General features: G+C 36.1%; 1 protein-coding gene and 1 pseudogene across 3 annotated transcripts; both read right to left on the bottom strand.

Annotated features, from left to right (window-relative positions):
* Positions 1–3,982: 3,982 nt before the first annotated feature.
* Positions 3,983–5,454, bottom strand: LOC141496442 (argininosuccinate lyase pseudogene; annotated as a pseudogene).
* Positions 5,455–19,037: 13,583 nt separating this feature from the next.
* On the bottom strand, positions 19,038–68,075 carry SLX4 (SLX4 structure-specific endonuclease subunit). 3 transcript variants are annotated; one of them, XM_074196864.1, is made up of 15 exons: positions 67,995–68,075; positions 63,179–63,960; positions 59,519–59,743; positions 57,965–58,151; positions 57,362–57,577; positions 48,978–49,180; positions 48,554–48,867; positions 46,741–46,987; positions 45,769–45,857; positions 44,515–44,661; positions 35,357–35,526; positions 31,438–33,869; positions 25,746–25,848; positions 24,125–24,589; positions 19,038–22,851 (listed from the first exon to the last, which is right to left on the bottom strand). In XM_074196864.1, exons 2-15 carry the CDS (start codon positions 63,534–63,536, stop codon positions 22,509–22,511), a joined length of 5,499 nt encoding a protein of 1,832 aa, XP_074052965.1. In that variant the 5' UTR covers positions 63,537–63,960; positions 67,995–68,075; the 3' UTR covers positions 19,038–22,508. The 3 variants fall into 3 exon arrangements, with proteins under 3 accessions (XP_074052965.1, XP_074052966.1, XP_074052967.1); XM_074196865.1 differs by lacking the exon at positions 67,995–68,075 and adding an exon at positions 67,655–67,760; XM_074196866.1 differs by having other exon boundaries at positions 19,052–22,851; positions 59,519–59,740.
* Between the last annotated feature and the right edge of the window lie 4,014 nt (positions 68,076–72,089).

The following is a 72,089-nucleotide window of genomic DNA, read 5'->3' as shown; positions in this document are numbered from 1 at the left end:
GGCCTCAGACACCTAATAATTACCTAGCTGTGTGACTTTGGCCAAGTCACTTAGCCCCATTGCCTTGCAAAAACAACACAAAAAACCCAAAATAAAAATACCTGGGAAAGGGGTGGAACCAAGATGGTAGTGTGTAGTCTAGGACCCATCTAAACTTTAACATTTTCTTTCAAAACTTTTTAAAATTATACCTCAAATAAACTTTTGGAGCAGCAGAGTCAACAAAAGGTCGAAGGGAGACATTTTTTCAGCCTAAGAAAACTAAAGAGTTTCACAGGAGAGGGTACAGGCCCAGAGAGTGGCAAGAGTTACCAACAGTGAATTTTTTTCTTTCCTCTCCCCCTTTCCTCCTCCTTTCTCCCTCCCCCCTCCCCGACAGAAGGCATTCCGATATACTCTTTACATTTGCTTCCATGATATTCATAGATCAAAATTGAATGTATTAAGAGAAGAAACAGATACAAAAGGAAGAAAGAAAACATTAGAGATAGCAAAATTACTAATACATATGACAACTTTTAGAAATTGAAGATAATAATCTTTGGGCTTCATTTAAACTCCACAGTTCCTTGTCTGGATACAGATGGTATTCTCTATCACAGGTCCTCTAAAATTGTCCCTGATTATTTCAATGATGTAATGAGCAAGTCCATCAAGGTTTATCAATCACCCCATGTTGTTAAGATGCATAATGTTTTTCTGGTTCTGCTCATCTCACTCTGCATCAATTCATGCAAGTCTTTCCAGGATTTTCTGAAATCCTGTCTCTCGTGATGTCTTATAGAACAATAGTGTTCCATCACATACTTATACCACAATTTGTTCAGCTATTCCCCAATTGGTAGGCATCCCCTCAATTTCCAATTCTTTGCCACTACAAACAGAGCTGCTAAGAATATTCTTCTATATGTGAATTCCCAGGAATATTGTAGCCTAATTTCAGAGCTCCCTGGTCAAGGAGAAAATATTATAATCAGTCAAAGAAACAATTCAAATACCATGAAGCCACAACTAGGACCACAAAAGATTTAGAGGCTTCCATTTAAAAGGAGTAGAGAACTTGCAATATGACATTCTAAAAGGTAAAGAAGCTAAGATTATAACCAAAAATCACCTACCCCAAAAAACTGAGTATCTTTCAGGGAGGAATAATGGATATTCAATGAAATAGAGAACTTCTAAGCATTCCTGATGAAGGGTAGAATTGAAAAGAAAATTTAATGTTCAAACAGAAGACTCAAAAAGAAGCATAGCAAGGTAAACATGAAAGAGTAGTCATTAGGGACTCAACAAAGTTAAACTGCTTACATTCCTAACATGGAATAGGATACATGTAACTCCTGAGAACTTTATCATTATTAGGGCAGTTTGAAGGAGTCTGCATAGACAGAGAATAAGAGTATGAGTTGATTATGTTGGAATGACTTCTAAAAAAAAGGAATATAGTAGTGAGAAAGAGGGATGTACTCAGAGAAGGGAGAAGTAGAATGAGGCAAATCTCACATGAAGAAGGCATGCAAGAAAGAACTTTTAAAAAGAAAGAGAAAATGGAGTGTGAAGCAGGCATTGCTAGAACTTTCAGTAGAATTGAAATTGGTTCAAAGAGGGAAACATGCACATAGATACACACATATGGGTATGGAAATCTATCTTACACAATAGGGAGATAGGAGGGGAAAGAGATAAGAGAAATGGGGGTGGATAATAATAAGACTAGGGAGATTTTAGGTTGGTAACGATAAGAAACAAAGACTTTTGAGGAGGAACAGGACAGATAGAGAAGGATAAACAGAGGAAAATGGGAAGAGAGAGAAATGTACAGCTGGTGATCATAACTATGAATGTGAATGGATGGGCTAATCTATAGAGTAGAAGCAGATAGAATGAATTGGAAACCAGAATTAAAACATATGCAAAAGCAAAATTAGATCTAATTGGAAGAGATAATCAGGAAAACTACATTGTCCACAGATAATGAAGTAATATCAAAAAATTTACAGCATATTTCTCTGATAAAGACCTCAATGTTCAAATATAGAGGGAACTGAGTCAAATTTTAAAAATTAAGAGCCATACCCCAATTAATAAATGCCTAAAAGATATGAACAGGCAGTTTTCAGAAGAGGAAATAAAAGCTATATATAATCATATAAAAAAGGCCCTTAAATCACTATGGATTAGAAAAAGACAAAATAAAACAGTTCTGAGGTACAACCTGTTACTTATTAGAAATGATAATTGCCAGAGGGGTTGAGGGAAAGTAAATGTATTAATGAACAGTTGATACAACCATTCTGAAGAGTAACCTAGATCTATGCTCAAAGGCAGTGATCTGTACCCCAAAGAGATCAAAGGAAAAGGACAAATTAGACAAAAATATTTATAGCAACTTTTTGGGGTGGCAAAGAATTAGAAATTGAGGGGATGCTCATCAATTAGGGATTGGTTTAACAAATTATGTATATGGTTTAACAAATTATGTATATGGTTGTAATGGAGTAATATTGTACAATAAGCAATGAAGAAGAAAGGTAGTTTCCAGGAAAGAAAAACCATGTCAAAACCTATATGAATTGTTGCAAAGTTAAATGGGAAGAACAGGGAGATCATTGTGCACAGTAATAGCAATGTTATAATGATGATCAACTGTGAAAGATTTGGTTACTCTTAACAATGCAGTAATCTGAGAGAATTCCAAAGGGTTTGTGATGAAAAAATGCTATCCATCTTCCACAGAGAAAGAACTAATGAACTGAGTGCAAATTGAAGTATAATTTTAATTTTTGGGGGGGGTTGCAGTAGCTAATGTGGAAATATTATGCATGATTTCACATGTAAATTTATATATTCCCTTCTCAGTAACTGGGGAAGAGGTAGGATAGAGGAAGAGAATATGGAACTCAAAATTTTAGTTTAATTTTTTTTTTTTAGGTTGGAACTCAAAAAAAATTTTTTTAGGTTTTCTTTGCAAGGCAAATGGGGTTAAGCGGCTTGCCCAAGGCCACACAGCTAGGTAATTATTAAGTATGTGAGGCCAGATTTGAACTCAGGTACTCCTGACTCCAGGGCCGGTGCTCTATCCACTGCGCCATCTAGCCGCCCCCCAGAACTCAAAATTTTAAAAGAAAAGAATATTAAAAATAAAAAATTTAAAAGTCTTCTTCCAAAAAAACCCTTGATGTATGATCACCATCAGAAAGAGGGAGGGTTATAAATTACAAAATAGATGATTCATACTACATTAAATTAAAAAGGCTTTGCACAAACAAAATCAATGCAGCTAAGGTTAGAAGGAATGAAAAAAGCTGGGAAACAATTTTCCAACTAGTGTTTCTGATGAAGGACACATTTCTTTTTTGTTGCTGTTGTGTGGGTGAATCCATGGGAGCATCTTTTGTAAGTCAACACACATCCTGGGGGATACAGATAGCTTTGGCTTTCTCTAAGATTGATGGAGGGCCAAGGTTTAGACCTTCTAAAACAACACCAGCACAGTAAATGAAACCAGGGGCAACATGGAGAATCCCAGGGCAGAAAACTTGGAAAAAGAGAAGCAGGCAAAGATCAGTGATGTTTTAATGCTCTTCCCTCTCTTCCCCACTCCATCTCTCTTTTTATTGTCTCCTCCTGGAACAGATCCCTAAACCCCAGTCCCATGGAAAGCTTTAGAATAAGGGGAATACAAGCCCATAGATTCAGAGCTAGAAAGGAGGCCCAATCCTTCCCTCTCATACAGATGTGGAAACTGAGGTCCAGAGAGGTTAAGGCATTTGGTCAAGAAATCCCAGCTCTTTGAGGCATGATTTGAACTTGAGTCTCCTTTGATCCCTGTCCCACAATGTCTTCACTGCATCATGTCTCCTGTCTTCACCAGGTTGATGGCTAAGTCACCACATGAAGATCCAGTCTTCCCACTGAAGATTTTTCCCTTTGGAGTCTTGAGTAGGGGTAGAGGCAGAGTTGAATCGGGGGGGGGGGGTCTCTATTGCAGCAGGGTCTGCGGCAAGTCTCTCAGCCATGCCACGCTGCTTTTGGCTGTCCCACTTAAGGTTTTGTACTGTTCCATATTGTGACATACTTGGCTCTTGGCATTGGAGAACAGAGGGCTAATGGGTCTGCAGCTTCATCAAGGAGAACTGGATGAGGGTCTGCTTCTTGGTCTCAACCATAAGACAATTTTTCCTTATGCCTCAAGGGCCTACCTGAATGGCATCCTCTTCCTGACAAGGTGGTAGGAAAATTCAGTGGCGAGCATGTCTGGACAGAGTGCCTCCTCCATGCACCCCTTGTTGATCTTCATGGTAGAAATGATGCCAGTAGTCACCTGGGACATCAAATCCATGGGGTCAAAAACTTCAAAGACTGCCTCTTTGTCCTCCTGGTCAAACACATGCCCCACCTTGTTCCAGATCAACTCGAGACTGTCTTCATTTTTCTTTTGGGGCATCAGGCTGCTTCACTTGCTGTAGGCATCGGATAGCTCTGTGAAGCTAAATTATTTGATGCCATAGGTGATCAGGTCCTCTGCCATCTTGCTGAGATGCATAATTCCCAGAGAATCCCAGAAAAGGAATTCAGCTACAAAGTCTTTTTCACTGGTGGTGTCCATGCTATTGAAGGTGATAACACTGAAAATCAACTTTTTTTTCAGAGAAGCTCCCTATCTACTCCCAAGGGGTTGCCAGCAATGGGCCCACTCCTCAGAGGCAGCACATTAATCTGTTTTCTCACCTCCAGCAGATGCTCTAGGCCTCAGGACAGGGCAATGGTATGACTTAAGATCCAATGACTCCAGCCAGTGGGCTGAGCCCTCTGTAAAGGGTAGAGCCAGGAAAGAGCAAATCTTTTTCCTCTTTGACTGTTCTACCATGGTCATGAGTGCCCAGAGGTGGAAAGACAGCAATTAGCATGAATTTTGCAACAAGAACCTCAAGTCTGGGCCAGTTAGGTGGCGCAGTGGATAGAGCACTGGCCCTAGAGTCAGGAGAACCTGAGTTCAAATTTAGCCTCAGACACTTAATAATTACCTTGCTCTGTGACCTTGGGCAAATCATTTAACCCCATTGCCTCGCAAAAAAAAAAGTTCGTTACATAAAAAAGAGCCTCAAGTCTGTGACCACCTGGTCCATTCCAGCCATGTCCAGTATGCAGTTTCTCAGTAGTCTCCCCACTGAGTTCCTTCAACTTCCTCTCATTTGTGTGTGGACAGCCTCATCATTGGAGTTTGGGGCCTTTGACTCACTTCTGATTCACCTTGTTGGGGCCTTGGAGGATCCTGTCCAGTTCAGCTTTGATGAGGAGCCTTGCCTTCTCCATTCCTTTGCTGTAGGTCTTGCTGCCCTGGATGTCAGTCTCCCACATTTGCTGGTCATAGGAGAGGAGAGTTGCTTTGAATTTCACCATGATGGAACCCATAAATCGGCTGCCTCATAGCTTCCTATTCTCTGATGCCATTTTGGACAGGTTCTTCTCCGCTTTGCTGATCTCAGACTTTGAATAATCTGATGCAACAGCTCTGCCTCTAAAGGACTTACTTCTAAAATATATAGCAAACTGAGTCAAATTATAAGAATGCAAGTCATTATCCAATTGATAAATGGTCAAAGGATATGAATAGGAAACATTCAGATGAAGAAATTTAAGATCTCTATAATCTTATGAAAAAATGCTCCAAATCTTTGTTCATTAGAGAAATGTAAAATAAAACAATTCTGAGGTATTACCTCACACTTACCAGATTGGCTAAAATGAAAAATGTTCAATATTGGAGGGGATATGGAAAAACTGGGACACTAATGCATTGTTGATGCAGTTGTGAAGAGCAATTGGATCTATGCCCAAAGGGTTATAAAACTGTTCATACACTTTAATATGTATCTCAAAGACATCATAAAAACAGGGGAAAGACCTACATATACAAAAATATTTTAGCAGTTCTTTTTGTAATGGCAAAAATTGGAAACTGAGGGGATGTTCATTAATTGGGAAATGACTGAACAAGTTATATTATATGAATGTGATGGAGTACTATTGTTCTATAAGAAATCATGAGTGGTCAGACTTCAGAAAAGCCCAAAAAGATGTGCATGAACTGAAGAAGAGTGAAGTGAGCAGAAACAGAAGAATATTGTATACACAAATAGTAACATTGTGATAAGGATAAATTATGATAAACACAGGTCCTCTCAATAGCTAAGTGATCAAAGACAACCCTGAAGGACCTGTTATGGAAAATGACATCCAAATCCAGCAAAATTTAAAAAACCCACTATGGAGTCTAAATGCAAAAAAACTATGGAGTCTAAAAGCATACTAATGTTCATTTTTTTAAAAAAAATTATTAAAGATTTTATTTATTTTGAGTTTTACAATTTTTCCCCCAATCTCACTCCCCCCACCCCCAACAGAAGGCAATTTGTCAGTCTTTACATTGTTTCCATGGTATACATTGATCCAAATTGAGTGTGATGAGAGAGAAATCATATCCTTATGGAAGAAACAAAGTAGAAGAGATAGCAGGATCAGACAATAAGATATCAGTTTTTTTCCTAAATTTAAGGTAATAGTCCTTGGTCTTTGTTCAAATTCCACAGTTGTTTCTCTGAATACAGATGACATTCTCTACTGCTGACAGCCTCAAATTGTCCCTGACTGTTGCACTGATGGAATGAGCGAGTCCATCTAGGTTGATTATCGTCCCCATGTTGCTGTTAGGGTATACAGTATTTTTCTGGTTCTGCTCATCTCACTCAGCATCAGTTCATGCAAATCTCCCCAGGCTTCCCTGAATTCCCATCCCTCTTGGTTTCTAATAGAATAATAGTGTTCCATGACATACATATACCACAGTTTGCTAAGCCATTCCCCAAGTGAAGGACATTTACTTGATTTCCAATTCTTTGTCACCACAAACAGGGCTGCTATGAATATTTTTGTACAAGTGATGTTTTTACCCTTTTTCATCATCTCTTCAGAGTATAGAGCTGGTAGTGGTATTGCTGGATCAAAGGGTATGCACATTTTTGCTGCCCTTTGGGCATAGTTCCAAATTGTTCTCCAGAAACGTTGGATGAGTTCACAGCTCCACCAACAATGTAATAGTGTTCCAGATTTCTCACAACCCTTCCAACAATGATCATTATCCTTTCTGGTACTAATGTCATTTTTTTGTTTTTGTTTTTAAATTATTTATTTATTTGTTTGTTTGTTTGTTTGTTTGTTTATTTTTAGGTTTTTGCAAGGCAAATGGGGTTAAGTGGTTTGCCCAAGGCCACACAGCTAGGTAATTATTAAGTGTCTGAGACCAGATTTGAACCCAGGTACTCCTGACTCCAAGGTCGGTGCTTTATCCACTGTACCACCTAGCTGCCCCTAATGTTCATTTTTTAAAAATTTCCTTTTTTTTTCTTCTCATGGTTTTTTCCCCCACTTTATTTCTTTTTAAAAATATTTTATTTGTTTTTCCAACAATATGCAATGGTAGTTTTAGCAAGCTTTTTTGCAAGTTTTACATTTTTCTCCCTTCCCCCTCCCCATGACAGAAAACAATCTGATATAGGCTCTACATTTATAACCGTGCTAAACATAGATCCATAGTAATCATGTTGTGAGAGAAGAATCAGATTCAAATAGAAGAGAAAAAAATGATACTACATAATACAACTTTTAAATGATGAAGATATTAAGCTTTTCTCTTCATTTAAACTCCACAGTTTCATCTCTGGATACAGATGGTATTCTCCATTTGTCTTTGTTGTGCTGCTGAAATGAACATGTCCATTATGGGTGATCATCACCCCATGTTGTTGTTAGGATGTACAATGTTCTTCTGGTTCTGCTCGTTTCACTCAGCATCAATTCATGCAAGTCTTTCCAGACTTTTCTGAAATCCCATCTCTCATGATTTCTTATAGAACAAAAGCGTTCTGTCACATACATATACCACAGTTTGTTCAGCCATTCCTCAATGGATAGGCATCCCCTTAATTTCCAGTTCTTTACCATTAGGAAAAGAGCTGCTATGATTATTTTTGTACATAATTCCACCACAATGCATTAGTGTCCCAGTTTTCCCACATCTCCTTTCCTTTATAGTAATTTTGGCCAATCTGAGAGGTGTGAAGTGGTACCCCCAGAGATGTTTTAGTATGTATTTTTCTCTAATCAGTAATGATTTTGGAGCAATTTTCATATGACTATAGATAGCTTTGATTTCTTCATCTAAGAATTGCCTTTCCATGTCCTTTGATCATTTATCAATTGAGGAATGACTCTTTTTTTTATAAATTTGCTTCATTTCTCTATATATTTTAGAAGTGAGTCCTTTAATATGACCAGAAACAATAATGATTAATGTTGGAGGAGATGCAGGAAATCTGGAACACTAATGCATTGTTGGTAGAGTTGTGAACTGATCTAACCTTTCTGGAGAACAATTTAGAATTATGCCCAAAGGGCAATAAAATGTGCATACCCTTTGATTCATTAATATCACTTACTGAGTCTGTATCCCAAAGAGATCATGAAAAAGGGTAAAAAACCCATATGTACAAAAATAATCATAGCAGCTCTTTTTGTATGGCAAAGAATTGGAAATTGAGGGGATGCCCATCAATTGGGGAATGACTGAACAAATTGTGGTGTATGTATGTGATGGAACACATTTGTATATATAAGAATTTCTATAAGAAATCATGAGGGGTGGGATTTCAGAATAGCCTGGAAAGACTTGCATGAATTGATGCTGAGTGAGATGAAAAGAACCAGAAGAACATTATACACCTTAACAACAACATGGGGTGATGATCAACCATGATGGACTTACTCCTTTCCATCAGTGCAATTATTAGGGACAATTTAAGGAGATCTGTGATGTAGGATAGCATCTGTACCCAGAAAAGGAACTGTGAAATTTAAATGCAGTCCAAAGCTTATTATCTTCAATTTTTAAAAGTTGTCTTATGTAATATGCAATTTTGCTATCTCTAATGTTTTCTTTTTTTCATTTTGGATCTGATTCTTCTCTCACAACAAGTTCAATTTCAATCTATGCTTTTCATGAAAATGTTAAGCCTATACTATATCAGATTGCCTACTGATGGGGGAGGGGGGGAGGGGAGGGAGGGAGAAAAATTGTAAAACTCAAAACTTCACAAAGAAAATGATTGGTAGGGGTGGCGTGGTGCAATGGATAGAGCGCCGGCCCTGGAGTCAGGAGTACCTGAGTTCAAATCTGGCCTCAGACACTTAATAATTAATTACCTAACTGTGTGGCCTTGGGCTAGCCACTTAATCCCATTGCCTTGCAAAAACTAAAAAAAAAATTATTGGTAGAAACTACCACTGTATGTAATTAGAAAACAAATAAAATATTTATATAATAAAAAAATTTAAAAAGAAGTGAGTACTTTGTCAGAAACTCCAGTTGTAAAATTTTTTTCCCCAATTTACTACATTCCTTTTAATCTTGGTTGCAGTGGTTTTGTTTGTGCAAAACCTTTCTAATTTAATGTAATCAAGTTTTCCAGTTTGTTTTTTTTAATGTTTTCTCTCTCTCTCTCTTCTTTAGTCATAAACTGCTCCCCTTTACATAGATAACAGGTCAACTATTCTAAGTTTTTCTAGATGGCTTATAATATTACCTTTCATGTTTAAATCCTACATTCATTTCAACCTTATCTTGATATAGTATATGAGATGTTGGTTTATGTCTAGTTTCTGCCATACCATCTTCCAGTTTTCCAGCAATTCTTATCAAATAGTGAGTTTTTATCGCAGGAGTTAGAATCTTTGCCAGTACTAGACAGCTTTGACAAATGATGTTTTATAATATAACTTTAGATCTGGTTTAGCTAGGCCACTTCCCTTGCAATTTTTTTCATTAATTCTCTTGATATTCTTGACTTTTTGTTCCTCCATATAAATTTAGTTCCTATTTTTTCTAGCTCATTTAAATAATTTTTTGAAAGTTTGATTGTATAGCACTAAATAAACAATTTAATTTATACAGAATAGTCATTTTTATTATATTATTTACCCATGAGCAAATGATCTGATTTTATTTGTGTGAAAAGTGTTTTATAGTTGTTTTCATAAAATTTCTGAGTCTTCCTTGACAAGTAGATTACCAAATATTTTATATTATTTTAAATGGGATTTCACTTTCTCTTTCTATCTCTTGCTGCTGTATCTTGTTAGTAATATATATATATATATATATATATATATATATATAAAACTATATAGTAATATGTAGAATTAAGGATTTATGCAGATTTATTTTATATGCTAAAGTTGCCAATTGTTTCCAGTAGCTTTTTAGATGATTTTTCTAGGCTTCTCTAGGTATATCATCATATCATCTGCAAAGTGTGAGTGCTTTCTTTCTTTATTACCAATTCTGATTTCTTTTTCAATTTCAACTTCAATTCCCTTTTCAATGTCTTTTTCTTCTCTTATTGCTAAAGCTAATTTTTAATATTATTTTGAATAATAGTGGAGACAACAAGCATCCCTGTTTCTTCCTGATCTTATTGGGAATGCTTCTAGCTTATCCCCATTACATATAATGCTTGTTGATGGTCTTAGATAGCTATGTTTATCATTTTGAGGAACATTTCATTTATTCCTATGCTTTCTAATGTCTTTAATAGAATTGGGTGTTGTATTTTTTTTTTAGATTTTTGCAAGGCAAATGGGGTTAAGTGGCTTGCCCAAGGCCACACAGCTAGGTAATTATTAAGTGTCTGAGACCAGATTTGAACCCAGGTACTCCTGACTCCAAGGCTAGTGCTTTATCCACTACGCCACCTAGCTGCCCCTGGGTGTTGTATTTTGTCAAAAGCTTTCTCAACATCTATTTCTGTTAGGTTTGTTATTGATATGATCAATTATTCTTATAGTTTTACCAATATTGAATGAACCCTGCATTCTTTGTATAAATCCTGCTTGATCATAGTGTATTATCCTAGTGATAACTTGATATAATCGCTTTGCTACTATTTTATTTAAAATTTTTGTATCCATATTCATTAGGGAAATTGGCCTACAATTTTCTTTCTCTGTTTTGACTCTTCCAGTTTAGATATTAGTACCATATTGATGCTATAAAAGGAATTTGGCAGACCTCTCTTCCTTGTCTATTTTTTCAAATAGTTAATATAGCATTGGAATCAATTGCTCCTTGAATGCTTAGTAGAATTCACTTGTGAATCCATTTAACTCTGAAGATTTTTCTTAGGGAGTTCATTGATGGCTTGTTCCATTTCTTTTTCTGAGATAAGGTTAGTTAAGTATTTAACTTCCTTTTCTTTTAACTTGGTCAATTTATATTTTTGTAAATAGTCATCCATTTCACTCAGATTATCAATTTTATTGTCATACAGTTGAACAAAATAGTTCTGGATTATTACTTACTTTCCTCCTCATTGGTGATGAATTCATCTTTTTAATTTTTGATATTAGTAATTTTATTTTCTTCTTTTTAATCAAATTAACTAAATATCTATTTTATTGGTTTTATCATAAAACCAACTCTTGGTTTTATTTACTAATTCAATAGTTTTCTTGTTTTCAATTTTGTTAATTTCACCTTTAATTTGCAGAATTTCTAATTTGTTATTTAATTGGGGATTTTTAATTTGTTCTTTCTCTAGCTTTTTAATTGCATGCTCAATTCATTGATCTCTTTCTCTATTTTACTCATTTCATTCAATATTATACCATTTAGAGGTATAATATTTACCCAAATAACTGCTTTCTATCCCATAAGTTTTGGAATGTTGTACATTATTGTCATTGTCTTAGATGAAATTATTAATTCTTTCTATGATTTGTTGTTTGATCCACTCATTCTTTAAAATTAGATTATTTAGTTTCCAATTAGCTTCAGGTCTATCTCTCCATGAACCTTTATTGTACATGATTTTTATTGCATCATGATCTGAAAAGAACACATTCAATATTTCTGCCCTTCTGCATTTGATTATGAGGTTTTTAAATCCTAATACAGGGACAATTTTTGTGTAGGTGCCATGTACTTTTTTTCACTTCAACTGAAGTATAATATATTCTGCTATAGCCTTTTACCTTTACTCTGTGTGTATTTCTCTGCTTCAAATGCATTTCTTGTACACAGCTTATTTTAGGATTCTGTTTTTTAATCTACTCTGATATTCACTTCCATATTATGGGAGAGTTCATTCCATTCACATTTATAATTACTAATTCTTTATTGTCCTCCATGCCATCTCCTATTTATATTTTTCCCTTCTTTCACTTTATCCCTCCTCCCCAGTGTTTTGCTTCTGAGTATCCCCTCCCTCAATGTGTTTCCCTCCCTTTCTATACATCACCTTCCCTCCTTTCTATTAGTCCTCCTTCCCTCCCTCCCCCCTTCCCCTCCGAATACCTTAAAGGTAAGTTAAATTTCTAAATTCAACAGTGTGTATTTTACTCTCTCTCTCTCTCTCTCTCTCTCTCTCTCTCTCTCTCTCTCTCTCTCTCTGTTTTTGCAAGGCAATGGAGTTAAGTGACTTGCCCAAGGTCAAACAGCTAGGTAATTATTAAATGTCTGAGGCTGGATTTGAAATTGGTTCCTCCTAAATATTTTACTCTCTCTTTGAGCCAATCTGATGACAGTAAGTTTCAGGAAGTTCTCACCTCCTCCCTCCTTTCCCTCTATTGCAGTAGGTCCTTTGCACCTATTGTAATGTGCAATCATGTGATGTGATTTTTCCTATTCAACCTCCCCCTTCCTCCCATCTCTTTACAGTCCCCTCTTTCTTTAATGAAATAATTTTTCAATCATTTCATCACTATGAATGTCCATACCTTCAGTATACTCTCTCTAATGGTTACAATTCTCAAGAGTTATGAGAATTTTCTTTCCAGGTGGGAATGTAACCAGTTTAATCTTATTGGATAGCAGTCTTTTTCTTTTCCTCTGTTCACTTTTTCATGTATCTCTTGAGTCTCCATTTTGAAGATTAAATTTTCTGCTCAGTTGCATCAGGAAAATTTGAAAATCACTTATTTCATTAAATGTTTATCTTTTCCTCTGAAAAAGAAGGTTCAGTTTTTCTGGATAGTTGATTCTTAGTTGTAATCAAAGCTCCTTTGCTCTCTAGAATATCATATTCCAGGCTGTTTGATCCTTTAATGTTGATGCAGCTAGGTCCTATGTAAACCTGACTGTGGCTCCTTGGTATTTGGATTGCTTCTTTTGAGTGGCTTACAGGATTTTTGCTTTGAGCTGATCATTCTAGAGTTAACCAACAATTTTCCTTGGTGTTTTATTTTTTTTTTTAGGATGGAATAGATGGACTCTTTCAATGGCCATTTTGCTCTCTGGTTCCTGAACATCAGGGTAGCTCTCTCTAACTATATCTTGAAGAAGAGAGTCCAGGCTCTTTTTTTAAAATCAAGGTTTTTCAAGTAGTCCTATGATAAATTGTCTCTCCTGGCTATTTTCCTAGTCAGTTGTTTTACCAATGAGGTATTTTACTTTTTCTTCTTTTTTCTATTTTTTAAATTTTGTTTAACAGCTTCTATATGTGACATGAAGTCATTAGCTTTCGTTAATTCCAATCTATTATTCAGAGAGGTATTTACTCCATTTAGCTTTTGTATCTTCTTTTCCATTTGGTCAATTCTATTTTTAAAGGAGCTTTCTTTTTTCCATTTGCCCAATTATGTTTTTGAGGGAAAATTTTTCTTTCTGCATTTGTCCAATTGTTTTTTTAAGGAATTTGTTTTCTTTTCTTTTTTTGTTGTAAGATGTTAATTTTCTCTTGTATGATGTTAATTTTCTCTTTCATTTCTTTTCCCAAATTTTCCATATGATTTTTAAACTCCTTTCTGGTCTTTTCTAAAAAGTCTTTCTGGATGGAGACCAATTCATATTCTCCACTGAAGCTTCACATATAGCATCCCTTCTGTCCTCTTTTTCTGAGCTAATAGCCTTATCTCCAAGGTAACATTCAATAGAAACTGCTTTGCACTGGCTTTTTTTGTTTTGATATATTACCTTTCCCTAGGATCTTGTGATGAGAGAAGGGTTGGTTTGCAGACCTTTGGTGCTGAGAACTCTAGAGGCCTTGTTTACAGGAGTTAAGAACTCCAGAGGATTACTCAATGGACCAACCAGTAAGGAATACCAGAAGCAGTCTCTGGAATTTTCTGCATTGGGGGTATCAGCAGCCCACTCCCTCAGCTAGGGCTGGATCTGGGTTGTCCCTCTCCTCAAGATGTTTACTATTTTATACATACAGGACTTTACTTAATTCAGAGATAGATAGAGAGAAAAAATATCTATCAATTGCCAAAATCCCTAGCCCTTACTTCCCAGTCCATAAAAGTTCCAAGAGTATCTTACTAAAGCATTATATTTCCTCACAATGCTATGTTCAAGGAAGGTTCTCCACATGTTTATTGAATTGAATTTGCAGGAGACACCAATCATTGGTGAAGTAGTGCTTAGAGCAATTTATAGTTTTAATTTTTTCCCTTGCCCAAAGGTCCAATAATTATTGGTATATCTAATTAATTTTGGTTACTGAATAAGAATTAGTTTATATGATGTATAAATTCCTTCCTTTTATACATTTTATCTATATCCCTGTTTGCCTCAGGGGTAATGGAGTGAGGTTTTCTATCATGTGGGCCTAAGGACCAAAGCTATAACTAGGAAAAGGGAAGTTTCCCTACCATAGCAACTGTTCTCTTTTCACTCTTATGGTATCAACATTATTTTCCCAGAAAAATGAAATGGTTCTTTGAACAGATATTGCTAAATTCTAGAGCAGTTGCTAAACTGGTAGGTCCTATTGTTCAAGGCACACCTGACCTCTAGTGGCTACCAAGTACTGGATCAAAACACGATTCACCATTATTATGGTGCCTGTTTTCCCACAGTCTTTCCATCACTTACCATTTCTCTTTTTTAGCCACTTTTGCCAATCTGAGAAGCATAAGGTGGAACCTCTGAGCAGTTTTAATTTTGCATTTTTCTAATTATTATTTAGAGCAAATTTTTCATATGGCTATTGATAGGTTGGATTTCTTAATTACTTATTTATATCCTTTGGCTAATGATCTATTGGGAATGAATTTGTTCTTATAAATTTGAATTTGTTCCTTATATACCTTAGAAATGAGACCTTTATCAGAGAAACTTGCTGCAAAGATTTCCCTCCCTCCCCACATTAACTGTGTTTCCTTTCTAATTTTGACTGAATTGATTTTCTTTGTACATTTTCAATTTATGCAATTATAATTTTCCTTACCTACTGTGATCTACTTTAACCCTGATTTGGTCATGAACTGTTCTTCTACTCACAGATTTGAAAAATAATTTTTTTGTTCTTCTAATTTATGACATGGTCTTTTATAACTTTCTATATCTAAGCTGTATGCCTATTTGGAGTTTATCTTGGTATAAGTTTAGAGATTGGTTTAACCTAATTTATTTTTTATTTAATATTTTATTTTTTCTCAATTACATAAAAACAATTTTAACATTTTCTTTCTTCAAATTTTGAGTTCTTCTTTTCCCTTCCTCCCTTTTCTCCCCTCATTGAGAAGGCAAGCAATTTGACATAGGTCATACATGTGTAGTCATGCAAAACACATTTCCCTGTAAGTCAGCTTATGAAAGAAAACAGACATAAAAAACTGTGAAAAATAAAGTAAAAAAAAAAAATCTTTGATCTGCATTCATACCCTACCAGTTCTTCATCTAGAGATGAACAGCATCTTTCAAAAGTCCTATAGATTGTCTTAGATAATTGTATTACTGAGAATAGCTAAGTTATTCAAAGCATATCACCATACAATATTGTTATTATGTACAATGTTTTTGACTCATTTCACTTTGCATCAATTCATGTAAGTCTTTACATGTCTTTCTGAGGATATCCAGTTCATCATTTCTTAAAGCACAATAGTACGTCATCACAATCATATACAACAGCTTGTTCAGCCATTTCCCAATTAATGGACATTCCCTTCAACTTCCAATTCTTTGTCATTACTAAAAGAGCTGGTGTAAATATTTTTTTTACACATAGGTCCTTTTTCTTTTTTTTTCTTAAATCTCTTTGGGATATAAACCTAGTAGTGAGTAGTATTGCTTGGTCAAAGGGCATTATGCAAGGTTTTATAGTCTTTTAGGCATAGTTCCAAATTGTCCTCCAGAATGGTTGAATCAGTATATAATTTCACCATGTATTTATTTTTCCATATTCCCTCCAACATTTGTAATTTTCTGTCTCCTGACAATCTGACAGGTGTAAGGTAGTACTTCAGAGTTGTTTTAATTTGCATTCCTTCCATCAATATTAATTTGGAGTATTTTATATGACTATAGATATCTTTGATTATTTTGTCTGAAAATTGCCTGCCATTTATAAGTTGAGAAATGGCTCTCATATCTATAAATTTTACTGTCATATATATATATATATATATATATATATATATATATATATATATATATATAAGAAATGAAGTCTTTATCAGAGAAACTCACTGTAATTTTTATTTTTTTATTTTTTGCAAGGCAATGGGGTTAAGTGACTTGCCCAAGGTCACACAGCCAGGCAATTAAGTGCCTGAGGCTGGATTTGAACTCAGGTCCTCCTGACTCCAGGGCCGGTGCTCTTGTAATTTTTTCAACAGTAAATATTACAACTTTGTATTTCCCTTTCTCCTATTTTACCCATTTATTCTATTCTCTCTTTTACCCTGTCCATTCCCAAAAGTGTTTTTCTGACTTTTATCTCCCTTAAACTGCCCTCCCTTCTATCAGATCTCCATCACCACCTCTTATTTCCCTTCCCTTTCAACTTTAGATTTCTACACTCAGCTGCGTATGTATATTATTCTCTCTTTGAGAGGATTCTGATGACATTCCCCTTCACTGTAAAATCTCTTTTCAGGCCAATGTCAGATAATTTCATTCTACTTCTCCCTTTCCTCTGAGCATACTTTTTACTCATCCCTTAATTTTTTTAGACAAACATACCATTACATTTAACTTGCACCTCTACTTTCTGTCTATTCTGTCTCCCAACTACCCTAAAATGAGAAAGTTTTTTTTTTGAGCTACAAATATCATTTTTTCATGCAGGAATATAAATAGCTTAACCATATCAAATCTCTTATGATTCCCTTTTCTTTTTACCTCTTTATGCTTCGTTTAATCTTGTATTTGAAAGTCAAATTTTTTTATTCAGTGCTGGTCTTTTCATCAGGAATGCTTGTAAGTCCTCTATTTCATTGAATATTCATTTTTTTACCCTAAAGGATTAATACTCAATTTTCCTGGGTAGCTGATTTTTGCTTGTAATTCTAATTTGCCTTCCGGAATAGCATATTCTAAGCCTCTGATCCTTTAATGTAGAAGCTACTATATCTTGTGTTATCCTGACTGGTTCCATGATATTTGAATTATTTCTTTTTGGATGCTTAACAGAATTTTCTCCTTGATCTGGAAGGTCTGGAATTTGATTATATTATTTCTGGGAGTTTTTATTTTGGGATCTCCCTCAGGAGGTGATCAATTTCTAGAATATCAGATGGTTTTGCCTTGTTAACTTCTTGAAAAATTGATTCTAGGATCTTTTTTGGGTCATGTTTATCCCTCCTGGATCTATTTTCCATGTCCTTTGTTTTTCCAAAGAGATATCTCACATTTTCTTCTATTTCTTTTCATTCTTCTGATTTTGTTTGTTTTCTTGATGTCTCATAGTCTTTTGCTTCCTTTTGCCCAATTCTAACTAGGAATTATTTTCTCCAGTGGGCTGTTATATCTCCTTTTCCATTTGGTCAATTCTATTTTTTAAGAAGTTTTTCTCATCAGTAATTCAAAAAAATTATTTATTGAAGGCAATGGGGTTAAGTGACTTGCCCAAGGTCAGAAAAGTAAGTAATTATTAAATGTCTGAGGTTGGATTTGAACTTAGGTCCCCCAGACCCCAGGGCGGGTGCTCTATCCACTGTGCCATCTAGCTATCCCTTCAGAAAAATTTTGTTTATCTTTTTCCATTTGACCAATTCTGCTTTCTTCTTTTCACTGTATTTTTTTACCTCTTTTTATCATTTGGCCTATTCTGTTTTTGAAGATATAATTTTCTTCAGTATTTTTTGCATCTACTTTACCATGCTATTAACTTTTTTTCATGATTTTCATTTCTCACCAACTTTTCTTCTACTTCTCTTAATTGATTTTTAAAATACTTTTTGAGATCTTCCATGGTCTGAGACCAATTCATATTTTTCTTAGAGGCTTTGGATGCAGGAATTTTGACTTTTGTTTTTTCTTCTGAGTTTTGACTTTTGTTTTTGTCTTCTGAGTGTTTTGATCTTCCATGTCACCAAAGTAACTTTCTATGATCAGAATTTTTTCCGTTCCATGCTCATTTTCCAGTCCACATCTTTTAACTCTATGTTCAAGTGAGCTTCTGCTTCCCAAGTGGAGGGGACACTGTCCCAAGCTTCTTTTCCAAGGTGTTATGACCTAAAAAGAGATGTGTTTACTATTCTCCTGTAGTATGAACTGGTTTGTGAGAGACCACAAGAGCTCTTTTCAACCCTGGAACTGTGACTAGGGTCCCTACTTCACACTTTGCCGTTCTAGTGCTCCTCATACTAGGACTAAGACCCAGGACTGCAATTCAGATTCAGGTATACACTATGCAACAGAATCCTGTTCCTGGTGCCAGTAAAAGGGATCCCTGTAAATCTTCTGATCTGTTGTCTCAACCCCTTACCACCTGTGAGCTGAAGGGTTTGGAAATTGCCACTACTGTCAAAGATCTGGTTGTGCTGAGAACTGCTCTTGGTTTGCTAGGACCTGGGCTGTGCCAAACTGCACTTTTGTCTCACCCTGGTGCAACAGATCTTCCCTGCTAACCTCCTAGGTTGTCCAGGGTTGGAAAACTGTTTTACTGGATCTTTTGTGGATTCTGTCACTCTAAGAATTTATTTATGATTATTATTTAAATGTATTTGGAGGGGTCTGGAGGAGCTCAGGCAAGACTGTCTTTACTCCACCATTCTGGCTCTGTCCAACCTAATTTCTTAATTGAAAATATTTAATTAAAAAAAAACTGAGACCATAAAAATGTCAGTTATTTCACAGTATCCTTCAAAGGCTTATTTCCAGGTAAAAGATCAACTCAGGGTTAGAGTAAGACGCTCAATTTCCCCAATTATAAAGGTTAGCATTCTGAAAGCAACACGTATAGCAAAGTAGAAATTATGCTAGACTTAGAATTAGGAAACCTGAATTCAAATCTCAGTTGATACTGTGTGATCCTAGGCAAATTACGTCTGAGTCTCAGTTTCTTCATCTATAAAATGGGAATACTATACATTCCTTACCTCAAAAGATTGGAGCTTTATAAACCTTAAAATTTCATAGGTGAAACTACCTACCTCACAGTGTTCTCTCAGGATCAAATAAGAATGTATGTGAAGTACTTTGGAAATTTTAAAGTGCTATACAAATTTATTATTCTTCAGTCCAAAACCCCTTTCTCTTTTTCAAATTTATCCGTTTTTAGAATTTTAAAGTTATTAAAGACTTAAATGAACTTAAAATGAACTGAAATCTGTTTCTCTAAAACTGCCTATTTATAGATATACTTAGCTTTGCAAAGTACAATCTCTCAGCATAATCCAGTTCTCTTATACCTTTCCTTAGCCTGTACTACTCTGATAATCTTATTCAATCTGAAAGAGACTGAAACCCTGAGAAATCTTTGAACAAAACTTTTTTTTTTTTTGGTTTCTGCAAGGCTATGGGGTTAAGTGATTTGCCCACAGTCACACAGTTAAGTATTAAGTGCCCGAGGCAGAATTTGAACTCAGATCTTCCTGAATCCTGGGCCGATGAAAACATATCTTTAAAAAAAAAACCATGCCATTTTCAAAAAATCTTTTGAGATATAGGAAAGTGCCATACCAGGGGTGGGACTTGAATCCAAGTCTTCCTGGACTTGAGGACTCTCTCTCCTTTACTACCTCTGACATCTGCTGGTTGTGTGACCCTAGTCAAGTCACTTAACTTTTCAACATTCTGTAATATTCGAAGATAAAGAAATTTCAACCTCCACCAGTAGCATCCTCATTGAATTCCCTATAGAAGTCCAGTCACTGTCATGTAATGTATTAATTCTGTGTTACAGTTCATTCTGAAGTATTTACACCATTGTGAAAGGGAAAGGGAAGGGAAAATGTTTCTTCTGAATAAAAGAATAAGCACTTGTTTAATTATGATGCTCAACTGTATAGTCTCTAGAACCTAGAAGAAAGGAATGGTAGTTTCAGGCATACTTGGACTTCTGTTTATCTCCAACAGATACTTTACTTGAATCCATGAAGAATCTTTTATCATTTCCCTAGTGAGAAGGCACAGGAATGTGGTAAAACAGTGAATCTGGAGTTAGTTAAACGAAGTTTGAGTCCTGGTTCCAACATTTACTATCCTGGTAAGTCACTTAACTCTTAAAAGTCCCAACTTCCTCCTTCACATAAAAAAGCAGAAAGGAAAGTCACAGAACAGCCTTATATATAAAAGGCAGAAAAGCCATAAATTTGTGAGAAATTCAACATCCAAACAATTTTTATAAAAGCATTTTTAATTGCATATCACATACAATTCAAATCGTGCTATTTACAAAACAGACAAAAACATTAATACTGATCACAGGCACCAAATCTTTCCTTCTTTTCCAATCTACTTTACTACATTTTTGCCCCCACTGTTCCATAGTTCATTAAAAAAAAAAAAACCCTAACATTTGGTCTCTTATAGGGGTTCAACTCCATGGAGTCATCAATGGCCAGCTGTTCAGCACAGCTAGTTTGCCATTAACGTGGAGTCTTCACTTGATCAACTATGTGATTTGGGGAAAGGTGGTACAAGGAGGCATCCCAAATCAGTTCCAGTAATAGCTGCCAAGGAAACAGGATACCACCCCTAAAAATGTGGATGAGCCATGATCCACAATGGAAGAAGAAGGAAGAAAGAACTCTTTAAAACATGAGCAAAGAAGCAATTCCAAGAATGAACTTCAAGAATGGAAAGAATAAGGAAGTGGGGACAAACAGTTGCTGAAACACAAGAAGAAAAGGATAATTTTCTTCATCTTGATAAGGGACAACTCGAGTTGAATGCAAATAATTATATTTGGATTGAACTGAAGTCTTACATAGGAAGGGACAATGCCTGGAACTGGAATACAAATGTTGACTTTGCTGATTAAAGTCCTAAACCTGTACTTTTGGCCATTCCATTCCTAAATGCAGAAAATGCCCAAAAGCTGGAGGTAAAATTTGAATGTAGGAATGAGATAGAAGATTAAGAAGAGAGAAGACTAGGTCAAAACAGTAGTGCTAATGACAAATTACTGTAAAATGAGCAGAGTTTTCAGTAAAAGGGGCCAGCAAAGAACCTAACAGGTAAAATTTGGAAGTAAAAAAAGAATAAAACCCAAAAGAAGCAATAAGTCATTCTGGATCTTGCACTGGCTCTTAATTTTTCCTTTTATTTTCTTTATCTTTCTTTCCTCTTTTTTTAAAAGTGAGACACAATGTAAATAATTGAATTTCAACATTCAGACTGTTTTTCTAAGTTTTTGCGATTTTAAAGACATCTTCAGTAAATCTATTTTTCCAGTCATAAAATTGTAGTGTACAAACTTTCTTTTCTATAATGTAAATACTCATAGTCTATCCAAAACAGTGAAGAAAAAAATGGAGACCTCTAGGGACAAGGCAAACCACAAAAAGGTAGGTCAAGAAAGACTAACATCTAAAAATGCCCTTTCTTTAAAAAAGAAAGAGTAAGAAGAGAAGGTTCTAAGTACTAGATTAGAGGAAGAGTCTGTTTGGGAGGAAGGCTTCAACACATGGGTTCCTCATGACCAAGGATATCAGTATCCCTTTGTGCATGTAAAGTAACAGGGGAGATGTAGCATTCAGAGATCAAGGCTGTATTCTACAGGAAAGAGGAATGTGCCAGGCCCCTCATTTCTCAAACACACTATGAGATGGAAGAAAATGTGACTACCTCTGACTTGTTCCATTGCTGCTTGCAACTCACTGGAAATGATAAAAGGCTCTTCTTGGATTCAAATAAAGCATTTGTTAGAGATAAACAGAAGTCCAAGTTTGCCATACTTCCTTTTTTGCCCTGTGGTAAAATGTTGAAAGTAACTTTCTGGTCTGCACTTTTAGGTAAATCTTCAAGTGAGCTGAAAATTCAGGTCAGATAGTTTGTCATTCTTCTAGAGAAATTTCACACTAACAAAACAATCTTGAGTCACCACAATCTAGAAATACAATGGGATGTCTGGTTTTTCCTGTTGCTTGTCTGTGGGCAGATAATCCCAGGCAGAGGAGAAACATCCCAAGCAAACTCTGATAAGAGATTCAGAGTTTAAAGAGTACAAGAGTTCCAGGCTGGTGATGAGCAAATACAGAAGAGAAAGGGGTGGTCCCTATCAATAGCGTTTCCCCCTTTTTCTGCCACCTGGCTGCAGTTTCTTCTTTAACTTTTCCTTTCTGGCTCCAGCTGTGGTAAAAGTGATGCAGTGAGCATCCAGAAAATCTAACAGTTTCCCCATAGCAAACTTAATGCCATTCTGCTTCAGCTCTGCCTGCAAGTCAGCAAGCTCAAAGGGCTGGTAAAGGAGAATCTTCTGGTAAAGGGCTGGATGGGATCGGATATAGTGCCTTGCAGCTTCCTCTTTGTCGGCATCCTGGGCAGCAGCTTGGGAAGCACTGATCTCCTCCTCTTCTTCCTTGTCAGATTCAAAGACTGTTTCAAACTCACTGGCAATGGAACTGAAAAGAAAGAAAAGACAAGTCTAGATAAAGAGTTCTCCCCTTCCACCTACCAGAGACAATAAGAGTTAGCCAATGGTCCAGAACCTCAGGGCAGACAAAACCCAGGGAGCAGTCCTCACTAGTGGTTGATATGTCAACATCTCCACTTAATTCATCTGAGGCAATCTAAAATGCTTTTTAAACTACCACTTTTCCATAACGCAAAGTAGCATGGAATGAACACAGGCCAAGAGATCTAGATTCAAATTCCACCTTGCCATTCACTGTCAAATGACTATGAGCAAGTCATTTGACCTGTAGGTGTCAGCTTCCTCATCTATCAAATAGGGGAGCTGGACTGGAGGACCGCTAAAATCAACTGAGTTCACAATTCACTTGCTTCTTCTAGGTTTCCCATGTCATCTTTGAGCCTTATATGTGGGTTTCATATTAATTTACAAAATCTTGATTGGGGGGGCGGCTAGGTGGCGTAGTGGATAAAGCACCGGCCCTGGAGTCAGGAGTACCTGGGTTCAAATCTGGTCTCAAGACACTTAATAATTACCTAGCTGTGTGGCCTTGGGCAAGCCACTTAATCACGCTTGCCTTGAAAAAAAAAATCTTGATTAGGGTCATTTCCAAAGGAAGTCACAAAAGACTGAAGACCAATGATGTTACTTGACAGGGGCAGACACTAGTGGGCATCATCACAATCTGGGAGGCCTTTAGTATTCTAACAATTAAATCAACGGATTCACAGAAGATAAGCTGGGTTGGTTTAAGAAAGAAAAATGAAAGACATTTGCAGGTAGCTTTGTCAATACATAAGGGGAGTGGTTCTTAATGAAGAAGTCCTGAAGTTCCCCAAGATATTTTCAGGGAGTTTGTGAGGTCAAAACTACTTTCATAAAAATAATAAAGTGTTTTAATTTCTAATACAATATTTATTGAAATGACCCATATATACAGAAAAAAAAATGACCCATATACACAAAGGTTTTTTATGCAGTCCTCAATAATTTTTGAGAGTGCAAAGGGGTCCTGTGACCAAAAAGTTTGAGAAATGCTGCACAAGGACGTGGTATTCCTGGCTCTAAAATTCTGCTTTTGTGTGAACTGTGTTACCAACTACTCAGAATCTCCTCAGGTTTCAAGCACTTTCAAACTTATAATGTATGTCAGGGAATTTGAGTTTATCAGATAAAAAACTATATTTAGTCATTTCTATTCCTGGGCTGTTCAGTTCATTGCAATAAGGACCCCACTACTAAAGCAGTTTTTCATCCATTACCTTTGTGAACCAAAAGAGTTTTCACTTTCATCTGTAGAAGAAGCAATGGACTGCTGAGACACTGAGAACTGATTCTCACTGGCAGGGACTGAGTCTATGTTTTCAGGTGGTGGTTGTGTTAAAGTTAGGAAGTTTTTATGTGGCTGCTTCCTTCTGCCTTGGGTTTTTGTGAGATTCTTTAGCCTTTGGTGGCTGGTTAAGTTCTCTGAAACTTCTGACTGGTCACCCTCCACACTGGACACAGCACAACTGGAGGAAGCTGGATGGAACTTGGTCACTGCTCCTGAAGTCTTGACTTGAGCAGTTGTCTGCATCAAGCAGCTAGGGTCTGCTGTCATTCCAGGGGATGTCTGAAAAGCCTGGATTTCATCCTCAGAGTCAGATGGCAGGATCTGGTGGGTGTACTGGAAAATCTCCTTCAGCTTCAGTACCATCTGGCGCTTGGGGAGAGGACGAACTCCAAATCTAAATTGGGAAATAGGTGATTTTTTAGTCCTTGAGCAGATTGCTTATCTGTACTTTACTCTGTTTTGCTTACTTGTCAGCAAACAAGACACAATTATTAGTAAACGTTAATGGTTGTTGGCAAACGCCAACATCCTTGTGTTCTATGACTGTCAGAAGTTAGTGTCTAGCTAATTACATTCTGTAAAATCCTCACATTGCAATAAACAGTAAATCATGTCTCTTGAGGAAGGATCTGATTTCTGGAAACATCAAAAATACATAAAGTCTGATGAATAAGGCTGGGGGGAATTAGGCTAAGAAAAAAAGCCTAGTGTTAGAAATGGACATGACCATTGAGTAGTAAGATTGAGTTTCAAGGGTTCCAAATCTCAAAGAGGACTTCCAATAATGTTTGGAGAAGCAGAGGCACTATTGAACTAAATGTGTGGTGCACCAAAATGACCACTTTGAAAGGGAACAATTCTTATTTGGAAATATACACAAAAGATCTTTTCAGTTACTAAGTATGACTCTGAAAGGTCAATTCACCAAAATTCTTTTATTTTAAGAGTCTATAAACTTAGATTCAGCTAAAAATTTTTATTGTGAAAATATTAGCCAAAAGAAAGCTTGCTAAAAGAGTATGTAAGTCACTCATACATATGACACAGCAGTACATTATCTTTTACTTTGAGGCAATAACTACAATAAATTAAGGAATTTTAAATGAAAATAAATAAATCATTAAAACTGATAAATTATAAAAAATGTTTCTAAGAATGAGTAGTCACTTTGATGTGATATATCTGCTATGTGAAAATGAAGGCATGATATAAGGATGGAAAGGCTCTTCCACAGACTTGAAATTCTCCATGCTCTGAAGGTTCTTTCTTACACTCACAAAAGTGGACTAATCCTTCTGACTTTTCAAGGAACTGCATACAAAAATCTGTGATAAGTCTGTGGGGTCACCCTAGTATTAAAGAAACCAGGAATTCATCTTGGGGATAGTACAAGAGACTTCAAATCTTCAACAGAACTTCTTAAGAGGCAGAAGTCTCAATCTATCCACAAAGAAGATTTTTCTAAAACTAGAAGAAATATGTACTTTTTGAATTCAAGGTTTCTTGCTAAACTCAAATCATGTGCAAACATGTGAAATGGAAAAGCCAACCTATTCAATTCTTTCTTTAGTTCTGGTGTTTCCATGATAGAATAACTTGGCATTGGAGTTATAGGAACTTTGGGGGGCCTTTTAGTCTTCTGATCAGCAGCTTCTGTGGGAGAATAAAATAAATACAAATATTAATAAAGTGGTTGGGAAAAGAGGTACTTGATATGATGGCATTACCTGACATCTTTTAATTTCATTGACATGAGTTTCTAAATTCTATTTCCTTAGCTTTTTTAGACTAAAGTCAATGGAAGCATCATTTTACTATATTAAAGTATTAATTTCCAACCTCTTTGGAGCTGTGACAGCATATTAATGTTTGATTCCATTCCACCACTACTCTCCCTTCTAAAAGTTATTATAAGATATACTCTATGTTCATCATGTGCATATAAAATTGACTTGGTACATTGATAACACTTTTCTTAAAATCACTGATAAATGTTAGAATCTCTTAAAATCAAGGACTTAAAAACAAGACTTATTGCATTAAGGAGAATACAGAATTAGGAAGAACTTTCAAGAGAGATCATGATTTACTACAATCATGCCCCAACCATATCTGGAGTGGCAAGTCCTTTGGAACTTCCACTCCAGTGTGAAGAACATTGCATTTGATCAGATGACCTAAGCTCTAAAAACATGGCTCTGCTACCCATTAATTGGGTGACTGGAACCCTTAATATCTCTGTGTCTTAGTTTTCTCATTTGTAAAATTAGGGGCTTAGACTAGATGACCTCTAAGGTCCTTTCCAGTTCTAAATCCTACATGTATTTACTCAGCATAAAGAAAACTATATATCTAATACTGTAAATGATATAACTGAAATCTTTCTCTCATGAATGACCTAATCAACAAACCCAATGGTCTTTACTCAGTTCTCATTCAAGTTCCTCAAAGGTAAAAACAGCTTCATTTTTCTCTGCAGCCCCAGGACTTATCATAGATGCTGGTATATAATAAGAGTTTAACAAATACTTGGTAGACTGCTTGATTGTCCTCTCTCTAGAATGTGACATTATCAGTAACATGGTGGAGTAGTGAGTGTTGAGCTTGGAGTCAGGAGACCTAGGATCCTATTCCAGTTCCAATATTTGCTACTTTACTGCCCATGGGCAAGTCACTTAACTTCTCTGAACCTTAGTTTATCTTAAAATGAGGATAATGACACTGGCAATATCACTTAATTGTTGTTAATGATATCATGTAAACTTCATATGCTACATATTATGACATTATTACTGAAAACATTTTCTTCTTTGGTTTCCATAGGGTCCTCACTCTCAATCTCTCTCTCTCTCTCTCTCCCCGCCCCCACTTCTTTTCTCTCTTTCTACCTCCCTCTTTGGCTGACTCCTTTTCTTCCTACCCACCAAATATAAACGTTCCACAAAGTTCCAGCTTCATTTCTCTCTATATTTTCTTCATCATTTCACACTGAAAACTTCAACTAGTCCATTTTGGAGATGGTAATCAAAACTATATTTCTCTAATATGAATATGAGAATAAAATCCTTTCACCTATAGAGAAGTAGTAAAAGGATAAAAGTAAACAATTCTGAAAAGAAATGCAAAATATTAACAACTATATGAATGTTCCAGATAATTAAAAGAAAATGTAAATCAAATAATTCTGAAATTTGAACTTACCCCCCAGCAAAATTGCAAAGATGACAAAAAATGGGACTAATTATTGTTAGAGAAGTTGTGGGGAAACAGGCATATCAAAGCATTACTGGCAGAGTGAGAAATGGTACAACCATTGTGGAGAACAATTAGGAATTATAGAAATAAAGTTGCTAAAATATCTGTAGCTTTTATCCAGAAATTATACTGCTAGTTATAGATTCAAATGTCATTAACAAAAAAAAAGGACTTACACACACCAAAATATTTATTACACTTCATGTAGTACCAAAGACTAGAAACTAAATAAATGTTCAACTGAGAAATGTCTAAACAAATTGTTGTGCACTAATGCAATGGAATATAACTATCTTTAAGAAATGAATATGATGAATATAGAAGCTTGGAAAGACTCAAGTGACTTAAAAAGTGAAGTTAACTGAGCCAGAAAAGCAATATACATAAATACAATAATGTAAATGAAAATAACATCCACCACAAGCAATCCAAATTATATGCTTCAAAATGAAAAAAGAACAAGTTTGATTCCAAAGAACAGATGTGAGAAGACATCTCTCTGGAGAGAATAGGGACCATGGTTATAGAACTTTACATAGTATATCAAATTTGTTGATTAAAACTGAATTTTTCCTCTTCTCTCATTTGGATGGCTTTCTGTGAGGGAGGGGGGAGGAAGCTAGATGATGTAAAAAATAAAAAAATGGTAATAATAATTTGGTTTTTTTGGTTTTGTAAGGCAATGGGATTGAGTAACGTCCTCAAGGTCACATGGCTAGGTAATTATTAAGTGTCTGAGGCCACATTTGAACTCAGGTCCTCTTGACTAGGGCCAGTGCTCTAATCATTGTGCCACCTAGCTGGCCCAATAATCTGTTTTTTAAAAAATCCCTTTATTTCTACTTTCAACTTCTTTCCTGATATCTATTTCCAAATTTCCATATTCTTCTAACTCTAGTCTCTTGATCATTCCCTATTTTCTCATGCCATTATCTCTGGTCCAAATTTATCTCATCCTATTTATGTTTTGTCCCAGTGAAGCAATCATTTTAACAAAGCTTAGTCCTCCAACCTTGAAGCTTCAGTCCTGACAGATCACCTACCACTAATCTCCTCAGCTCCTACTTTTGAGACACTAAACAATGCTGAAAGAAGTAAAACTCCCAAGCTAATTTGGGACACTATAAACATGTACTGTCCAGCAGCTAGGTGGCACAGTGGTTACAGCACTGGCCCTGGAGTCAGGAGTACCTGAGTTCAAATCGGGCCTCAGACACTTAATATTACCTAGCTGTGCGGCCTTGAGCAAGCCTCTTAACCTCATTTGCCTTGCAAGAAAAAAAAAACATGTACTGTCCAAATCCAGCTAATAGTACTCCTCTAACGGATTTGATAGACTTCCTCTCCCAATTTTTCAGTGGTCATTTCAAACTTCCTCAACTAATACCCTTTAACTCTACTCTGCTCAGGAGATGGCTTTGCCTTCTATTTTTATCGACACAGTCAAACAGCATTTTGGAGGTTATAAAACTCTTTCCCCATAGCTATTCTTTGAGGTAGAAAGTGTAATCATTATTTCCATTTTGCCGATATGCAAATAAAGGCTCAAGGGTCATATGGTAACTTGCTCATGTCAATAAAAAAGAGAACCAATGACCCTCCTACCTCCAAGTCCCACATGCCTTTAATACATCATACTGCCTCTCTTGTTAATCTCTATGGTTGTGTTTTCAATCTCATCTCTTCATGTTTTCTGTGCTTCTCAGGATATAGGATAAAACTAAAACTCCTTAATACAATATTCAAAGTCTCCAAATTACCTTTCCTACTTTATTTTGTCCTATTCCTTTCTTTATGTACATGATATTCCAGGACTAAAAGTTGATCTCTGATCTCATCCTATCCTTTCCCATAACCATATATTTGTCAGAATATTAATAAATTTCTCCCACATCTGTGTCCATTGAAATCCTTCTATGCCCTCATTACTTTGTTCCACAAAGCTTCCTCTGAGGCCCCAGCTGAAGGAAATCCCAAAACTTCTCAGAATCCCAAACTTCTCAGTAATCTAGATTACTCCTTTGCACTTAATACACTTCAAGAAGTAGAATGAAGTAGTGGAACAAGCAATTTGGTTCATATTCCAATGGTAACACTCCCATTGTTATCATTTCTTTGAGTTTTAGCTCCCTCAACAGTAAGAGGAGTCTGGATTAACACTTTACTAATGAAATCAAAATATAAAAGGAAAATAAAGCTAAGTGGGAGGAAGGCTTAAGGGTCTTCTTTGCATATCTAAATGAAGGTGCTTTAGTTGGTTTTATTACCAAAGGTAAAAAGGAATATTACTTCATGCAATGCTTTGCTGTCTCATATTATATTATTCATACAACAAACAATAGCAAAAAGAGCACTGGAAAAGGACTATAGCTTATGAGAAGTGGGCTGATTATATTACTACTCAGTGAGCATAAGGGAGGAGAGTAAAAATTATGGTAGAAAACTCACTAGGTGTCAGAAGCAAGATAGGTTGAAAGCTTACAAACCATAACAGTCTCCTGCCTGGAAAGGAGCATAGAACAGTGGAAAGACCACAGACTCTGGGATTTGAGGGCTTACCTTCTACAAGAAGCCTTTCCTAAACCCTCTTAATTCCAGTGCTTTCCTTCTTTTAATTATTTCCTATTTATTTTATATAAATATCGCTTTGTATATATTTCTTTGTATGCCATCTCCATTAGGCTGTGAATTCACTGATGGCAGGGACTATCTTTGGTCCCTTTTTATATCCTAGCACAATGGATACACAGTTCATGGCACACAGTAGATATTTACTTTAGTGATTATTGACTAAGCTGATCTCTGAGATTCCTTCAAGCTCTGCAGCGATGATCATTTAATCACAGAATCATATTTGTTTGGGTTTTTATTTCCTATTACATTACAAAGACCTGGGGCAGCTAGGTGGCACAGTGGATAGAACACAGGACCTGGAGTCAGGAGGACCTAAGTTTAAATCCGGCCTCAGACATTTAATAATTACCTAGCTGTGTGACCTTAGGCAAGTCACTTAACCCCAATGGTTTACAAAAACCAAAAGAAAAAAACAAAAAAAGTCTTTAAAAAAAATATTAGTTTCTTGAGAGCAAAGTTTGTGTTTTCATTTATATCCTAGTGTCTAACATAAGACTTTGCACACAGGAGGTAGGCTCTTATTACTCTTTACTGCATTGAATGGATGTCTAAATCAGCATCATCTCTCCCCGGACTCCCATACTTAAAAGTACTTAATACTAGACTTTCTCAAATAGAACTTTCTATTCTTGTGTATCAGGGAAGTTTCACCCATTGTTCATTAATGACAATTACCTAGGCTTGGAATCTTGACTTATCTTTCTTTCTCCACTCTCATTTATCTCACATCCACTTACTAAGTCCAATCAATTCTACTTTTGCAACATCTTAGATCCAATTCCTGTTTTCCTACTGATAGCAGCCCAACTTGGACTACTGCAAAAAAACATTCCTTATCAGTCTTTTATTTTCTTCTACGAATTCATTTTCTACAGGGTGACAGGTTAACTTTCCTACAAGGCAGCTCTGATAATGTCACTTCTCTGCTTAAACTCTGACTTCTTACTGACTTTTGAATAAAGTCCAAACTCCTTATCAGGACAGCAATTATACTGTATTTCCTAACAATCCCTCCATTGCTTCTATCATTCCTTTATTCACTTAGAATTGTTTTTGTCCATTTTCCACTGGGAAATTAGGTTTCATCTAATTTTATGGTTTGTATAATGCTACATGGAGTCAAATAGGGATTAAAAATGCATGTTAACTATCTATTTACTCAAATGAAATCAATGAAAGCAAAAGGGCTACAATGTAGGAGATATATAGTGACAACTCTTATCTTATCCTAACTCTTTTGGAGACTGCTGTGAGGTCCAAAGATCAGCTTAAAGGCAAGTGAGTTCTAAAGCATTATTGGGACTCAATATTCATTTTGGTAAATTATAAAAATAATTCTCAAAAATTACTTACTTGGAGTAGTTACTACTAATTCTTGAGTTGCTTCTTGATTTGACAGTCTTTTAGCCAAAGGAAGAATTTCTGTGGACTTTTGTTCTCCATCCCAATCATCCCACAGGGCTGAATTCAAATAGCTTAGATTACTGTTTCCAGGTGAGCCTGTACATAAGGATCTCTTTTCATTACAGTGTAAAGATCTTCTTTTGTCGATAGGACTTCCACAAACAGAAGTGTTACCCATTCTACTCAGGGTTCCAGGGGAATTTCTCTCCCTGCTAGTCAGAGTTTCACATACTTTATTGGTAGGACTACTAGTACTTAGGTGGCCAGTCCTTTCTAAGTTCAAATGATCAATTGGAATTGGTGAGAGAGGCTCAATATTCCAGTAGTCATCATCAACTGGAATTGGAGGGTCACTGTTTAGCAGTAAGCTACTACTTAGAGGACAGGAATCAAGATCTTGCTCTTCCTCACTATCCACAACTTCTACCACTTCATTACACACATTTTGGATCAGCACAGGTTTGTCATCGACAGAAGAAAGTCTTGAGTGGGATGATGGGCTTTCCAGAGATTGTTTAATTAAGTCACCTTGCTCAGGTGAAAGCTGCCTTGGGACTACTGTAGAAAGGTTCTCATTAACCTTTGAATATTGAATGGCAGGGCTTCTGTAAGTATATATTTCACTGACTGAGGTTTCTGAGAGTGATTTGGTTTCTGAAGTAATGGGTACCAGATGAGATGATGTCTGGGGCACATTTATAGAAACTTTGTTTGTTATTTCATTAGTATCTTTGTCTTCTATTATTATTTTAGTCTTGCCCTGTAAAACTTTATCCTGTAAACTGGAAACACATGGCCTAGAGATGATGCTTGTGAAACGCATTTGAGATGAGCAGCTATGGCTTTTGTTAGTAAGAGGAGTGGCTGGAACCAGCCATGAAGTATCTGTGCTATCACTTTCCTCTTTGCTGCTGTCATGTTTGGAGATCAGTCTTAAATCCAGTCCATCATTCAAACAGCTACTCCCCTTGTTATGTGACTGCAATTCAGTCAGAACATCTCTATCCCTATCTCTATGTACTCCAATCTCTGTGGCATCTGGACTTTGAGAATACCTTTGGTCACCATCAACATCAATAATTAGAAGAGGTTTGGATGCTTTGGGACTATTCTTCACTTCCTTGTCTTTACTAACAAAGGTTCTGGTTGTTTTTCTTTCTCCACAGGGACTCTCAGAAAATGATTTCATTTTGGTCTGTTCTAGCTCCATTTCTTCATCTGAATCTAATAGAAGGATAACATCATCATCTTTGTTCACTTGCGATGGAGAAGTCTGAGATCTGATATTTGACTGAAACAGGCTTTGGCAAGATTTTGGCTTGGTTAGATCAATGGATGGAGGCTTAACTGAAGAAATCAGGACTGCTCTATTTTTAAAACTTGAAATATCACACTCACTGCTGTCTTTGCAGACTGGGTCTTCATACAAAGTGTGGATATCATTGTTTTCCTTTTGCTTTTCTGTTAAAATTGGAGGGGAGACTATCTTGGAAAATTTTCTTTTTAGTTGAGGAGATAATGGGGATGAATCATGTCTACACTGAGGAAAGATTTGTGAATTGGAAGAACTTTGACAGTGGTTGTGTAATGGAGGGAAGTCTGGCTGCAGTGGAGGTGCCTGGCAAAGAATGGGTGAACAAGGAACTTCTTTCTCTGGGAAAGTCCCTTTTTGTTTGTTTGGATTGCAGTTTATTCCTTGAGTCATTGAAAAAAATCGATCATAGCTCTTATCAAGATCAAAATCATGCAGTGAGTCTAGAGATGTCAATTTTTTTCTTGGATCATCTCCTTTGTCTTCTACCAAAAGATTAGAAGTACTACAGTGAGTACCAGTTTTAGCTGGCTTTGGTGAACAACTTTTTTCAGAACACTCTATACCACCCTCATCATCTGGAATCTTTTCCTGGCATGGCACAGGAGTGAAATGCTTAAAATTTAAATTGCTGTTCACACCTGATTCTTGACCTTTCACTTGCTCAGAAGAGTCTATTTTATAAGTATTGTCCATCTGGTTTTTCAATTTGACATTTGCTGGTAGACCTTCAAATGCTGGAATTTCCTCCCCTAGCTGGCCAGCTACTGAATCATCCTTTGTCTGACATTTTCCTTGGAGCATCTTTCGCTGAGTAGCAGCAAACTCATAAATTTCTTCCATTTCCTCTTCATTTACTTTCTCTCTATCATCTTCCTGGTCTTCTAGCTTAAGTAAAAGCTCTGATTCCTTATCTTCATCTACCCACATTGACCTCAATAGTTCTTGGAAATTTTCTGCTCTACTTTCACAATCCTCCTCTTCTTTACCCACCAAAAACATATCATCTTCCGAATTAATGGCCTCTAGGCCACTTTCACATAGATTAACAAGTTCTTTCACTCCAAACCTGCAGAAATGAAATGAAAAGCGTCAATCTTCCTTCTGGAGAAGCCATGTTTCTCTCACTCAAGGAATGAGTTCAGAGCTAGAACAGGAATTCACGTATAAGGAAAAAGGAAGGTTGAGGAGGGAATAATCAGGCAATTATCAAAATAGCATATTTTCATCCTTTCCTCCATCCTTCTATAACAAAGACAATCTTCCCCAAGTACAATCTTACTGAATTTTGCCTGGTCATTGGGAGGTTCTAATAAGAGGCTTGTAACCAGTTGCACAAAGTGTTTCAAGGTTATGTAGTTTAAATAATACAGATTAATACTTAAAATAAAGCATTCAAAACTTTGAGGGCTCAACTACCCCTAGACTTCTCAAAAAGATACCCTTTATAAGGTGAATGTAATATAGACCATAATCTATATTTTACACTGAACAGGAAGCTGAAAGTTACATGGACCTCTCAGATACCTTTGGCAGCCTTAAATTTCAGCCTGAGAATTACAAGAGAATATGTTACTATGAATAATTAATAGATTCTACCTAAGGTATTTGATTCCTGCCAAGGCATCTTTGGTGATAAACTTCTGGTTAATAATGATAACTGAAATTAATAGGGAGAAGGGAAAAGATAAGGGAGGGGGAAAAAAAGAAGGAATGAAAGAATGGAATAAACATTTATACAGTGTCTATGCTAAGCACTCTTTATAAATACTATATTAACTGAGGGGAACAACCAAGTGGGGTAGGAAATAGAGCAATAGACTTGGAGTCAGGAAGACCTGAGTTCAAATCCATCCTCAGACATTTATTAGCTATGTGACCCTAGGCAAATCATTTAACCCAGTTGGCCTCATTTTTCTCATCTCTAAAATGAGCTAGAGAAGGAAATATCAAACTACTCAAGTATCTTTGTCAAGAAAACCCCAAAAAGGAGTCAAAAAAAAAATCAGACATACTGAAATCACTGAAGAACAACAAATATAATTTGATCCTGACAACAATCCAACAAGGTAGTTACTATTTTCGCATTTTACAGCTGAGACTGAAGCAAACAGAGGTTAAGTGACTTGCCAAAGTTCACATAGCTAGTAAGTATCTTTGATTACATCTGAACTCAAGTCTTCCTGATTCCATGCTCAACCCTTCATCTACTAAGTTACCTGGTTGTTTCAGGAGTCCTAACAGAATACTGAAAAGTCTGAAAAAGCACACTTTCTGACATGTATTCTCTCAAAAATGCAGGCAGATAGGCTTTCTGGATATTATCCCCATTTACAGATGAGTAAACTGAGTAACTTGCCAATAGTTACCTAACTCCAAAGTGGCAGAGTCAGGATTTAAACCTTCCTATCTCCTACCTCAAAATCCAGTGTTCTTTCCACAATACCACACTGACTCTCTAAGATATGACTGCATTTAATATGCATGATAAAACCGGAAACACTTTGGAAATTTAATATTAATTATTGTGAAGTCAGCAAACAGCAGCATAGCAACCTGATGGCCAGTGACTGCAAGTCCATGAGCAGATGGGAAGGAATGTTAGTTTCAGCTGTGTACAGATACTGTAGAAACATGTGAGCTGTCTCAGCGCTCACATCATTCAAAAGGACTCTTCGAGTTCTCAAATCCCCATCTTCTACTACAAAGAAACCTTCATTATGTACCTGAGAAGGAAAGAAAACAAATTTTTAAAAGTTTCTTATCAATAAAGATCTAAGAGACAGACTGAACATTGGCTGCATGGCTACTAGAACTTGTCTTATAAATTATTCAAAGTCCTAAGGAAAGCAAGAGATGGATATGTTATTTTGCCAGTCAAATCTCTAGGATAGTAAGGTCTTAGCCTAGTCTTATTTTCTTTTTTCTTTTGCTAAACAAACAATATTTCTATGCATTCAACTCATGAAGAACTCTGCAATTTTCTGTGAAGAGGGATAAGTCAGTTCCTAGGATTTTGCTACACCTGAGATGAGGTTCAGTTCAATGTCAGAAGAGCAGAAGAGCAGAATTTCCACTCAAGTTCTTCAGTAACTCAATCTGTTTTTCTCCTCACAAATACAAAAAAAAAAAACTTAAAGCCAAAAATATATTATGGAAAAAGAAATAATTCTGGGGAAAAATAAACTGATAAATCTAAGATCCCTGAGTCCTAATTTAATGACTTCCCTTGCCCACCTATCAAACTTTTCCTCTTTGTTCCATTCTTTTCCACTGAAGAATAGACATTACAATACTTCAGGGGGGGAAAAAAGGTGTAGAAGGACACTGAGAGTGATACTTAATAGATAAAGAAAGCAAAAAATACTAGTGAATTATTTAAAAAACATGCAGAAGAAAGCAAAAGGAAGTTCAGAAGAAGACAAAGGAAACCAGGATACTGGAACTAATACATAAAATCTGAAATATTAGTAACCCCTCCCCACCCCCACCCCCCAAATAACCGAGTTATACATAGTGGAGATTCAGTTTCACATGTAGTACTTTTTTTTCATTTTTTTAAAAAATGCTTGTTATAGTAGTTTTCAAAAGAAAAATCAAAACTATCAATAGTCATATTAAAAATGTGCTAAATAAATAACTCTTAGAGAAATGCAAAATAAAACAACTCTGAGGTACCTCCCTCCTCACACCTATCAGATTGGCTAACATGACAGAAAAATAAAATGATAAATTCATTTTAGTTATGAGGCAGTCCAAACATTTGGTAGAATAATTTGAAACCTTGCCCAAAGGACTATATACTGAACAAACCCTTTAACCCAATAATACCATCCTAGGTTTGTATCTCAAAGAAATCGAAGACAAAGAGGAAAGACATATAGATTAGATAGGTAGGTAGATAGATAGATAGACAGATAGATAGACAGATATTTATAGCAGCCCTTTTTGTGGTAGAAAATAATTGGAAATTGAGGGAATGTACATCAATTGTGGAATAATTGAACAGGTTGGGGTATAGAAAACTCATGTGCTATATGATGAGTGGGAGGTTTTCAGAAAACCTGGGTAAGACTTAGTTATATGAATTGATGTAAAATGAAGTGAGCAGAACCAATTAACCACAATATTTCAATGATAATCAGCTGTGAAATGATAGTTACTCTGAACAAGGCAATGATAAAGGACTCATGATGAAAACATCTATCCATCTCCAAAGAGAACTGATGAACTTTGAATGTAGATTGATGCATACTTTTTTCACCTATTTTACTTTTCTTGCTTTTTTCCTGCAACATGACTAATGTGGAAACATATTTTGTATGACTTCACATGTATAAAGGATATCATATTGCTTGTCTTCTCAATAGGAAAGAAAGCGGCTATAGAGAATTGGGAATTCAAAAATTTTTTAAATGTTAAAATAAAATATAATTTAAAAAAATAGATCATTTTGGCAGCTGAATATATAATGTTTGTAAATCATTATTTGCATATTGTCTCCCTTACTAAATTATGAGCTCCTTAAAAAAATGCTTGTTGCTTCTTGACTTTGTATAAGGAAATGTTCTTGGGTAAAAAACTTTTATAAGTATTTCCTTAAAAATTTTAATATTTTATTCATCTGTACCTCCCTCTACCCCCTACTGAGATGGGGGGAATGGAATTAAAAATATATCAACATGTATAAAAAAATTCCATATTGTCCAGATCACATAATGTAGTTCTCTTATTGAATTTTTTAATCAATCACCTGTCTAGCAGATGAGTGACCTTCTTTACTTTGAACTTGTGGCTTATAATTTCCATCAGAGTTCTAATGTATTTCTAAGTTATTTTTCTCCATAAAGTCATTATCATTGTATAATTTGTTCTAGTACAGCTTAATTCTCTATGAATTCATAAAAGTTTTCTAAATTTCCTCTGGAATTGTCCATTTTACCATTTCTTATGGCACAATATTTCATCACATTATACACTGAAGTTTGTTTTATCATTCCCAAATAGGACTTAACCCTAAGTTCCAACTTTTGGCTACAACAAAAAAAGAACTGCTATAAATAATTTTGCATGAAATATTATTTTCAGTTCTAAATTCCCTCCCTCTATCCCCAGGCCCTGAATAGGCAAGAAAAATTAAATAAATCCTTTCCCTATTTCTTTAGAGATATAAGCCTAATGGCAGTATAACTGGGTTAAAAGAGTAGACAAAGTTTCATTACTTTTTTGGCATAGTTCCAAACTGCTTTCCAGAATAGTTGGCCAGATTCAGAGATCTACCAAAATCACACTAGTGTATCTGTTTTCCCATAATCTCAGCAACCTTTAAGTTTTCATTTTTTTGGTCATCTTTGCCATTTTGATGGTCATGAGACAGATCTTGAAAACTGCTTTAATTTTAATTTCTCTAATTACTAATGATTTTGAGCATTAATTTTTTTAGGTTTTTGCAAGGCAAGTAGGGTTAAGTGGCTTGCCCAAGGCCACACAGCTAGGTAATTATTAAGTGTCTGAGACCGGATTTGAACTCAGGTACTCCTGACTCCAGGGCCGGTGCTCTATCCACTGAGCCACCTAGCCGCCCCAGAGCATATTTTTCATATGGGTGCTGCTAACTTGGATTTCTTTCTTTGAAAATACCCTTGGGGGCGGCTAGGTGGTGTAGTGGATAAAGCACTGGCCCTGGAGTCAGGAGTACTGGGTTCAAATCCGGTCTCAGACACTTAATAATTACCTAGTTGTGTGGCCTTGGGCAAGCCACTTAACCCCTTTGTCTTACAAAAACTAAAACAAAACAACACCCTGCTTATAACCCTTTACCCTTTGGAAGATGGTTCTAAGACATAAATTTGAATCAGTTCCTTATGACCTTAATGAGTGAAACTTGCTGTAAAGATTTTTTTCCCCCTTAATTACCTTTTTCTTTCTAATTTTAACTACATTAAACTGCAAAAACCTTTAAATTTTATATAATCAAAATCGTTGATTTTATCTTGTGAGATTCAAGTGATTAGACATGAACTCTTCCCCTTTGCAAAAATCCAAAAGGAAAATTCTTGCTTACTCTTCTAATTTCTGTGTAACATTTTTATATTTAATTTAACTTGTGATTATTTTAGTATATGGTGTGATATTGAGCTAAACCTAATTTCTCCACTGTTCTTAGCAATTTTTAATCAAATAAAGAGTCTTTTCCCTTAAGTCTCCATGTTTATCAAACAGTGGTTTACTGTGCTTATTTGCTCAGCATGCTGATTACCTAACTTGTTGATTGACTTCTCTTTTTATAAAACAAGTACCAAATACTTTTAATGATTGTCACTACAGATAGATATACCGTTAGACTTCCCTTCCTTCTTAATTTTTATTATTTGTGAAATTCTTGATCTTTATTCCTCTATATGAATTTCACTATTATTTTTTCCTAGCTCTATAAAATATTTCTTTGGATGATTGGCATAACCCTGAATAAGTAAAATTAGCACTATCATTTTTATTCTCTTTGCTTGATCATCCCCATGAACATGTTAAGATTTCTCCAATTATTTAGGGCTATATTTCTACAGGTATTTCATAATTGGAACCATATAGTTCCTAGATGAATCTTGGAAGATTCATCTTTTTTTCTGTAGTTACTTCTCTTCTTGCTAGGTTTTGTTGGTAACAGAATTGTTGATCATTTATGAAGATCTTGTATCCTGCAATTTTGCTAGTTATTGTTTCAATTTTTTTAGATGATTCCCTAGGGCTCTCTATTATAACTTAGAAAAGAAATAGTTTTGTTTCTTCTTTGTACAAGCTAATTCCTTAAATTTCTATTTCCCATCTTATTGCTATAGCTAGCATTTCTAGCACTATTGTTAAGCAGTGATAATCAATTTTTAAAAAAATTTTTTTAGGTTTTTGCAAGGCAATGGGGTTAAGTGGCTTGTCCAAGGCCACACAGCTAGTTAATTATTAAGTGTCTGAGGCTGGATTTGAGCTCAGGTATTCCTGACTCCAAGGCCAGTACTCTATTCACTACGCCACCTAGCCAACCTTCAAATGATAATCAGTTTTACCTCTGATTTTGTTTTTTCCCCACAACATATGTTTGCACTTAGACTTGAATATTATTTTCTATAATTAAATAAAAGTCTAATTGTATGATTTATAGTTTTTACTAGAATTCAGTATTTTATCAAAGTCTTTAGCATACACCATCATTTTTACATATACATATACGATTTAACATAATTTAAACTAACAAAGTTTTTTATACCTATAGTCTCCCCTGTATTGAACCAATCTTGAAACCCAAATTGATCATAGTGTACATTCTTTCTAATATATTGTTGAAAACTTATTTTCTAATATTTTAATCAAAATTTTTGCATCAATTTTTGCTATTTAGATCAACATTTTTGAGTGTTCATTATTTAATTTCATTTTCTGATCCTGGATTATTTATACTATCTATTTCTTTTGTTAATGTTATTATTTTATGTTTTTGTTAAGTATCTATTTCTTCTAAATCATCAATTTTGTTTGCATATAACTAGGCAAAATTGTTTTTAATGATTTCCTTTATTTCCTTTTTCATTTCTGATATAATCAATATCATTTTCCTATTTTAAAAAGTCAGATGTGATATTTTATTCCTACCCACCCCCTCTAAAATATCAGCTCCTATTTTTATCAATTCAATGCTTTTTATTAATCTTTTATTTTCAGATTTTTTTAGAGAACTGATTTCTTCAAGTTTTTTAAAACTGTATTTCTAGTTCATCAAATTGCTTCCTCCCTTTTGTTGATGAAAATGTTTAGAAATCAATTTCTTCTCTGAACATTAGCCACATCCCATAAGTTTTGATATGCCTCATTATTGTCATTTGATTTGATTAAATTTTTTACCTTTTTTCTATAATGTGTTCTCTGACTCATCAATTCTTTGTTATTTAATCTCCAGTTACTTTTGAATTATTTGTGAAGGATACTTTATTGAATATAATTTTTATTACAATGTGATAATAAATGATGTGATAAGTATTTCTTTTATTCTAAATTTTTGGTGAGGTCTTTATACTCCAATACATGATTAATTTTTTTAAGGTTTTTTGCAAGGCAAATGGGGTTAAGTGGCTTGCCCAAGGCCACACAGCTAGGTAATTATTGTCTAGGGCCCGATTTGAACTCAGGTACTCCTGACTCCTGGGCTGGTGCTCTATCCATTGTGCCACCTAGCCACCCCTACATGGTTCATTTTTAAATAAGTCCTGTATAACTAAGAGGTTTATAAATTCTATCCCTACTTACCAATCACCATAGTTATCATTTCTAATTTTTCTAAAGTCCTATTCAGGACTTAATTATTCAGATACTTAATTATCTAGGTATTAAAGGGATGGTGAATTAAATTCTCCACTATTAACTTCACTACATTTCTTCTTCTAATTCACTTTCCCTTTTAGATGTTATGCTATTAATTGTATATATAATTGATATTATCTCTGATTCCTTTTAGCATAATTACATTACTAATCTTTTTTTATTTTTCTATATTTAGTTTCATCTGAAATCATGTTTGCCAGCTCTTTTAGTTCAACTGAGGCATTGTAAATTTTATTCCAACTCATTATAATTCTATGTGAAATTTTGTTTCAAAAGCATACTTCTTGCAAAAAATATATTGTATTTTGTTTTCTAAAACATTCTACTATCCTCTTCCATTTTATGGATAAGGATCCCTAAATATCTCATTCACATTCCTGGGGTTAATTGTATATTACCTTATTCTATTCTCTTGAATTCTTGCTTCTATTTGCTCCTACCTCCCACTTTAAAAATAAAGTGGTAGGGGCAGCTAAGTGGTGTAGTGGATAAAGCACCAGCCCTAGAGTCAGGAGTACCTGTGTTCAAATTTGGCCTCAGACACTTAATAATTACCTGTGTGGCCTTGGGCAAGCCACTTAACCCTATTTGCCTTGCAAAAACCTAAAAAATAAAAAAAATAAAGTGGTAAAGGATTATCTCTCTTCACATTGCTCCTTCCAACCTACAAGTTTGTTTTGTTCATAACTATTCCCTTTCCTATTCTTCCCTCCCTCTTAGACCATTTTGTCCATCTCTTATCCCTTATCCCCTACTATTTTTCCTTTCTAGTTTCATGTTTTTACCAAAATATGAGTTTGTATACGTAATAATATTTAATCTTGTTTTATCAGATTCAACTGAAAGTGAGGTTCATGGTTATTTGTCCTCTATCCTTTCCTTCATAGCAATATACTCTTTATTTTATAAACCTCTATTAAGCAATAGTGATTTCACTTCCTTCCTTCCTTCTTTTTCCCCTAGGATAATCCCTTTCCCCTTTCATTTTTGTGTTTTTCTGAGACCATTAAAACAAAAGAAAATGACTCAGAGACCCTCTTGTCATTTTTAATTTTCTAAATGATACTTAAAAATAATAGGGTTTTGAGAAGACATTTGTTTCTTAATCCTCTATTAAAATGTAAAAAATTCATTCCTATGTAGTCCCTTTTAATCAAACAGATATGTATAACATTCTGTTTCTCTTGGTACCTGTGTTTCCATTTCAAAAATGTCTGTTCAGTTCTGGCCTTTTTCATAAGGAATGCTTAGAAGTTCTCTGTTCCATTAAAGATCAATTTTCTTCCTGTATGATTATACTTAGTTATCTTGGACAAGTTGTCCTTGTTTGTAAGCCTTTATCTCTTACCTTCTGAAATATCCTATTACATATTCTCCCCTCTCTTTAAGCTGGCACCAGGTAGGTCTTATATGGTGCCTGTTATGTCTTCTTGGTACATGAATTTGTTCTTTTTGATTGATTGAAGTATTTCTTCTTTGACCTGAAAGCTCTGTATTTTGGCTAAAATATTTCTGGGAGTTTTCCTTGTGGAATTCCTTCTCAGAGGTAAACAATGCATTCCTGCTATTTTCACCTTGTTCTGAGAGTTCTGAGCAGTTTTCATAAATAATTTCTTGAAATATAGTATCTAGACTTTACTATAGGAATTTTTTTCAGACAATCTGATGATTCTTAGATTATCTCTCTTTGACCCATTTTTCAGGTCAGTCGTTTTTTTTAAAGATATCAATTCTTACATTTTCTTATTTTTCCCTCAATCTTTTGACTTTGTTTCAATATTTCCTGTTGCTCTATTGAGTTGATGTGCTAGGTATTGCCCATCCTAATTTTATGAGTATTCAGTTCTTGAATGAGATGTTCCACCATCTGCTCTAAGGTTCCTTGCTATTCTAGATAAAAATTATCTACCTAGATTTATGGGATTTTTTTCAGGATTTACCCCCCTGAATGAATGTCTGTCTGTCTCTCTCTCTCTCTCTCTTTTTTCTTTTTCTAAGGCAATGGGCTTAAGTGACTTGCCCAAGGTCACATAGCTATGTAATTAAGTGCCTGAGGCTGGATTTGAATTCAAGTCCTCCTGACTACAGGGCCAATGCTCTATCCACTGCGTCACTTAGCTGCCCCTTGAATTTCTCTTAAACCATGGTATTTCCTTTTTTATTAGCATTTTTCTTGGTTTGCTCAACTCATCTGTCTTAGTCTAGGTGAGACACTTGCACTCATGTCAATCTCCTCAACTGAATGATGTGGGCAGAGGTTTTCTGATTCTGAATATGGAAGTCTAGACTAGGTCCATCCTTCAAGGGATCCTGGGCTTGCTCCAGTGCTCATTTCTGCCTGGGAGGTATCTCTCTAGCCTCCAGGACTCCACCCCCACCCCTACCTGCCTTTAGACTCTATTTATATTTTCCTCCCTCGGGGACTATTTCTTTATATTCAGGTGCTACTCTGGCTGGATACTATCTGGGGCCATTCTCCCAAAGTTAGGTCATCAGTGCCACAATAGACCCTACCTAGGACTGCCTAGGGTCTACTCTCTGCTATAGACTTCGTGAATAATTCAGGTTGAACCACAGAGTCTCCTGGAGTTCCACTTTCCAAGAGGTTTGCACCTGTTTATCCCAGAGTCTCCACAGAATTCCAGGAATCTCCCTGTAGATTCCTAGGCAAGATGTTAATTCTAAAGGTGATCCTTCCTATTTCTTTAATATTTAACGTGATGCATTTCTTTTTTGTTTTGGGGGGGGTTCTTTTTGGTTTTTAGGTTTTTGCAAGGCAATGGGGTTAAGTGGCTTGCTTAAGGCCACACAGCTAGGTAATTATTAAGTGTCTGGGGCCGGATTTGAACTCAGCTACTCCTGACTCCAGTGCCGGTGCTCTATCCACTACGTCACATAGCCGCCCCCTGTGATGCATTTCTAATTCTGAAAGGGGGTTTGCAGAGGATCTGAGCCTTATGTGTACTAGCAAGTCTCCGTATTTCCACAATGCTCATTCTTATTTGTTGATATTAATCAATCAATTAATTAATTCATAATTAAAAAGGCAAATAATTTAAAAGGTTAGGACAAAATGGAAAACAATCAAATAAAGAGAAAAATACTAAGGCTTTGTAAGGGAGATAAGTTAAGGATAGTGTGATAGGAAAGGGAGAAAAGGTTAAGGGGAAAAAGAAAAAAGAGCAAAAAATGAAGATAGAAAAAAAGGAGGGAGAAAAATAGTCAAGACAGAGAAGAAAAGGAATAGAAAGAAGCAAAAAAAGAAAAAAGATGATGAGTAAGAATATGCAAAGAAAAGAAAGTAGTTACATTTTTAAAAGTCTTTAATATCTAATCATACTTACAATCTGAATGAGACGTGGGCATCGTGCATAAAGAACAAACATGTGAGCATACAGAACATCTCCAGAGTCTGTCTGAAACTGCACATCACTCAGGTGGGGGTTGTTGACCATTGCACCAAAATCAGCAGTCAGCAAACCAAGTGACAGCTGAGAAAATGAAGGGATCGAAAACACGAATTTTGAACCATAATTCACTTCTCTAACAAAACTGTTGGTATATTCACTACAACAAAATAGCAGGATGATATATCCCTTATGGCAAATGGAAGCTTCAAATCAATTGAATCTGTGTTGTCAGGATAAACACTGCAGAGGTTAGATATGCTGGCTATTTCAGTTAAGGAAAATTGCAAGGTGTTCACAGATGAACTGGTAGCCCTGCTGACCAAAATGGAAAGAAAATGTACAGCAACCCTTCCTTGACTTTTTAAGCCAGTGTCATGAAGTCATTTCCACAAAAATTCACAGTACAGATGCTTCATGAAGAAGTAGATTATGAGAATTAGTAGCAAACATAATTACACAAGTACAAATAGTTTTAGTCATACTTTGGGTGGCAAGACAAAAACAATTTTTGTTGGCCTTGTGCTTGGGGCAAAAGCTATCATAGTTACAGCTGTAGCGGAAGAGAAGTGAGCAGGGGTTCTTAATCTGGAGACTGAACTTTTTTAAAGAAACTTTTTTGATAATTGCATTTCTATATTATTTAGTTCCTTTTTTAAAATCTTATATTTCTATTTTAAGTAGTTAAAAATATTATTCTGAGATGGCATCCAGGATACAAAACCAGTTAAGCAGCATCAAGACAACAGATGCAAATCAACTTAGCAAGCTCGTTTTCCCATGAATATGAAGCAACTACAGCATACAGTAACTGAGATAAACCAAGGAAAATGTTAAGTCTATAAATCTAACACTCATACATTGTATTAATAAAACAATTTTAAGATTTGAAAAGTATTTGACAAATTCTCTCATTTAAGATCCTTACAGGGGGTGCTATTATTACATAAGGAAGAACTGAGGTTGAGAGAGATTCAGTGACTTTTACCCAGGGTCACACAGGTGTAATAAGCATCCAAAACTCCTACCAAAAAGGAGGTATATGTAACAGATTTACAGTTTCATATACAATCCTCTGTTTTTGGTATTTGTTATAAAAATGAAAGTGTTCACCTTTGATGATTTTCTAGTTTATAATTTTACAAATTAAAAGTAAAAAGAATTATAACACTTTGAAAAATTAAGCCTTACTGCAGAATTGCTGTTTCTCTGGTGTATCTTCTCTTTGGGTGATAAGACAAATCCAGTCAATGGAAGATCACAGGATTCTAGAACTTTCCCTTATGGAAATACAGATGAAAAGAAAAATCACATTCCAAGCAAGAAAAATAGCAAAATCAAATACTAGGACACACAGAAACTCTCATAGGTTGAAATCAGGCTGGGAAAGCTATGGATGTTTGCAATGATCAGACTGCTTATTCACTTGTGATTTTTAAAAAAATCACAATAATAAAAAAATTATGTTATCTGGGATGGCTTTCTGGGAAAGGGATAGAAAGGATAGATGGGGGGAAATTTAGGTGACACAAAAATAGAAATATCAATAAAAATTTATTTTAAAAAGTTGCTTTATATACAATGTCATTTGATCAGTATAACCACTTTATGAAGTTGCTAGTGCACATGACTTCCCCCATTTTACTGAAGGGAAACTAAAGCTCTGGGAAGCTACTTGACTTTGTCTAGATCAGAGGTTAGCAAATAGTACAGCTGAGATTTGATTCTAAGACCAGTGCTCTTTTCACTATACCATATCTCATGGATGAAATTTCCTTACCACACAAAAAATTAACAGCTCACAAAACCATTTTTGCCACTCTGCCTTACCAACAAATAGGTACCCTTTAAGAAAAATAAATAAGACCATTTCAAACTATTACTTGCCCTTGGAAAAATGTTTGTTCTGTTTTGTTTTCCAGGGTGAAAGATATAAACAAAGCGACAAGTGTTCATTTCATATTTAACAGTGTGGCTAAAATGCAAGCAACTACAGAGACCAAATGGCTCTCATATGCAAGTATAATAAACCTGAAAGTTCAAAGGAGTTAAGAATACTGTAAATCATGAAATAATCACCAGGGCAACTAACATAGCCAAAATCAAATGAATAGCACATCTCTGGAAGGTTATGGAAAACTGAATTAACCACAAGTGTCTTACCTGATAGACTTTTGGAATGAATTTCAGCACTGTTGTTCCATTGGGTAAGAGTTAGTCCTTCTCCTGCCAGATCCATAAGGACCTGAAGAGTCTGCTGGTCTTTTTGACTACAGGAAAGTGACTGCCTCCTGGAATTAAGCTCTTCTGGAGTTTTAAAGCCTTCAGAAGTGGGATCACTGAAGGCAGGCAGTTCTTGCACATCTGGTTTAGATTGGCTAAATGCCATTAATGGTCCCTTTTCTGAATTCTAAAAAAGCCAAAACCCAATCCAATTACATTATTATATCCATTGATGTTGGATGAGCAGCTATCTGATATGTGGTACAAAAGGTACATCCAATAAGTATTATCCCTATTCTACAGAGGAGGAAACTGACTTGCAGGGAGGTAACTTATAAAAGGGAGACCCCCGAAGCTATTAAGTGTTGGAGATTCTCCACTGTTATTATGCTTTTCCTTCTAATACTAAGAATCTAAACAATAGCTTGCATTTCTATAGAGCTTGAAGATTTACCAAATGCTTTATTCACAACAACACTGTGAGCTTTCTGATACAAGTGTTCTTATTTTATAGATGAGCAAACTGAGGCTCAAGAGAAGTTATGACTCTCCACAACTGCACAACAAGTGACTGAAGCCAAGTCTAAGACCTTCAGATCTTTTCACTATGCTACAATTCCTTTAAGATAATAGGTGAGAGGGGCGGCTAGGTGGCACAGTGGATAGAGCACCAGCCCGGGAGTCAGGAGTACCTGAGTTCAAATCTGGCCTCAAACACTTAATAATTACCTAGCTGTGTGGCCTTGGGCAAGCCACTTAACCCCATTGCCTTGCAAAAAACAAAAAAACAAAAAACCCTAAACAAAAAGATAATAGGTGAGAAAAAAGCTGACTTCCTCATGATCTCTTATGCTTTAATCTATATATTTTACTTTTCCTTTTTTTAGTTTCTTACCTTTTCTTTCTGTGATTAGATTTTAATCACAAGGTTTTTTATTCTTAGTACAATAGGGACCTAGAGCTAAGTGAGCGACAACACTGATATGTACTAATGCTCTTAGCTAGGGACAAAGTTCCCAAACAAATTTAACTGACCACTGGGTCATAGGCTTGGAGGAATGGAAGAGGCTTAAGGGAACTCCTGTCCATATTTCTAATTCTATGAAGGGCTATCCCTATTTCTCTATTTAATTCTCACACTAGTACCCAAGAAAAGTTTCTGAAAGGAAGATGCAGTTAAATGAAAATCAAAGGCATGCCTACTTGGAAGAGATCAAAATTAAAGAAGAAGGGAGATGAAATCTCACATCTTCCTTTCTTTGTGAACTACAAACTACATCTACTATAGCTTGTTCTGTCATTTCAAAATAAGGTCTTTAACAATTGACTCACTTTAGAACCCTATTATAATGTTACCCAATTGATTATTTGTGAAATGAACTCAATGGTCATCAACATTTGAGTAAATTCTTGTGCCTCAGTGGTATTAACTCTCAAATGTCAGTGTGTTTATCATGCTATTTATAATTTTGCTCCTATGGAAATCTATGTGGCTGTTTCATGATAACATATAGCAATTAATATTAAGCCAATGTATCTGTTTGTTAATCAGAGTTACAGATATAGTTATAGGTACTTACCCTATAAAATAAGCACTTTATATATAGAAATGATTCCTAAAATAATAAATGCTTTACTCCAACTTTCACAGTCTAAGGCAGAGCTAGGGGATGTGTCCTAATTCCAAGTAGAAATCTATATCCATTAGTTTTACCCCAACATCTCCAGAAGGTGTGGTCATGGGAAAGCTCACCTTTGTAGGTGTCCAGGGTAAAATAGGAGGGTCTAATCCTTTAGCATAAAAAGACTCCAGAGGCCAAGTTCCTGTCAAAGAGCTTCCCTTCCACAAAATGCCTTGCCGTTCTTCAGGCTGTAGTAAACACCAATGTGCCTTGCCCATTTCTTCTTTCAAAATTTTGCTCAGTGGAAGTGGTGGAGTGCTGGATAACTCTAATTCTTCTGTGAGTAAAATGGCAATTCGATCCTGTATCTGTTGAAGGTAAGTCTCTGAATCTTGAACTAACAATTGAGGTGGGGGAACAAGTTTCCTCTTACGACTTTTCTTCTCTAAAGATAATATAAAACAATTTAGATTAATAATGAAATGAATTCACTGACACTGAAAGCTGTACTGAATGAATGAAATGAAAAAAAGACCTAGGATATCTCAGGAGTACCTGCTCCTGGCTTTATGCTGTTTGGAAACACATTTCCAAGATTATCATTTGTCACAGTCTTAGACTGCTCCATCAGAGAATGAGACATTGCCATTGCAACAAGGAAGTCCTCTGACATGGTCTCTTTCTTGGATATCTTTTGCTTTTTCTGTGGTTTCTTTTCATTGGCTGAATTTCTCCTCTTTGATTCACCAGCTGGTTTGCTGAAAACAAAGAGCCATAAAAGAAGAGATAATAAGGGTTAGAGAGGTGAACTATTTTATAATATAGTACCATTCAATCCAGATTTTAGAAGACATCAAGGCCTATTCTTATTGGGAAAAGTCAAAAGTCAGAATAGAAACAAAATAATTCAACTCTTTAAACATTTGAAACATGTTTTTGTTATGCTATTAACCTTTTTTAATTCTGCCACTTTGCCCAAGATTCTAAAAATCTCAATTAAAAAAAAAGATGCTACTTAACACAGAAAAAACATTTTATGGTCATATGGAATATTCTCTATTTAGGGTTACTGGTCTCAGTCCAAGCTTTCTGTTTTTAATTTTTTTTTTCCAAACAAAAATCTATTTTCCCTTTCCCTTCCCTTTCCTACCATAAACTTGGGAGGGGGAGGGAAGGGAGAAAAACAAAAACAAACCTTCCAACAAATATATTTAATCAAACAAAACAAATTTCTGCCCTAGTGAAGTCCAAAAAATATTTTATTCTGTACAATGATTCTATTACTTTATCACCAGACTTCTGGAATAGTGGTTAGTCGCTGCATAGATTAGAGTTAAGTCTTTCAAAGTTGTTGATACTGTACAAATTATTTATTTGGTTTTGCTCACTTCACTGTGTATTAGTTTATGCAAGTATTTCCAGGTTTCTTTGAAATCATCCCTTTCATCTTTTTTTTAAATAACATGATGGTACTTCATTATATTCCAATACTACAGTTTGTTTTGCCACTTCCTAATTGATGGGTATCCCTTGGTTTCTAGATTTCTGCCACCACAGAGAGAGGTGTTATTAATAATTTTATATATTAAGGATCCTTTTCCTCTTTAATCAAAGACAAACCAATGATCAAATGGATATAAAATACAGTTTGGTAGCTTTGGGGGTAGAGTTCCAAATTGTATTCCAGCCAGCTGGACTAGTTCACAGCTCCACCAGTAGTTAGCTAATTAATTATTAATTAGTGGAACATTTTCTCATAGTCTTTCAACATTTATTATTTTCCTTCTTGGCCAACTTTGTCAATCTGATACATATGAGATGAAATTTCAAGGTTACTTTAAATGTGTATTTCTCTAATTATTAGTGATTTAGAGCATTTTTTCCCCATACAGCTACTGATAGCTTGAATTTTTTTTAAACTACTTGTTCATATTCTTTTTTGGGGAGGGGGGTGTTTTGTTTTTTTAGGTTTTTTGCTAGGCAATGGGGCTAAGTGGCTTGCCCAAGGACACACAGCTAGGTAATTATTAAGTGTCTGAGTCCGGATTTGAACCCAGGTACTCCTGACTCCAGGGCCGGTGCTTTATCCACTGTGCCACCTAGCCGCCCCTACTTGTTCATATTCTTTAATCATTTGTCAATGGGAAAATATTAGTCTAGCTTTTCAGTAAATACCTTTATGAATGATTTATGGTAATTCTGCTCAGATAAGATATGAAAATATTCTATAATTCAGTTTAGAATTAAAGATATACATAACAGCCCAATCTGTGCTTTCCCTATACCCAACCAATCATTTTCTACAGAAAAGTCTGATGCTTCTTTGGAGAATTCACTTCATGGACAAGTAAAGATTCTTTTCTTTATGCAGATGTATACCTTCTACCTGCCCAGTCCCTAGGAAAATTACTTCAAGTAATTGAATTATAAATTCCCTGCCAAAAATTCTAAATTCTTCACCAAACCAAATAATAATCAAGAAATAAAATGTGATTCTTTTATCCCAGAACTACACAAAAAATCGGTCTGAGCCTTCCCTTCCTAGCAAATCAAGCACCAAATCAACTAAACAGGTAAAGCTTGTATGGCTCTATGTCCAGAGGCAACAAGAGCAGAAAGCTCCTAAGTAAGTAACAGATCTAAAACTGTCAAAAAAAAAAAAAAAGTCCTAGAGTAGAGAATATGTCCATCTCACCAGGAGAAGCCCAGACCCAGGGGCTCAAAGGATCCTAACAAATGTCCTGAAATGCCAGAAAAGGCAATAAAAATTTCCAAAGATTCAGGAAGACTTAATCCAGGGAGGTGCAGGTAGGCACAGGAACACAGGGGACAAAGGGAAAGACTAAGCAAGGACCACCAGCTCTCCTAGGAGTATAGCAGAGAGTGAATTCTGGACCTGGCACAAAGATACAATTTGGAAACTAAAGCTACAGTGTTAATTAAAAAAAAAACAACTAGGGGGCGGCTAGGTGGCCCAGTAGATAAAGCACCGGCCCTGGAGTCAGGAGTACCTGGGTTCAAATCCGGTCTCAGACACTTAATAATTACCTAGCCGTGTGGCCTTGGGCAAGCCACTTAACCCCATTTGCCTTGCAAAAAAAAAAACCCCCAAAACTAAACAGTATTAAAAATTATTGTGGGAGGCAGCTAGGTGGTGCAATCGATAGAGCAGCTCTGAAGTCAGAAGGACCTGAGCTCAAATCCAGCCTCAGATACTTAATACTTCCTTAACTGTGTGACCTTGGGCAAGTCACTTAACCCCATTACCTTGCAAAAACAAAACAAAAAAAAATTGTGGATATAAATCCAAAACTACAAGTGCAGATGCAAAAGAAAAAAAATGAATGTCCCAAGAACTACTTGAAGACCCAGAAAAAATGAAGCAAGAGATTAAAAAATGAAATAAAAGTTTTTGGAAGAAAGAATTAAAAGGAAAATAGGTAGCTAAAGAGAGAAAGTGGCACTTCTTCAAGAAAAGGACTTCCTAAAATACAGCAGAGCTCAAATAGAAAACATTTATACCATCATAAGAAAGAAATGTTGGAACAAAATTAAAAGATTAGAAAAAATAGAAAATGTAAGATATCTGCTATCAAAAACAAATGCATTAGAAAAAAAAAAGTAAAGCAGAGAATTTAGAAATCATAAGACTTCTTGAAAACCATTATTTAAAAAAAAAGGATAGAAAGCACAAATCAAAACTGCCTACTCTATTAGAACCAGAGGTTAAAGTGAAGAAAGAATTTACAAATTATTTCCTGAAAGTGTCATCAAAAGGAAAAGTTCCAAGTCTATGATAGTCAAAACTCTACACAAAACTCCCACAAAAAAAAAAATTTAGAGTTTCACTCAAAAAGTTCAAGTACCAAGGACCAAATTGGGATTACACGTAATCTGGAGGTTTCTAAGAACCAGAGGAGATCTTGAAATATATTAATCCCAAAAGACAAAAGATACGGCTTTACAATCAAAATTAATTTACCATGCAGAATCAAGTATAATCTTGAAAGGGAGGGGGGAGGAATGGATCTCTAATGAAACAGATGACTGTTAAGCATTTTCAGATGAAAAGAACAAAAAATAAATGGGAACTTTGAATTACAAACACAAAACTCCAGAGAAACTAAGAAAGGTAAATTAATTAAGCAATTGGATGGACGTATATGACAATGTAATATTATCATTCTAATATGGGGATAAGACACAAACATCTCTTCAGACTTTAATATCTTCAAAGGGCATGCAGAAAGCTAAAAAAATGTGAAGTAGTTTCAAAAGTGTTTGAAGGGGGGAAGGGAGGGTAAAGAAGGAATACAGTAGTGCAGAAAAAAGGAGCAAGGCAGTAGAATTTTCTATTTCTCATAATTGTGATGTGAGATAAGAATTTACAAACTTGGAGGAAGGGGTGGAGGAGAAGGCATGAGGCTTATTCTTATCTGACTAAAACAGAAAATGGAGAAGTGATAACCACAAGGTGCAAAGACATACTTTTTTTTCCATTTCTTTCTCTTTGCAAGAAGAGAAGGTTTCAATAGTGATGTCTACAAAAAAGGGTAATGAAACATTTTTTAAAATGTAGTTTGTGATGCTGAATGAGATGAGCAGAACCAGAAAAACATTGAACACCCTAACAGCAACATGGGGGCGATGATCAACCTTGATGGACTCACTCATTCCATTACATCAACAATCAGGAACAATTTGGGGCTCTCTGCAATGGAGAATACCATCTGTATCCAGAGAAAAAACTGTGGAGTTTGAACAAAGACCAAGGACTATTACCTTTAATTTAGGGGGGGGGGGGGGGGGACTGACATCTTATTGTCTGATCTTGCTATCTCTTATACTTTGTTTCTTCCTTAAGGATATGATTTCTCTTGCATCACATTCAATTGAGATCAGTGTATACCATGGAAACAATGTAAAGATGGCAAATTGACTTCTGTGGGGGGTGGGGGAAGGGAAGTAAGATTAAGGGGAAAATTGTAAAACTCAAAATAAATAAAATCTTAAAAAAATTAAATTAAAATGTACAGTTCGGGAGGAAGCATAGATAACTACGGCAGATTCAAAAGTAACAAATAGAATTATATACTTTTTTTTAAAGCAAGTGATATGAAATGGAAATTCATAGCCAAAAAGAGAATTCTCTTTATGTATTGAGATATCTACATAGAAATCCTCTTCTTTGGTTTTTAAGTTCAAAATAAAATATAAAATTTTAAAAAGTAAACTTAAATAATAGGATTTAAAGTTTCCAAGTTAATATTCCCTACACCTAAATTTAGCAACATTCCCAATTGACACACTTACATCACTGTATTGACTTGGCAATCAGCTTTTCTTTGATAAATTTGAGCTGAAGGAGCAAACCAATGAAAATTTCTCACTGAACAGGTTATAATTGGTATGTGAGACTAGGAGTAGGCTAGGGGCAGAAGAAAATAAAGCAGTAACACTTAAAATTTACCTTTGGGGGGTGTCAAAGTAATACCACTTTCACTCTGTTGATTTAGTCATTAGAAATTCTGTATTGGCTGATATGAATATTTTTGAACTCCTTTGGATGGGGTGGGTGAAAGGTTCTCTTGGTCTTTGCCTCTGGAATATTGGATGTTTTTCAAAATCCCCTGAAAGATCCTGGGGAAGTTCTGTTTACTCTAAATTCAGTGAAAACCTTCTAAACCAATCAGAAACTTCCAAGGTTACCTGGAACCTCCCTACCTGCTTTGGGGTTCTTTATTTTGTTCTCTCCAAACTTAGCCTGTTAGGATATGTGGAAGGAAGTAAATAGGATGAGAAACTATAACTTTTATGCAAAATGACATCAGATCTATAGCTATAGAATTCTCCCTTCAAAGTATAGCTGCAGGGTGACTAGGTCGCCCAGTGTAGGGGCGGCTAGGTGGCCCAGTATATAAAGCACTGGCCCTGGAGTCAAGAGTACCTGGGTTCAAATCCAGTCTCAGACACTTAATAATTACCTAGCTGTGTGGCCTTGGGCAAGCCACTTAAGCCCATTTCCCTTGCAAAAAAAACCCCTAAAATAAACAAACAAACAAACAAACAAAGTATAGCTGCAAGCTAGATGACAGAAGATAAGGTGTTAGGTCAAACATCAGTCCTTAAACTTCTGAGTTTAAATCAGACCTCAGACACTTACTGGCTTTGTGACCCTAAGCATGTCACTTAACCCTATTTGTCTCAGTTACTCATCTATAAAAGGAGCTGGAGAAGAAATGGCAAATCACTCTAGAGTTTTTGCCAAAAAACTCCAAAAGAGATCACAAAGAATCAGAAATGACTAAATAGCTGAATAAGAACAACAAATAGTTAACTGTACCCTTACTGAATATACAACAAAAGAAAGGTTCAATATTCCTTCAAGGACATCAAAATTATTGTTTTTAATGATAACAGAGCATTTAACATACACCACACACACACAGACACACACACACACACACACACACACACACACACACATTTTTGCGTTTTTTTCTTCTTTCATTTAAAAAAAGGACATTTTTTTCTATGTGAGACTGTTTAGATATATTCCTACTAGACAAAGAGATGGCTTAGATTAAGCCTCAAAATGACTATTTAATCCTGTTTCTTTCATTAATCTCTGTTGATGCTGGCAGGAGCTAGATAGACATCATTGTGATCAATGTTACTATGCGTGTTGATTTTTAAAAAAGTTAACTGCCTTTGATCCCTCAACCCTACAACCAATTTCTCCCTGATTTTTGCTTAAGCAAATAAAACTCTCAGATAAAAGCAAAAACAAGCCAGAAAACTTAAGGCATGTTAGGGACTGAACTGGGTACAATGAGGAGAAAAGCTTAACCATTCTCAAGTTTGAGTGGCACCCCACTCCAGGAAAACAGAACTTATTTTCCTAACTGTAACTAAATTGCATTATTCTAGCATTAAAGCATTTAATTCATGCAAATATCTTTATAAAGGGTTCCAAAATTCTATTTAAAACTTGAGAGCTATTGACACGTTTCGTTGCTCTGCAATTTTGGCAATTTGCCTAGTATTAATAGATATGATTTAGACATAAAAAACAACACTATAAGCAAATTAGAAGATCAAGGACTAGTTTACCTGTCAGATCTAAGGAAAGGGGAGCAGTTTATGACCAAGGAAGAGATGGAGAACATCACCAAAAACAAGCTAGATTTCAATTACATTAAATTAAAAGGCTTTTGCACAGATAAAACCACTGTAACCAAGATCAAAAGAAATGTAGTAAATTGGGAAACAATCTTTACAACTAATGATTCTGACAAAGGACTCATTTCTAAAATATACAGAGAACTGTGTCATATTTAAAAAAAAGCCACCCCCCAATTGACAAATGGTCAAAGGATATGCAAAGGCAATTTACAGATGAGATCAAAGCAATCCATAGCCATATGAAAAACTGCTCCAAATTATTAATTATTAGAGAAATGCAAATTAAAGCTTCTCTGAGGTACCACCTCACACCTCTCAGACTGGCCAATATGACCAGAAAGGATAATGATCATTGTTGGAAGGGTTGTGGGAAATCTGGGACACTATTACACTGTTGGTGAAGCTGTGAACTCATTCAACCTTCTGGAGAGAAATTTGGAACCATGCCCAAAAGGCAACAAAAATCAGCATACCCCTTTGATCCAGCAATACCACTACTGGGTCTATACCCTGAAAAGATGATGAAAAAGGGTAAAAACATCACTTGTACAAAAATATTCATAGCAGCCCTGTTTGTGGTGGCAAAGAATTGGAAATCAAGTAAACGTCCTTCAATTGGGGAATGGCTTAGCAAACTGTGGTATATGTATGTGTATCACGGAACACTATTTTTCTATTAGAAACCGGGAGGGACGGGATTTCAGGGAAGCCTAGAGAGATTTGCATGAACTGATGCTGAGATGAGCAGAACAAAAAAAACACTGTAAATCCTAACAGCAACATGGGAGTGATGTTCAACCTTGATGGACTTGCTCGTTCCATCAGTGCAACAAGAAGGGACAATTTTGGGCTGTCTGCAATGGAGAATATCATCTATGTCCAGATAAAGAGCTGTGGAGTTTGAACAAAGTTCAAGCACTATTCCCTTTAATTTGGAAAAAAAAAATACAGATATCTTATTGTCTGATCTTGTTATCTCATATACTTTTTTTGTTTCTTCCTTAAGGATATGATTTCTCTCTCAACACACTCAATTTAGATCAATGTACAACATGGAAACAAAGTAAAGACTGACAGACTGCTTGCCGTGGGGGGTGGGGGAAGGGAAGTAAGATTGGGGAAAAATTGGAAAACTCAAATAAAATCTTTTTTCTTTTTTTTGGTTTTTGCAAGGCAATGGGGTTAAGTGGCTTGCCCAAGGCCACACAGCTAGGTCACTATTAAGTGTCTGAGGCCGGATTTGAACTCAGGTACTCCTGACTCCAAGGCAAGTGCTCTATCCACTGTGCTACCTAGCCGCCCCCAAATAAAATCTTTGAAAAAAAAAGATATGAAAGATGAACTATTTCTGTTGAAGGAAAACTTTATAGTTTCAAAAGATTAAACTGCATAGCCACATGAATTATTTGTTAGAGGAAAAAACCATATGGTTAGAGAGATTATATACCTTATAGAAGGGCTATCACTATTCCAGATAAACAACTATTCTAATTTCAAGGTCCTCAAGAGGAAGAAAGTTTATGATATTCCATTTGCTTATTATTAACATGACTTACTCCCTCCTCAAACCATTTGCTCTTCTGTAGGAATTATGTGTCAACTTAATATCTTAATCAAGGTGAGTGACCCTGGAGATGCTTGACTGGTTTCTCAAAGAATGTTAAGTCTATAAAATAATAAAACAAGTCACACTTCCAGTTTTAACAAAACAAAGGACAACATTATTGAACCTCTTCACTATTCCTCTGACTCACCTTGATGCTGATGGGAAGCACTCATTGGGCTGAAATGTCTGTAGCCTGACAGCCTGGACCAGTTGCTGGGGAGAAACTTCCATCTTGATCGCACACTGTTTCAAATGACTATTTCTGCTCTTTGAAGTAGTGAATGGCTTGCCACAAATTGGACATTCTGGGATCTTAGGTGCAATAGAGGCAGTTTCGAGTGACCTCTCTGACTCATCTAAGCATCTACAGAAGAAAACCCAAAAAATAAAATTCCTCTATAACATGGTACATTATGAAAGAGATTTAGATATGCTGTGGGTCAATTGGTCATGAAAACATTTCACAACAAAGAGCAGATAAACTATGTGCCCAGTTATAAAGAATCTTGGTAAAAGAATTGGGCAATCTCTTAGACTAAGAAGCCCAGACGAAGTACATGAAGAGAAGGTTGGGAGAAGGAAAGAAAAGATTCAGTCAATGATATTTCCATTAAGAAGTATCCTTTTCAGCAACAAAATATAATTAGTATTACTATTATAGCTTCTAAGATTAACATCATGACATACAACAGTGATGCAGTTATTAAACTAGATGATAAACTCGAGATGAAACAATGTAAGCTGGTCTAACCTGTTAACATGTTGTTCCCTTCGAGTAGCATTCATGGCTGAGAGATCCTTCTGACAAATCTGACAGAAAAATAAACCCTCCTGCTCCAGGCTCTCTGAATTCTGGGGGGTCTCCTTACCAAATTCCTGCTGCAAGGCCAAGGCCAGAGCTGCATCACTCTCTATCACCGAAAACCCTGGCATGTTTCCTGGGGGGGAGGGGGGAATAAATGTTCTTAAAAGGAAAATTTATCTCTCAAAATTTACATTATAAAATCATGGCATAAAGGGCAGCTAGGTGGCACAGTGAATAGAACATCAGTCCTGGAGTCAGGAGGACCTGAGTTCCAATAAGACCTCAGACACTTAATAATTGCCTAGCTGTGTCACCTTAAGCAAGTCATTTAACCCCATTGCCTCACAAAAATAAATAAATAATCAGATCAAATCAAATCATAGTATAATAAAAGCAGGAGGAACCTTAGAAATAATTTAATATAACCCTTTCATTTTACAGTTTTAAAAAAAAAAGATTTTCTTGGTTGGCCAGGACACACAGACCCCAATCAATTGAATGAAGAATATTAGAATCCAACATTACTTCACTGACTGTATTTGTTATGAGTTAGAAAACATATTCTACAAAACAATAAATAGCTTAATCTTGGTCCCAAACAAAAGAGGAGGAAACACACCTCCCTCCTCTAAGTAAAGAAGTATGATATTAAATATGTAAAAATGAGGGATACACTGACAAAAATTATTGTGATTTATTAAGGGGTAGCGGTATGTGTGCAAGATAAAGATAGATAATTTAAAAAAATTAAAGAGAAAAACGGTAAATGACTCCCTCTCACTTTAAGTGTTGTCAAATGACAGGCCAGTGAGTACTACTAATGGAAAAGACTCTATATACACTGAATCGAATGACTAGGAAGCTTAGCCATTGAATACTAAGGTTCCAATTTTCTAAGGCCTGCCAAGGATTAATAAGGGCAAAACACAAGAATGCTAAGTCTAAAACACTTGTCTTTTATTGTCCCTATTCTGACTTAAAGGTAATTCTTCAGATACCATATATTTACTGGGTTCCTGATTTAATAGTAGGAGGTAACTTTTTCCCCAAATCCACAGTCTTTCCTTGAATCTCAACCTCTAATATTCAGAAATCAATCACAAAGGGCAGAACTTTGAATACACCTGGCCCAATGCTGAATTCCTTTCCTATTTAAAAGATAAAATATAATTGATGCCTAAAGGCCAAGAATATCATCTGCATGATGTTCTGATGTCTATCAATGGATGAAATAGTTCTAGTCTTGAGCTGACTCTCAAATAAATAGACAAATAAATCAATTCCTATAGAAAAAAGTTAATGCTGACTATTGGTCCAATACTGGATAATTATACCATGCCTTTTCCCTATGTATTCTCTTAACAGAGAGGTGGATTCACATTGTTTAGGATGTAAAGAGGAATGAAGACCATTTCAAAGAATCTGAGACAGGATACTAGGAATTCTACCTTCTATTCCCTAGTTGTATTCCCTCTTGACTCTGTTCAGAAGATCCCTTACCATTATTCAGTGTATCCTCCTCCTGACTGGATTTTGGAACATTTTCTTTAAGTATAGTCTCCACTGAACAACCTTCAGGGACATGTTTCAACTTTTCTGGATCTGTTCTCTTGAATTGCTGCATTTTTTGCAATACCAGCTCTGCTGCTCGGGGTTTGGAGACACTTGGTAACAGAGCAGTCAAACAGGATGATGCTGTCTGAGAAGAGTCATCTGGAATACCTACTAACACGGAAAAAATATCTAAAACTATTCATCTTATGCAGAGTAATACAATCTTGTTCTAAAATATAAGGTAAAGCAGCTTATTTTACATATGGCCTTTATTAACAGATCCTCTGATTCTTAAATCTGAATAGTAATTTTTAATGACAAAAGATATAGAGCATTCTACACAGAGATAGTATTGATGATACTATGTTAAGCCTTTGTATCTCTAAAGTTCCTATTCTCTACAGCAAAATATTTCATTATCAAAGTTTCATGACATCAGTATACAAAAAAAGCAACATTGGTAAAAAAAAAAAAAAGACTTACCCAAAACAATTAAGGTGAGAAAGTCTTTATTCCTTGTATCCTATTCTAAGAACTCTATAACTCTAAATTTCATCATTAAGTATGTACACACGCCTGAGTTCCAAAGACATCATGGTAAGGGAAAAACAATTACAGAATGTGAAGATAAATGAGAGTCAAGATTAAGAAGAACAAAAATATTTAAGAATTTCCAAAGAATATGTTCCCCCTCCCCAACATTTAATTTACAGGGTAGAAACACTCCTTCTAGTCTAAGTAAGTCAACAGTCATATTTATATTATTTTAGAATAAATTAAAGATATATGCAAAAGAATAGCCTATCTTCATGACCACATAACTTCTATGAAAATATGGTATTTTTGAATGTAATATAATTATAGTGACAAAAAGTCTAGAATGAGAAGTCTCAAAATTAAATTTATATGAAGCAGCATTATTATATAACTAGCAAAAGAAGTAATAATATACTCCAATATAAGAAAACAAGAGTTTTATAAGTTTTTCTCACACCTATCAGATTGGCTAATATGAAAGAAAAGGAAGATGAAAAATGTTGAAGGGGATGTGGGAAAACTGGGACACTAATACACTATACAATGTGGTATTGTGAACTGATCCAGTCATTTTGGAGAGTAATTTAGAATTATGCTCAAAGGGCAATAAAACTGTGCACATGATCTGAACCAGCAATACCACCAACTAGGTCTATTCCCCAAAATACAAAAGGAAAGGAAAAAGAACCATATGTAAAAAAAATATTTATGGCAACTCTTTTTGTAGTGGCAAAGAATTGGAAATTGAGGGTATGTCCATCAATTTGGGAATGGCTAAACAAATTATGGTATATGACTGTGATGGGTTATAAAAAAATAATAAGCAATTAATGAAAAAATGTAAAAGAAGGAGATTTAGCAGATCTTAAACTATACTATATGAAAGTAATTATCAACTGGCTAAAAAATAAAAAAGTAAATAAGTAGAACAGACTGGATATATAATATACAGTAGCAAATGGATATAGTCATTTTGTGTTTGACAAATGTAAAGATTTAAGCTTTTAGGGTAAGAATTTGTTATTTGATAAAAATTGTTGGGAAAGTTGGAAAAAAGTTCAGCAGAAATTGAAAATAAGCCAATAGTTTTACACCATTTACCAAAATAAAGTCAGAATGGATATATAACCTAGATGAAGATAGATTTATCTTAAGAAAATTAGAAGAACATGGAACATATTACTTATCACACTTATGGAAAGAATAATTTTTGAATAGAAGAGAGAAAGAGAGCATTGTGAGATATAAAATGAAAAATTTCAATTACATTAAACTGAAAAGGTTTGTACAAATAAAACCAACAGAAAGAAAACAGAAAATTGGGAGAAAATTTTTATAGACAGTTTTTCAGATAAAAGTCTCATTTTTCCATTATACGAAGAACTTCATCAAATTTATAACAACATGCCTCATTCCCTAATTGATAAATGGTCAAAGTATATAAATAGGCATTTTGTCAATGACAAAATCAAAATTATATATATATTCATATGAAAAAATGCTCTACTTTATTATTAATTAGAGAAATGCAAATGAAAACTTTGAGATACCAAATTAATACCTGCCAGATTAACTAAAACGATAAAAGGAGAAAGCAGCAAAGATTGGAGAAAATATAGAAAAATTGGGACACTAATTTACTGTTGGTAGAACTGTGAACTGATTAGAATCATTTTGAATTATACCCAAAGAGATATAAAAGTTTATATATATATATATATATATGTATATATTCTTTGACCCAGCAATATCACATTAGGTCTATTTCTCAAGGTGATCAAGAAAAAAGGAAAATAAATTAAATGTTCTAAATTATCTATCTCTTGATGGTGTCAAAGAATTAGAAATTGGGGGGATGCCCATAAACTGGGGAATGGCTAAACAAGTTGAATTCTATGAGTGTAATGAAATACTTCTGTACTATAAGAAATGATGAGCTGGTTGATTTTAGAAAAAACATGAAAAGGCTTACATGAAATAATGAAGAATGAAATAAGTCAAAACAATATTGTGTACAGTAACAAATATTATTTTAAGAACAATTTTGACTAAATTATTTTTAGTATTATAAATACATGAATCAAATACAAAAGATAAAAGATGCTATTCACATGATAAATAGAAGTAAGTACAGTATGATTTTACACACACATATGCATTTACATACACACACATTTGTATTTAATAGTAGCAATCTCTAGGGCAGGGTGGGAAGGAAGGGAAAAAGAAAAAATAAGTATAAAATAAAGAACAAAAATTAGAAGGAAGAACAGAAAAGCAGGATGGCTATTGTATTATTACCTAGTTTTTTAAAAAAATGAACAGATGATAGATAGGTAGAAACTACTATTGTATATAACTGGAAGACAAATAAAATATATAATAAAAAAGTAAATAGTAAATGCAAATTCTTGGTCTTATACTGAATTCTCTTTTTATTTTGCACTGTGTACATGAAAATGTTCTTTTATTTTTGACTTTTTGTATTTAAGTTCAAAATAAATAAAAAAAATTTAATTTAAAAAAAAAGAAATTATGAGCAGGATACTTTCAGAAAAACCTGGACAGACTTACATGAACTGATGCAAAGTGAAGTGAATAGAATCAAAAAAACATTGTACACAGTAACAGCAATATTGTACATTGATCAACTGTGACTGATTTAGTTATTCTTAACAATACAAAGATCCAAGATAATACTGAAGGAATTATGATGAAAAATTCTATCCACCTCCAGAGGAAGAACTGATGAAGTCTGAATGCTAATTGAAGCATATTATTTTTTACTGTATTTTTGTCCCCCAGGGGATTTGGGGGGGGCGTCTGTTTTCTTTATAACATAGCATACATAACATAACAATACAACAAAACATACATTTTTCAAGACTGCAGTATATAATCTATATAAAATTGCCAGCCTTCTCAATGAGGAGGAGAGGAAGGAAAGAGAGAATATGGAACTCAAAATTTAAAAAAGAAAGCAAGTCAAATGTTAAGAATTGTTCTTATATGTAACTGGAAAAAATAAAATATTAAAATCAAAGAAAACAAGAGTTTTAATTTGATTACCTGTCCAGTTTTTTGGATGATTTGGTGGTGGCACAGGCTCTTTTTGAGTGGCCGTAAGCGTATCTTCCTCCCTTTTTGAAGTGGAAGCCACTCCACTTTCAAGGGAAGTGACTTCACATTTTCCTTTTTTCTGTGGTACTGGACCTCTCTTGCCCCACTCTGTTTTCTTTTCTGTGGAATCATGGCTAACCTTAGCCTTAGAAGGAGGTTTGGTCCTTTTCAATTTGCTTTTTGTTTGACTGCTTCTAGTCTCCTTCTGAGTCTTTGTTTCTCCTAGGCCTTCTTTGGCCCCTTTCTTCCTCACCCTTCGCAGAAGTTTGGAGCATAGTTCATTAAAATCATCATCTGACTCATCCATCAACTAGTTTTTTTTTAACACATTTAGATTGCTATCCCAAAGGAGAATCAGTATATACATGCATGGATGAGAATATAAGCTAAATTCTGAGTAAAAATCTATTTAAATCCAAGACTTATCTTTGTTTTTGTGCCTCTGTTTCTCCTACCAGAACACTGTCACAGTACATTTATCTATGTTTTAACAAAAGCAAAATATATTTCTCTGCCCTCCATAGTTTAAAACATTTTTCTTCAACTTGGGCATTATGTTAAACACAATCTTTTAGGTATTGCTCTGTCAAAATTCACATCTGGAAGAATTTCCTGTTTTCCAATATGAACTTCTAAAGCAGAGTATGATCTACTTGGGACTCAGTTGATGATCTAAGATCTCTATGGCAGTGCAATAAGCTTGGTTAATTGTGGAGAGCCTACTTCAGCATCTGTAGGAAACAAAAATATTGAAGTGAAATTAAGTTTTATCACCCTATTTCTTTTCTTTCAAACAAGGACTGATACTTAAGGGAGAAGTAATCTTCATAAAAGCAATATTCCTTTCAAAACCCTTAAGTATTGGGGCAGTTAGGTGGCACAGTGGATAGAGCACCAGCCCTGGAGTCAGGAGTACCTGAGTTCAAATCTGACCTCAGACACTTAATAATTACCTAGCTGTGTGGCCTTGGACAAGCCACTTAACCCCATTGCCTTGAAAAAAACACACAAGTATTGCCAAGGAAATGTTACAATTAGCCACAACAAAAATATTATAACTGTAAAACAGGCTGGTAAAAACTTGGTTTGGAACAATTAAGACCTACATATAAAATACCGTAGAAAGACAGAGAAGATATCTTTCACAACAATGTTCAAGGGAAGAGTTCTTAACCAAATAAGGGACATAGAGGATCACAACAGAAAAAAATAATTGAAAACCATTTTGTGCAAACAAAATCAATGAAGTTAAATATGGAAGGGAAACAAAAGTAGGAAAATACTTACTGGTAAAGATCTAACATGCAATACACGAGGAAACAAATATGAGTATAACACGAACAAGATCCATTCCTGACAAATAGTCAAAGGATATGAACAGGCATTTGTCAAAAGAAGAAAGGCAAATTATCAACAACCACATGAAAAAAGTGCTACACATCATTAATTATTAGAAAAATGCAGATTAAAACAACTCAAAATTCCACCTAAAACTCATCAGATCGGCAAAGATAAAAAAATGGAAAATGTTGGGGAGAATGTAAGAGGAAAAGGCACATTTGTGTGCTCTTAGTGGAGTTGTGAACTGTCAGGTCATTATGGAAAGCAATTTGAAAATATATATCTAAAGTCATTAAACTGATCTCCTTGTCCAAAAGGTAAAAAACTGACCAAATTTAAAAATTTTTAAAAACCTCAAAGGAAAACTGGGATATTTTTATTTTTATCTTTGTATCTCCAGCAACCAAAACAGTGTATATAGATATAGCTATAGATATAAAGTTCTTAATGTGTATTGAATTTAATTGACTGAATCAAATTAACAAGTTTCTTCCGCATCAGTATTGGCATACAGCAAAAGTCAGTTCAAAAACATCGATAATGTAAGTACTAACTTAAAAAGCACAGCAACTATTTCTTAAATGACAATCCATTGTCCTTTTCTCAATGCTCATTCTTCTTGACTTTTCTGCTGCCTTTGATAAAGTTGATCACCCTCTCCTCCTTAATATTCACTTGTCTCTATAAGTTTTCAGGACACTATTCTCTTGGTTCTCCTTCTACCAAACAATCAAAACATTCCTTTTCAGTCTTTTTTGCTGGATCCTCAAGAGATTATGCCTGTTAACCATGGATATCTCAAAGAACTCTGTGCTGGGCCATCTTCTTTTCTCCCTGTATACTGGAAACCACTTGGTGATTTCGTCAGCTCCCATGGATTGAATAATTATCCCTTTACTAATGATTCTCAAATCTCCCTATCCTGCCCTAATTTTTCCTCTTAACTTCCAGGCTCACATTTCCAAGTGCCTATTTAGACATCTTAAACTGGATGTCCTATAGATCTCTTAAGGTCAACACATTCAAAACCGAATTCATCTAAAGCCTCTGCCCTTCCAAACTTTCCTATCATCATGAGAGCAACATTGTTCTCCCAGTCCCTCAGGGTCTCAGCCTAGGTGTCCTCTATCATTTTTACTATTTCTCACCCCCCCCCCCATTAAATCCATTGCCAAAGCCTATCAATTTCACTTTTGCAACAGCTCTAGAATGCAAGCCCTTCTCTCTGATACTATCACCATCCCAATGCAGAACCTTATCACATCAAGCCTGGTTGTTGGCTGGCTTGCCATAAGTCTTTCCACTTGTTATTCAGCTGCCAGTGATTTTACTAAAGAGCAAGTTCAAGCATTGCCTCTCCCTTACTCAGTCAACTCTAATGGTTCTCTATCCCCTCCACAATTAAATATAAACTTCCCTGTTGATGTTCAGAGCCCTTCATAACCTGTTTCCCCTTCCTCTCCCAAAGACATACCTTTCCCATTTCCTTACACTTTACAATCCACTGGTCTTCTTTACATCACCACCCCTCCAAAGACAGACAGACACTGACACACATATTTCTTTATTACAATGACACTGGCCTCCTTTTGTTCCATAAACAAGACCTTCCAACTCTCAACCCCAGGTATTTTCATTAGCTGTTTCCCATGCCTGGAATTTTCTACCCTTAGCTCTCCCTCCTGCTTCTGTGGCTTCCTTCAAGTTTCAGCTAAAATCCCATCTTCTCCAGGATGCCTTTCCCCATCCCTCTTCATTCTAGTGCCTTCTCTGTGCTAATTATTTCCCATTTATCCTTTATTATTATCCTTTCTACATAATTGTTTGCATGTCGTTTTCTCCATTAGCCTATAAGCTCAAGAACTGTCTTTTGCCTTTGTCTCTATTTCCAGCATTTAGCAAAGTGCTTATTGACTGAATGGCTAACATTTTAACAAAAGGGAAAAAAATGTATGTACTATAGGACTGATTGTACTATTAGCCTCCATCATTCTTCTACACTATCCAACTTGACTAAGGTTATTAAATTGTGAGTGAGCTGAAGATTTGTCTTATTTTCTGAAATTAAATGTAATCATTTATTAAGTATTTTCTATATACAAAGCCTTATGCTATTCTATGCAGATTACAAGAACAATGAAACATTAATCTGATGACACAATGTAAAAAATAGAAATAATTTGATGAGGGAAGGTAAAAGAAATGCTGTCAACTCCCAAAAGCCAAGGCCCAGGTCCAGGCAGTTCCTGAAGAGCCTATGGGTTTGAGAGAACAATAAAAGGAAGTCTGATTTAATTCTGGTTATTGGGATAGCTTCCATAGGAAGTAAAGAGATAAAAAAAAAGAAAAGTGAAAGGAAAGATAAGAGGAAGATGAGAGAAAAACTGGTGGGAGAGACTTTTTTTTTAGTTTTTTAGTTTTTGCAAGGCAATGGGGTTAAGTGGCCACACAGCTAGGTAATCATTAAGTGTCTGAGGTCACATTTGAACTCAGGTCCTCCTGACTCCAGGGACGGTGCTCTATCCATTGCGCCACCTAGCTGCCCCTCAATGTGCTTTTGATGATAGAATGCTATTTTTATGAAAAATGATAAGGGTATGGTTTCAGAAAAAATCTGGGAAAATTAGTATGAACTGATCTAAAATAAGCAAAGCCAGGAGAAAATTGTACATAGAAATAACAATTGCTTTACTGTTGAATTTAATTTTTTCCGTTGTAAAAAAGTTTTCAGCATTCATTTTTCATCAACTTTTGAATTCCACATTTTTTCCTTCCCTCCCCATGAATGCAAGTAATCTGATTTAGGTTGTACGAGGAAAATGTTTGGAAATATGTATTAGACCTATTTCTATCTTCATCATTTTTTTTTTTGCAAGGGAAATGGGGTTAAGCGGCTTGCCCAAGGCCGCACAGCTGAGGCCACACTGGAGCTCGGGTCCCCGGGGCCGGTGTTCTATCCAGTGCACCAGAGACAGACTCTTTTAACACACATTTCCCCCGGCTCTGCAGCCTAAGCCTGCGGGCATTCTGCCCCCTCGTTGCCGTCCCTCCCTGCTCAACACCGGGGACCTGTGGGCACCTAACCTGAACGGGCTCGGCCCACTTGGCGCCCAGCGCTGGGTGCAGGGGCATCTCTGAAGCCCATCTGTCACACGAACACTCGGAAGGGCTGGGGAAGGGGCTCTCGGCCCTGGTGAGTTGGGGGGCGGGTCCCTCGGCCCGCTCCTCCCGGGCCGGGCCCGGGCGCTCCGGGGGGCAGCGGCGGAGAGCCGGAGGCCGACGGGCGGGAGAGAGCGGGACCCGAGGACGGGCCGCCCGCCGGGCAGAGGGCAGGAAGGCGCCGGCCGCCCACGTCACGGGGTCAGGGAGGAACAGAGACTTCTACCGCGCCATCTCCCCTCCCTTTCACGCCGCTTCTCCCTACCCCGAACGCTCCGGCAACTGAGACTCCTTCCTCAGCAAAGGGCCGCGTCCCCGCCCGCGCAGGCGCAGGCGTCCACCCGCCCGCGCAGGCGCGCTCCCTCCCTCCCGCCCCGCGGAGGCACGTCGGCGCAAGCGCGCGGGCGAGGCTGGCGGACGTCTCCCACAAGCCTCTTCGGCGGCGGTTCCGGGGCGGCTGTGGAAGCCTCCGGGCTTCTGGAGTGGAGCCCACGCCCTTTAGCGCCTAGAGGGGCAAGAATGAAAAAAAGAGGGCTTAAATTTTGAGGGAGAAGGCCGGCTGGGTGGAGGAAGGGGGATTTTTTTAAATAGGAAATCCAAGGAATCTACGCCGCCCTTAGACCCCCCCCTTGAGGAGACCCTCCCCCACCGCGCCCCCAATTGATGAACCGGGAAGACCAGGCCTTGATTCAGGCCCCGGAGGCTCGTCTCCCTCCCATCGAGGCCACACGCACTCCTTAGCCGCCTACTGTATCCCCGGCCCCGTGCCGAGCCGTAGAGGGGCAAAGAGACAATCCGCCGACGTCCTCGCTCGGCCGGAGGGACAGCCTGCAAAGCACTCCCTAGGGACCGCAAGATGCGCTGGAGGAGGGACGCTGGAGAGCCGCAAGCTCGGGCCGGCCAGGCCCCCAGGACCTGCGGGGAAAAGGTGGAAGGAGCCAGGTCGTGACGCTTAAAGGCCAAACGGGATTTTACACTTTATGCCCGCATGCCCTCTCATCCTCTAGTCGGGCTTGGCAGCGCCTTCTCTGCTTTTCTTTTTTGATTTATCATTTTGACTTCTTGACACCCCCCCCCCCAAACTCCGCTACAGTATAGCCAAGTCAGCTTTATGTCCCCTCCGGAATCAGCATATTAAAATTTAATATGTTCAGAACAGAACTTATCAGCTCTCCTACTCAACCTGCCCCAAACCTCCCTAGTTCAGCTGAGAACACTCAAGTCTTTCTGCCCTTTCAGGTTGGCAAGCTGCGTGAGTGATCCTTGACAATTCTTTTCCCTCCTGCTGCTTCCACTCTAATCAATATTCAGTCAGTTGCGCAATCTTAAGGATTTTTCTCCTTGCCGATCTGTCTCTTTCTCTCCACTCTGAGGATCCCATCGCTTCCTGGAATATTGCACTTTGAAACAGGAATCATCAGCTACCCTGATCTGTCTAAAGCATGGATCTGAAAATATCACTCCCCACTTAATTGGGGAGTGTTGCTTTCCAATGCCCCCCCCAAAAAATATAATTTAAATTCCTCAACCTGACATCTAAGACCTCTCACAAATTTACTTTTCCAGACTTATTTCATACTAATTCAGTTCACATCCTCCTGTATGGTTTTTTTTTCCTTCCTCTCCAAGGAAGAATATTTGTTTTTGTTTAGTAATTTCAGACTTGATCTCATCTTGACCCCATTTTGGGTTTTCTTGGCAAAGATACCAGAGTGGTTTGCCATTTCCTTCTCCATCTTATTTTACATATGAGGAAATTGAGGCAAGCAGTTGAGTCATTTTCCCAGGGTCACCCAAAGAATAAGTATCTGAGAATAGATTTGAACTCAGTTCTGCCTGGCTTCAGGTCTGCAGTTCTTCTATCCGCTGTGCCACTTAAATAGCTGCTTGCCTTGTATTTATTTATCATTATACAAATTGTGGGCAGCACTAGACCTGAAGATCTAAAATCAAATTCCAGCTGCATTACTTACTTAGAACCCTGCTACTTTTGGAACCTGGTGCAGAAGAACTGGGTTCACAGTTCAGACCTGTCGTTTATTATCTGTGTAGCCCTGAGCAAGTCATTTAACATTGATGGGCCTCAGTTTCCCTACCTATAAAATGGTTTGTTTTTATTTCATTTTTGCAAGGCAGTGAGGTTAAGTGACTTGCCCAAGGTCACACAGTTAAGTAAATATTAAATGCTTGAGGTCAGATTTGAAATCAGGTCTTCCTGACTCCAGGACTGGTACTCTAGCCACTGTGCCACCAAGCTGCCCTCCTGCAGTGGATAGAATACCTGCCCTGGAATCAGGAGGACAGGAGTTCAAATCCAGCCTCAGACATTTGACTCTAACTGGCTGTGTGATATGGGGCAAGTCATTTAACGCTGATTGCCTCACATCCAGGGCCATCTCCAGTCATCCTGATTCACATCTGGCCACTGAACCCAGATGACTGGAGGAGAAAGTGAGGCTGATGACTTAGCACAGCATTCCCTCACTCATACCCAATTCACTTTGCTTGGCATGGCATCACCTCCCTGATGTTGTCATCTTTGAAAATTAAGGACAAACATTATTACCTGTAAAATGAAGGAATAGGACTAAATCTCTAAGATCCCTTCTAGTTGTAACATTCTCTGATTCTAGCTCAGTTTGAAGCAGTAAAGGAAAAGATGAAAAACATGATCAGATGTTAAATAAAAGGTATTAAAAACAGCAAGAGCAGTGTGTTATAGAGCAGAAAGCAGACTGGAATTGGAGCCAGGAAGAGTTAGGTTCAAATCTTCCTAGCTGTTAAACTGTAGACTAGTCACCTCACTTATAGAACCTTATATAGCCTCATAGAACCATAGCTGTAGAGCTAGAAGAGCTCTCCAGTTTAAGCCTCTCTCCACAGTTTTTGTGTGACCCAAATGTACATATTGTACATAAACTGCTTTGCAAACCTTTATGAACTATGTAAATATCAGTATGATACAGAAATCAGAATCTGTGATGTACAATCTAACACTTAATAAGCAGCTCCTATTTGCTAAACCCTAGGAATACAATCACAAAATTAAACTTTCAGCCTTCAAGAAGCTTGTGTTCTATCAGCCAAAACAATTTACAATATCTAATTATATATAAAATATACCCAAGAAAAATAAAAATTGATTTTTAGGGGAAAAGATGTTTAGGGAAATCAAGAAGTTTCATGAAAAGGAGATTTTGAAGGAAAAAGGTTTATGAAAGGCAGGGGCAAAGGGGAAAGGCATCCTAGCTATGAGGATAATCATTATAAAAGTGAAAATGTATCTTTAGGAGTTGGAATTTGTAATGGAAAGAAAAGAGTTGTATAACAGAGTTGGGAAAATAAATTTAGGCCAGATTACATTGAAGGCTAAACAACTGGGGCAGCTAGGTGGTGTAGTGGATAAAGCACCGGTCCTGGAGTCAGGAGTACCTGGTTCAAATCCGGCCTCAGACACTTAATAATTACCTAGCTGTGTGGCCTTGGGCAAACCACTTAACCCCATTTGCCTTGCAAAAACCTAAAAAGAAAAAAATAGTTATGAAAATACTAAGAAAAAAGTCATGGATACCAAGTTAAGAACCACTTTACTAGAAGTAATAGGAAGTCTCCTTTTCATTACCAATGAAATCAGAAAGGTTTTTTTCTCCCACCCTTCCACCTCTTATGCCACAGCAAAATCAATTGACAGAGTTCAAATATATAATTAGGGCATTTTCTCGTCTGGCTTAGAATAACCCTCTCAAGTTCCAAGTTGATCCCACTTGCCATTTTCCTTAGCCTATGCTGTAATTCACTATTCAGGTATGTGTGCTTAAGCCATTTAATCTCAGCAGGAAATAGAAAAAGTAATTTGATTAAAGTACATATCCCAAGCCAGCTTACTGTATGACCTTAGGAAATCATTTTCCCCTATTTAAAAATAAGAGGTAGGACTAGACAGTATTTGTTTTATTTTGGGGTCTTTTTTAGGATTTTGCAAGGCAAATGGGGTTAAGTGGCCTGCCCAAGGCCACACAGTTAGGTAATTATTAAGTGTCTGAGGCCCGATTTGAACTCAGGTACTCCTGACTCCAGGGCCGGTGCTCTATCCATTGTGCCACCTAGCCACCCCTAGGACTAGATAGTATTTAAGATCCTTTACAACTCTAAAGTTATGTACCCATAATTACCAAAATTTTAAACAATAACAAGTTATGATAACTGCATTTTCTGTGATTACCAGAAGCAGAAATCAGTATGAGAACTAATAGATCATTGCTATATAACATTTTACAAGCTTTCAATATGATTATCCCTCATTTTGATGGTGCAAATGTTACCCCCACTTTACAGGATAAAGCTTAGAGTGATTATAAGG

Source organism: Macrotis lagotis, chromosome 8 (assembly GCF_037893015.1).
Source record: "Macrotis lagotis isolate mMagLag1 chromosome 8, bilby.v1.9.chrom.fasta, whole genome shotgun sequence".
NCBI classification, from domain to species: domain Eukaryota; kingdom Metazoa; phylum Chordata; class Mammalia; order Peramelemorphia; family Peramelidae; genus Macrotis; species Macrotis lagotis.
The sequence above is the reverse complement of the archived record's forward strand: the minus strand, read 5'-3'. Positions and strand labels throughout refer to the sequence as shown.

Excerpts from the sequence above, each read along its gene's own strand:
- SLX4 (XM_074196864.1), bottom strand. The coding sequence starts at position 63,536 with ATGGATGAGTCAGATGATGATTTTAATGAACTATGCTCCAAACTTCTG. Across the intron at positions 59,744-63,178 it reads TCATCCAAAAAACTGGACAG|TAGGTATTCCAGATGACTCT; the intron begins GTAATCAAATTA and ends TTTCCGTGTTAG. Across the intron at positions 22,852-24,124 it reads AACTCTTTTGGTTCACAAAG|TTCCATTGCCAGTGAGTTTG; the intron begins GTAATGGATGAA and ends CTTTCTTTTCAG.